This window comes from Xenopus laevis, chromosome 7S (assembly GCF_017654675.1).
Source record: "Xenopus laevis strain J_2021 chromosome 7S, Xenopus_laevis_v10.1, whole genome shotgun sequence".
Lineage (NCBI taxonomy): Eukaryota > Metazoa > Chordata > Amphibia > Anura > Pipidae > Xenopus > Xenopus laevis.
In genome coordinates, this window is record NC_054384.1 from 99,057,864 (window position 1) to 99,129,952 (window position 72,089).

General features: G+C 41.4%; 4 protein-coding genes across 10 annotated transcripts; 2 read left to right on the forward strand and 2 right to left on the reverse strand.

Annotated features, from left to right (window-relative positions):
* The first annotated feature begins 7,824 nt into the window (after positions 1-7,824).
* On the forward strand, positions 7,825-28,047 carry nucb1.S (nucleobindin 1 S homeolog). Of its 6 annotated transcripts, none has more exons than XM_018226886.2 (13): positions 7,825-7,945; positions 13,314-13,428; positions 14,331-14,438; positions 16,188-16,320; positions 16,592-16,695; positions 18,570-18,755; positions 19,064-19,154; positions 20,117-20,175; positions 20,431-20,523; positions 22,275-22,364; positions 24,289-24,459; positions 25,499-25,613; positions 26,707-28,047. In XM_018226886.2, the coding sequence occupies exons 2-13, from the start codon at positions 13,318-13,320 to the stop codon at positions 26,865-26,867; spliced, it is 1,422 nt and encodes a 473-aa protein (XP_018082375.1). In that variant the 5' UTR covers positions 7,825-7,945; positions 13,314-13,317; the 3' UTR covers positions 26,868-28,047.
* Positions 28,048-32,054: 4,007 nt separating this feature from the next.
* Positions 32,055-36,685, reverse strand: LOC108697799 (protein phosphatase 1 regulatory subunit 15A). 2 transcript variants are annotated; one of them, XM_018228222.2, is made up of 3 exons: positions 36,142-36,685; positions 33,413-34,520; positions 32,055-32,640 (listed from the first exon to the last, which is right to left on the reverse strand). In XM_018228222.2, the coding sequence occupies exons 2-3, from the start codon at positions 34,505-34,507 to the stop codon at positions 32,428-32,430; spliced, it is 1,308 nt and encodes a 435-aa protein (XP_018083711.1). In that variant the 5' UTR covers positions 34,508-34,520; positions 36,142-36,685; the 3' UTR covers positions 32,055-32,427. The 2 variants fall into 2 exon arrangements, with proteins under 2 accessions (XP_018083711.1, XP_018083710.1); XM_018228221.2 differs by having other exon boundaries at positions 33,413-34,525; positions 36,142-36,540.
* An 11,291-nt stretch (positions 36,686-47,976) lies between these two features.
* On the forward strand, positions 47,977-56,098 carry ppp1r15b-b (protein phosphatase 1, regulatory subunit 15B b). The gene is given in 3 exon segments (NM_001095109.1): positions 47,977-48,215; positions 52,100-53,320; positions 55,664-56,098. Coding segments are annotated over 2 exon segments (1,416 nt in total). The 5' UTR covers positions 47,977-48,215; positions 52,100-52,117; the 3' UTR covers positions 55,877-56,098.
* Positions 56,099-65,822: 9,724 nt separating this feature from the next.
* Positions 65,823-70,292, reverse strand: LOC100036823 (uncharacterized). The gene is given in 4 exon segments (NM_001097113.1): positions 65,823-66,128; positions 67,482-67,607; positions 69,209-69,355; positions 70,095-70,292. Coding segments are annotated over 4 exon segments (522 nt in total). The 5' UTR covers positions 70,197-70,292; the 3' UTR covers positions 65,823-65,981.
* Positions 70,293-72,089: the final 1,797 nt, after the last annotated feature.

Below are 72,089 nucleotides of genomic sequence, written 5' to 3' on the forward strand. Positions count from 1 at the left end.
GAACCAGTCTATTGGGTTTATTTAATGTATACATGATTTTCTAGTAGATGTAAGATATGAAGATCCACATTACAGAAAGAAATTTTATCCTGAAAGCCCCAGGTCCCGAGCATACTGGATAACAGGTCTCGTACCTGTATTAGGTTAAATTTTTTTGTGAAATGTCTAATTCCTTCTATAAAACAGAGAGCAAGATGGTTGATGTAGGCAGAATAATGTATTTAAAGGGGAGTGAGAAATAAGAAATTGGGAAGAATAAAGTAGCTTTGTGTGTCACTTACATAACAAATGGAAACAAGCTCATGTCTGAGAGATTCCCTCATCTTTAGTAGGCATTCTAGGGGGCAGATTTATCAAAGGTCGATGTGAATTTTCGAAGTTAAAAACTTCGAATTTCGAGCTATTTTTTGTGTACTTAGAAATACGAATATCGAAATTTATCATTTACTGTCTCTTTAAAACTTCGACCTCGACCATTCGTCATCTAAAACTTTCCAAAGTGCTGTTTTAGCCTATGGGCGACCTCCTAGTACCTATTTGAAGTCAATTGGTGGACTTTGAGAAATCTAAGTTTTTGGGGGAAAAACTTAGATTCAAATTCGATCGAAAGCGCTATTCTTTCGATCGTACGATTAGAATTCGGCCAAATACGGACCTCTTCGACCCAAAAAAAAACTTTGACTTCACTTCGGTTGGTCTTTGTGAAATCGGATTTCTACGTTTCAATTCGAAATTCGACCCTTGATAAATATGCCCCTAAGACTAGCTATACTCATGTCTCCCATGTAATCATTGGCCCAATGGATTTTTTAGTAGGCTTTTTGCTGAAAGCTAGCTATACACAAGTCTTCCATGTGATCCATTCATTGGCCTAAGATAGGAGCCAATAATCAGACAAGACCTATTTGGCCATCACTGACGTATGTAAGCGGCCATGATAATTTACATATAGGCCAAATTTAATGGTCGCATGCCAAACATGTTTGTCATGACTGGATGTCAAGGACCTAACAGATTTTAAAGGAAAAGTAATGGATTCCATATTTTTAAACATGATTCTCTTTTCTTCTGTAAAGCTGACCATGCATGTTCCAATATAATCTTTAGTATGTGAATGATGGCCAAGTAATCCAGGGATTGGCTCATATTTGCACTGCTTAACTCACTCACAATATACATATAATGCTTATGGTAAAATAAATCTAACTGTAATTTTCTGGTTTGCAAAAACTACTTACACTTATGAAAAAAGATGTGTTGCATACTACACCTGCCTTGTTCATCTGCGTTGCTTGTATTGCCATCTAGCTGAACTTTTAGATGACATGCAAGGGTTGCTGGCACCTGCATAGATTGTAAGAAAAAGAACAAGCACTTTAAATAATGAAGATGTATCTAAAGAATTTGATTTGTTAAAGAGGTAGTAATTAGAACAATTATACCACTGTTTGAAAGACTCATTTAGGCCTTGGGTTGGATGAGAAATACAAAAGACTTTATGAATTTCTCTCCCCTCAAAACAGTGTAGATCAGGGAAGTCCACTCTGAGGATCACAGTCCAAACTGGCCCCTTCTCTAACAAGGGGCTGCTTTAAATTCCTCATATTACGTCATAATTTTATAATAAATGAACTGCCAAGCATATATATAATGTTTTACTGGAAGGAAAGCTTCAGCTTATGCAACGTATAAGCCAGGTTTGAAAATCATTTAATGAAGGTTTTGGTTAAATACTGATTTCCTATCTGGGCTATAACTGGAAATGCTACTAAATGTCTGAGACAACAATGTACTTGTATATCTGCAAACTTGTTATTAGGGAAAGTGGCACTGACCAATAATTGGATGCCGTAGGAGGTCTTGAATCATAATAGTGATAACATCTGAATTCAAAATTAAGTCAGATGGGCCCTAAAATGTAAAAATATGTTACCTGGTGGCAGTGTCGGACTGGGATGCCAGGGGCCCCCAAGAAAACCCTAGACCTCTTTCCAAATTATTATTCCTCCTCACTCAACCTCTTTATTCTCCTAGTGTCCTTTCTGTACTTACTATACTCTATTCTTCCTATATTAAGTCTTTTTTTCCTATAAAGAAATTGGGAATGACCATGAAATAGGTCAAATTGTTAGAAGCAAGAGGCCCATTGACTCTTGGGCCCACCAGGACTTTTCCTGGTATCCCGGTGGGCCAGTCCGACACTGCCTGGTAGTCCAGATTTTTTAGACCAGGGACACCTACTCCATCTGCATTTAGCAGGCTGTGACTTAGACACAGAAGCCACATTGTACTGATGTACAGGTTCCTTGTATGGAATTTCACATCTAGGGTTAGAATTTAACGTTTGAGTTTGAATTTAAGGTGTGGTGATGGCCTAAAATGAAAGAAAAACAGCAACACACAGAAAAACAGAAGACCATGGATTAGATGACATTACAAAATATTCACATGCAGATGGGGAAAAATTACATATACATAATACCAGGAGCAAAAACAAAATGAATTAGTAAACAAAGTTACTATTACTCAGGAAGTAAGGCTGGAGTTACATACTGAAGTGTAGTAGCAGACTATATTGTTGAGTGTTATCATATAATAAATATTAGTCTGTGTAGGTCGGAGCTGTGACATCACTCTGTTAATATGCAGCAATGCCTGTGGGGATATCATATTCTGATCCACTCGACTCATGCCCGAGTCTCAGTATAAATGAATATTAATGACCCTAACGATAAGCTTTATGAGAATATATGACATAATGTGTTATTAGAGCAGCAAATCATATTTAAGGTCATGAAAAGATGTCTAGGATTTGGTTTAAGCTAAAGAAATGCAGCTGCTCTTGGAGCATGAAACCCTTAAAGGAAAACTATACCCCCCAAACAATGTAGGTCTCTATTAAAAGATACCGAGTAAAACAGCTCATGTGTAAAACCCTGCTTCATGTAAATGAACCATTATCATAATAATATACTTTTTTAGTAGTATGTGCCATTGGGTAATCATAAATAGAAAATTGCCATTTTAAAAAATAAGGGCCGCCCCCTGAGATCGTACGATTCACTGTGCACACATACAAACCACATGTAAGGTCACATGAGCCAATTAACAGACAGAGTTCTGCCTTTTGCTTCCTCACTTCTTCCTGTTACAGTTGGGGGCAGATGTATGAAGGGTCGAATATCGAGGGTTAATTAACCCTCGATATTCGACTAGGAACTAAAATCGTTTGACTTCGAATATGGGGGCAGATAGCATTGGTGGTGGAGCAGTGATCTTGGGGTGGGCATGATGACATCAGAGGCAGGCACAATGATGTCGTGGAGTTATGATGCTGGGTCAGAGTTATTACATCACATATGCAAATGGCTGGATTTCTGTCCAGTTTTCACAATGTTTTAAATGGGAGAGAAAGTTTTGAATGGACAGCCCTTTCACAAACTGAGATGTCCAGTTGATACACACACGGCTGGAAACCCTACCTCTATCTATTCTGCATGATGAGTAAGAACAATACTTTAACTACAGGTATGGGATCTATTAAATAGAAATTAGCAATGAGCAATGCTTATTTAGAAAAACTATTTCTTATTTTTGATTGATTTGCTTATTTCTGTTTCTTTAATAACAAGTAGGGATGTAGCGAACGTCGGAAAAAAAGTTCGCGAACATATTCGCGAACTTGCGCAAAAATGCGAGCGGTTCGCGAACGGTTCGCGAACCCCATAGACTTCAATGGGAAGGCGAACTTTAACATCTAGAAAAGACATTTCTGGCCAGAAAAATGATTTTAAAGTTGTTTAAAGGGTGCAACGACCTGGACAGTGGCATGCCAGAGGGGGATCAAGGGCAAAAATGTATCTGAAAAATCTGCCTGTGTGTGCTTGGAAGAGATAGTGTAGGGGGAGAGCTGTTAGTGATTTCAGGGACAGATGATAGTAAGCTTGCTGGCTAGTAATCTGCTTGATACTGCTCTGTATTGGAGGGACAGAAGTCTGCAGGGATTTGAGGGACATTTTAGCTTAGGTAGCTTTGCTGGCTAGTAATCTACTGTTCTCTTTAAACAACTGCCATACGTTGACCTTGTAGGCATTGTTTGCCCAGTTTTTTTGGACGCAGCCACTGAAGCACAGTTGCCAGAAAAAATATGCCATATAAATGCTGAAAATAGTAATTTTTCGCCATACGTTGACCTTGTAGACATTGTTTGCCCAGTTTTTTTGGACGCAGCCACTGAAGCACAGTTGCCAGAAAAATTATGCCATATAAATGCTGAAAATATAAATTTTTTTGGTTGCAGCCACTGAAGCACAGAGGCCAGAAAAATTATGCCATATAAATGCAGAAAATATGCATTTTTTTGGTCGCAGCCACTGAAGCACAGTTGCCAGAAAAATTATGCCATATAAATGCTGAAAATATAAATTTTTTTGGTTGCAGCCACTGAAGCACAGAGGCCAGAAAAATTATGCCATATAAATGCAGAAAATATGCATTTTTTGGTCGCAGCCACTGAAGCACAGTTGCCAGAAAAAATATGCCATATAAATGCTGAAAATAGTCATTTTTTGCCATATACGTTGAGTCAACGTATGGCAAAAAATGACTATTTTCAGCATTTATATGGCATATTTTTTCTGGCCTCTGTGCTTCAGTGGCTGCGGCCAAAAAAACTGGGCAAACAATGCCTACAAGGTCAACGTATACACTACTACAGCGGTGGATACGGATTACGTAAAATATATTATGGCTGCTTGAAAAAAGTCACTCCGGTGTTTTTTCTGGAGACGGTAATATTATGGATATTTAGACAGAATGTGAACAAGGTCACACAGCTAGATGGCGGGTTGAAGAAAACAGTGTGCAAATAATGCCTACAAGGTCAACGTATACACTACTACAGCGGTGGATACGGATTACGTAAAATATATTATGGCTGCTTGAAAAAAGTCACTCCGGTGTTTTTTCTGGAGACGGTAATATTATGGATATTTAGACAGAATGTGAACAAGGTCACACAGCTAGATGGCGGGTTGAAGAAAACAGTGTGCAAATAATGCCTACAGGGCAAATAATGCCTAAAAGGTCAACTTATACACTACTACAGCGGTAGTAAAATAAAAAAAAGTAAAATAAAAAAAAAATGAATATTAAAAAAAAAAAATTAAAGTTGGTGCTGCTGAACTACTAGGAGCAGCAGATTAGCACACCAGTCCCACTCCCCAACACTGCTAGACTAATAGCACTGGGCTCTTATAGTAGTAGTAGTAGTAGTAGTAGTAAAACAACAAAAAAATAAATAAAAGCAGTCCTTACAAGGACTACTGTTATTGCAGCAGTCAGCAGATGAGATCAGAAGCAGGACAGCTGCCCACTGCAGCTACATACAGAGCACTGCAGTAGAAGGTAGATTACTAGCCAGCAAAGCTACCTAAGCTTAAATGTCCCTCAAACCCCTGCAGACTTCTGTCCCTCCAATAACAGAGCAGTATCAAAACGATTACTAGCCAGCAAACTTTCAACTGTCCCTGAAATCACTAACAGGCAGCAGCTCTCTCCCTACACTATCTCTTCAGCACACACAGGCAGAGTGAAAAAACGCTGCAGGGCTTCGGTTTTTATAGGGAAGGGGAGTGGTCCAGGGGAGAGCTTCCTGATTGGCTGCCATGTACCTGCTGGTCTGGGGTGAGAGGGCAAAAAAAAGCGCCAACAATGGCGAACCCAAAATGGCGAACGTCGCGCGACGTTCGCGAACTTCCGGCGAGCGCGAACACCCGATGTTCGCGCGAACAAGTTCGCCGGCGAACAGTTCGCGACATCTCTAATAACAAGAAATGATGAACTGCACTTGATAATACCTAAGTCACATCAAGGTGAGTATCTTGGTATTTAATTGGTTTTCATTTGGGCAGATTGATGTTCGGTTTCACAAGGCTGAAAAACGAACAGAAAGTTGAGACCAGAGCAGGCCTTTGAAAAATCTAACTGTTCGGGTCAAAACGGAACAGATGGCAGCCCTAGGTACTCCTCATTAGTTTCATGCTACTATATTCTTTTTTTTCCCCTAGTCTGCTTTTTTAGGGAAAAGCTAGTTTGGAATTCCATGTTAGCAACTGGAGCCACAGGGAGAGGCCTCACAAACCTCCACTGTTCAGTTTAAACAGTCAGGCGTTAGCCATCATCCATTCTTTCTGTTCTAATCTGATATAATTCTCGCCCTGTGTGGAATATGCTTTAATTTATTTCAGGGTTGCCAGGTCTTGTTTTAAAAAACAGTCAAAACTAGCCAAGAGGCACTTCAAAAGTAGCCCGAAAATAGCACAATATGTGCAGTAAAAAAAAAGTCTAAAAAAATTAATGAATATATGTGAAAATACGCCTTCTTCAAATTTTCACTGTTTTGCAAATTTTTCCACAAAGTAAAATGGGACAGATTCACCCTTCACCAGGAGCATAACTATTCGGGTTGCCACCTTTTCTGGAAAAAAATACCGGCCTTTCTAAATATTTATAGCATTGGGATCAACCATCATTTTTACAGGCAGGCCAGTAAAATACCGGCCAGGTGGCAACCCTAGTAACTACAGAGGGGGGCCCCATAAGACCCTAATACATATACAATTTCAATAAATATTGGTAAAACAGCTCAACCTATAGACATTTTGGTTGCCAGCAGATTTTTGCCACAAAATTGTCTGAAATGTAAGAAAATGCGAGAAAGCTTAAAGGGATACTGTCGTGGAAAAACATGTTTTTTCCAAAACGCATCAGTTAATAGTGCTGCTCCAGCAGAATTCTGCACTGAATCCATTTCTCAAAAGAGCAAACAGATTTTTTTATATTTAATTTTGAAATCTGACATCGGGCTAGACATTTTGTCAGTTTCCCAGCTGCCCCAGTCATGTGACTTGTGCCTGCATTTTAGGATGGAATTTTTTCTGGCAGGCTGTTATTTCTGAATCAGTCTCAGTGGGACTTGGCTTTTACTATTTAGTGCTGTTCTTAGATCTTCCAGGGAGCTGTTATCTTGTGTTAGGGAGCTGCTATCTCTTTACCTTTCCATTATTCTGTTGTTAGGCTGCTGGGGGGGGGGGAAGGGAGGGGGTGATATCACTCCAACTTGCAGTACAGCAGTAAATAATGATTGAAGTTTATCAGAGCACAAGTCACATGACTGGGGGCAGCTTGGAAACTGACAATATGTCTAGCCCCATGTCAGATTTCAAAATTAAATATAACAAAATCTGTTTGCTCTTTTGAAAAATGGATTTCAGTGCAGAATTCTGCAGGAGCAGCACTATCAACTGATGTGTTTTGAGAAAAACATGTTTTCCCATGACAGCATCCCTTTAAGAAATACGGGAGACTGGGGTACAGATCCCAAAGTCTGGTAACTATCGACTTCTACACAAGTCAGTCCCATTGCATGCTGTGAATTGTAGTCTTACATTAAACTTGGCAATTGGCAAATTGTTAAACAAATACTACATTACCCAACATGCATTGGGAGACAGGCTTGGCACAAAGCACAAACCCAAAAAGTAGCCCGTATCTACCCTGGCTGGTTTGTATTTTCAAAACCCACCTGGGCTTTAAATCAGTAGCCCAATTTGGTTGGAAAACAGCCAACCTGGCTTATTAGTTCTTCTCAATGCCCTCTCATATTTGACACTAAGTTCCGCCCCACCACGTGCCAGCCAATTAGAACCCGCAGAGTGCATCCTTTGTGACCGGCTCTGCCAAAACGGAATTAAATGTGAGCCCTCCCCCTCTGGTTCGTGATTGGTCTACAATCATGAGTCTGCGGGTTCCTATTGGCTGCGATACATGCTGGGGTGGGGAATGGGGCCAGATTCAGATCGGAGGAAAACAGAAGCTGTACTGAGTAACACTAAGGGAACACAGCTCGGGTTCTACGGAAGAGGATCACCACTGGATACCGCGGGTAGGCTGTAGGACGCCTGACACCGGAAGACACCTGACTGAAGGATCGTAAACGCATGGAATAGAGAGTAGGCGTGGCGATTCGTTTTTGTGGGCAGTGTTTATTCGTGTCGCGTGTGAGTGACGTCATATGCCGGAAGGCTGTCGTGGAAGGTTCTGAGTAGTGACTGCGTTGTATCGAAGCAGTAGCCGGAGGAAGTTGTGTGACAGAGGGACAGTGAGGTAGGGCGGGTGACACCTGGGGTAGAGGGGATGCTGAAGGCTTTCGGGTGGTTCTGGTAGATTTCCAGTAAATGGAGGCAAGAAGCAGGTACTGGGGGGGCACTAGTCCTGCCTGTAGGACAGGTGTCTGTACTGTGGGGCTGCTCTGGACTGAGGTGCTGCTTTATAGTAACAAGGCACTGTAATGATTGACAGGTGCCACTGACTGACCGGAGTGCATCATGGGAGACAGGTTTCAGTGACTGGAATTTCCATTCATTAAAATGTGCGGTGGGCGGAGTTATACCATAGAAATGAATGTGATGTTCGGGGAGTGGAGTAAGGTGCTTATGTCCCCGAGTTGTGTCATTACTGCCTTTAATTCGAGAAGCTTCAGCGCTTTCCTTGTGGCCATTTATTTTCTATACACATAAACTAACATTAACTCTTTGTGCCACCCAGATGAGAAAGCCAGAGGCACTAGGGTTTGTTTGTATAGGGTTACGGAAAGCATTTTAGGACATCCTCATGGGAAATTTCTCTACTGCATGTGATCTCCTAAAGCAGAGCAATGCAGCATCTCTTGCTTTTTCTCTCTCCCATGTTGAAAGACTGCAGTCACAACTCCGTCCTGGGTCCTCGGTCCTACCTACTCAGCCATCAGCTCTTCCTCCTCAGCCCTCCCTCCTCAAGCATCAGTACAAACTCTCTCCCTCCTCAGCCCTTGCTACAAACACTCTCCATCCTCAGCCCTCCCTCCTCAGCTGTCCGCTCTCCATCCTCAGCCATCATCCCTCCCTCCTCGGTCCTAAGTACAAAAGCTCTCCCTCCTCAGCCTTTGGTACAAACGCTCTCCCGCCTCAGCCTTCGGTACAAATGATCTCCCGCCTCAGCCTTCGGTACAAATGCTCTCCCTCCCTCCTCAGCCTTCAGTACAAATGCTCTCCCTCCTCAGCCTTCGGTACAAACGCTCTCCCTCCTCAGCCTTCGGTACAAACGCTCTCCCTCCTCAGCCTTCGGTACAAACGCTCTCCCTCCTCAGCCTTCGGTACAAACGCTCTCCCTCCTCAGCCTTCGGTACAAACGCTCTCCCTCCTCAGCCTTCGGTACAAACACTCTCCCTCCTCAGCCTTCGGTACAAACGCTCTCCCTCCTCAGCCTTCGGTACAAACGCTCTCCCTCCTCAGCCTTCGGTACAAACGCTCTCCCTGCTCAGCCTTCGGTACAAACGCTCTCCCTCCTCAGCCTTCGGTACAAACGCTCTCCCTCCTCAGCCTTCGGTACAAACGCTCTCCCTCCTCAGCCTTCGGTACAAACGCTCTCCCTCCTCAGCCTTCGGTACAAACGCTCTCCCTCCTCAGCCTTCGGTACAAACGCTCTCCCTCCTCAGCCTTCGTTGAAAGACTGCAGTCACACCTCCGTCCTGGGTCCTCGGTCCTACCTACTCAGCCATCAGCTCTTCCTCCTCAGCCCTCCCTCCTCAAGCATCAGTACAAACTCTCTCCCTCCTCAGCCCTTGCTACAAACACTCTCCATCCTCAGCCCTCCCTCCTCAGCTGTCCGCTCTCCATCCTCAGCCATCATCCCTCCCTCCTCGGTCCTAAGTACAAAAGCTCTCCCTCCTCAGCCTTTGGTACAAACGCTCTCCCTCCTCAGCCTTTGGTACAAACGCTCTCCCTCCTCAGCCTTTGGTACAAACGCTCTCCCGCCTCAGCCTTCGGTACAAATGATCTCCCGCCTCAGCCTTCGGTACAAATGCTCTCCCTCCCTCCTCAGCCTTCAGTACAAATGCTCTCCCTCCTCAGCCTTCGGTACAAACGCTCTCCCTCCTCAGCCTTCGGTACAAACGCTCTCCCTCCTCAGCCTTCGGTACAAACGCTCTCCCTCCTCAGCCTTCGGTACAAACGCTCTCCCTCCTCAGCCTTCGGTACAAACGCTCTCCCTCCTCAGCCTTCGGTACAAACGCTCTCCCTCCTTAGCCTTCTGTACAAACGCTCTCCCTCCTCAGCCTTCGGTACAAACGCTCTCCCTCCTTAGCCTTCTGTACAAACGCTCTCCCTCCTTAGCCTTTGGTACAAATGCTCTCCCTCCTCAGCCTTCGGTACAAACGCTCTCCCTCCTCAGCCTTCGGTACAAACGCTCTCCCTCCTCAGCCTTCGGTACAAACGCTCTCCCTCCTCAGCCTTCGGTACAAACGCTCTCCCTCCTCAGCCTTCTGTACAAACGCTCTCCCTACTCAGCCTTCGGTACAAACGCTCTCCCTCCTCAGCCTTCGGTACAAACGCTCTCCCTCCTCAGCCTTCGGTACAAACGCTCTCCCTCCTCAGCCTTCGGTACAAACGCTCTCCCTCCTCAGCCTTCGGTACAAACGCTCTCCCTCCTCAGCCTTCGGTACAAACGCTCTCCCTCCTCAGCCTTCGGTACAAACGCTCTCCCTCCTCAGCCTTCGGTACAAACGCTCTCCTTCCTCAGCCTTTGGTACAAGCGCTCTCCACCCTGAGCCCTCCCTCCTCATATCAGCCGTCAGCTTTCCCTCCTTGGTCTTTAGTAAAAACCCTCTCCCTCCTCAGCCCTCGGTACAAACGCACTCCATCCTCAGCCCTCCCTCCTGGCTTAGGAGCTGAGGTCTGAGGCGGGAGGGAGGGCTGAGGATGGGAGAGCGTTTGTGCTGAGGACCGAGGAGGGAGGGCTGAGGAATGAGCCACAAGGGGGGAGATTGGAACAGCACGGAGGTGTGACTGCAGCCTCTTAGGATCAGTGAATACAATAAGAGGCAGATCTGCATACTTCTTCGTTAGGAAAAGCGCTCGCAGCAGGAGCGTCTATTATTCTGATGATGTCCTAAAATGCGTTCCATATAGGTTTCCTAACAATGTTCCCTCATTGCACTCACACATATTATTAATCAACTGTTAAGTCTGAAGATTCTCATTTCTTGTGTGACCAGTATTAAAGAATTGTGGGGCAGCTCTGTCTGGAGGGCCATTACTTGTCAACTCTTGAGTAAAGGGGGCGGCTATAAATCGACTTAGTATGATATAGATATTGATATTAGGAGACAACTTTCAATTCGTTTTTATGTTATGAGGTTTTTCAGTTATTCAGCTTTTTGTTCAGCAGCTCCCCAGTTTGGTATTTCAGCAGCTATCAGGTTGCTAGGGTCCTATTTGACCTAGCAACCAGGCAGTTGTTTGAAGGAGAGACTGGAAGAAGAATAGGCAAAGTACTGAATAGGAAAATAAGTAATAAAAAGTAACTAAAGGTGTAGCTATGCAGAGCAATTGTTTCTGTCTGCCCCATTTGAAAGCAGCAGAGGTAGAAGGCAAACAAAATATAAGAAATACATAATGAAGACCAATTGCAAAGTTGCCAGTAACAGGACATTTTATAACATACAAAAAGTTAACATAACGTCTTTAAAAAAGGCAAAGCTGTACAACATGTTATATTTCTATAATGGCAAATAGAATCTATTCCTTTACAGTGTTTGGATACTTGAGAAATTTGGCTTTTTAGAGCAGTTGCACTTGTAGTTTATGAGTGTTGTGGTCCTGGGCGATTAATGGTTGTGCTTGATATCTCCTCTTAGTGATTTTGGCTTGTCATTTGCCTTGATAAAGCATATGCAAACACGCATACTTCTGCTATTTTATATTTATTGAAGAATCTTTCACCTTTTTAATTATTTAACTAACGGCAGAACTTTATTAGTACAGTGGCCATATGAATGCGCATTCATTTCTCCTGATCTCATTTTAGTGTAAGACACTGGAGAGTTGTTGTTTTTAGTGAAGTCAGTTCTCCAACCAACAGATAGCTAAATGTAATATACCAGACCACAGTCCTCAGTGTCCAGCCTTCTCCTCCGTGTTGTGTCCCAGGGCTTTCAAAAAGATTTCTTAAAACTAGATTAAGCCTGTCCGAGACATGTGTATTGGGTTTACAGAAAGGCCTTGAGTATCTTATATGTAACATCCTTTTTTGTTCACTCACAGGAAAGCAGATTGTGATAAAACATTGCCTCATTTGTACTTCAGACTTGTTTGCAGCGGGTTATATTTTAACTTATATGTAGTGTTATTAGAGCTGCCACCCATCTCAAAGAGCTAATAGTTAGCCATTAGTAAAGCATTAGTCATTCATACAGCTTACTGGTCATATACTGCACATGAATCACATCATTATGAACATGTCTTTTTTTCTATTTAAAAAATTAAATATGGGATACAGTATATTGCCAACAAATCGCCTGTGGAGCTATTGCACCTAATTAAATCAAGCAGCGAGATATTATTATAGTTTATAGCATATGAGATGAGTGTTGGTTTGTCCTGCTGATAATGCTGTATCTTGTGTATTTTATTTTTTATATATATGTGTGTGTATATATATATATATATATATATATATATATATATATATATATATATTATAATACAAACACCTGCACTCTGTCCTCTTTTTTCTCCAGTCCGGGTGCTCGGTCAAAGTCTTTATATATGCATAGAATGGACCAGCACACCGTTTTCTTCAATCAAACGTGTTTATTCAATACACACTGTGCATCCTATATATATATATATATAGTCCCGCAGTACCAGCTCTCTGATCATATATATATATATATGTATGTATATGTATATATATATATATATATATATATATATGTGTAGGTTAGTGGTATCCTGCCTCACTGGTACACAGTAGGAAGACTGGAGATCCACATCTTTTGTGTATACATGTACCATACAGAAATTACCGTGTTTGTTATTACTATTGTCTGTCCCTGAGCCATCAGATATTGTAATACAAGTATGGGACCTGTTATCCAGAATGCTGGGGTTTTCCGGATAACAGATCTTTCTGTAATTTGGATCTTCATACCTTAAGTCTACTAGAAAATCTTGTTAACATTAAATAAACTGATTTTTCTTCCAATAAGGATCAATTATATCTTAGTTTAGATCACGTACAAGGTACTACAAAGAAAAAAGGAAATCATTTTTAAACATTTGTATTATTTCATTATAGTGGAGTCTATGGGAGACGGCCTTTTGGTAATTCGGAGCTTTCTGGATAATGGATACCTGGATAACGGATACCATAGCGGTTATTACAATAGGTGCAGTGCAGAGCCTTTACAGGAGTCTTGTGTTCTTGTTTCCCAGCAGGATGAAGATCTGTACACTTCTCTTTTTTTCCTTCCTGGGATTAGGACTGACAGTCCCCATCGAACGAGCCACTCCAAAAAAGGAAGAAGAGCCCCCACCTCCGGAACAAACAGTGAGTTCCTGTTATAACCCATTAATTTATTACAATTAACTATTAGTAGTCCTCTTCTCATGCAGTGTTGCAATGCCTTTGCTGTTACGATTTATTAAAAGAGATTAAAAGCTTCTACAGTAGACCGTGAGGTTTTTAAACAAAGTTTATTGAACGTTTGCCAGCGAAGTGACTAGACTGGTTTAGGTTCAGTTGCAAATAATCCGGGATATGTCACATGGTTTAAAGGCAATTTTAGAGCTTTAGCTGTCTGAATATAAAGCTTGGCCTTGGTTCTTAAAGGGGACATCTACCCATTGTATGATTTAATGTAGAATATTTCATAATGCTCTTCTCTTGCAATAATGTGAATTATAATTCTACATTTCATGATATTGACCGTTTTTACAATGGTACAATTATCCCCCTGCTGTTTGTCCTGGGTGAAGGACAGGCAGATGCTTAATTTACTGAAGCAAGGAACATCCCTTGACATTTCCCAGCTCAGTTCTATCATTCTTGTCACACTGAGCAATAGAAATAAGCGAGTAAGCGCCCTTATAGGATGCTTAATTGAAATAGATTATTTGCTATTCTGCCCAGGCTGTAGAGAAAGCTGTGGATGTGCTCAGATTGCATCATCATGATTTTAGCAATGTATAAACTAATAATTCATAAAAATGTAAATGGCAGAAATACTGAGAGCATGCTGTGCAATTTTACATTGTTACCCCTTTAATATGCATACCGCCATTGATATTTCTATATCTTCACGTTTATTTTTAACTCTGGGCCTACTAGGTAGACCTAAGTTTTGTGTGTCATTTTTTCAATACGTTAAAGATAAATTACAAAGTGTTAATGATGATTTTGGCAGTGTTACGTTGCTATAAATATAACTGTATTTTGATTGATTGTGGCAGGACACAGGGCTGTACTATGACAGATACCTGCGGGAGGTTATTGATGTGCTGGAGACAGACGGACATTTCAGGGAGAAGCTCCAAGCAGCAAATGCTGATGACATCAAGGTAAAATGTGTATTGCATTGTAAGTGTTTATTATTATTATCCATTTGTGCATGAGCAAATGCCACTGGCTATGAGCATAAAGGTAAACCTGCCTTAGTATTTTTACATAGTTACAAAATTAAATTGGGTTGAAAAAAGACATCAAGTTTAAACCCTCCAAATAAAACTCAGCATCCATACACACAACCCTCCATACCTTCACATAAATTATATAAACCCATATCTATGCTAACTATAGCATTTACAGGGTTATGTAATAAAAGGCACTAAGTTTGCCCAGGAGCAGTAACCCATAGCAACCAATCAGCAGGCAGCATTTACTGGTCACCTGTTTAAAAGCAAACATCTTATTGGTTGATATGGGTTACTGCTCCTCTGCAAACTTAGTGCCTTTTATTACATATGGGGGTTAGTATCACAATAGCCTTTGATATTATGTCTGTCCAAGAAATCATCCAAGCCATTCTTATAGTCATTAACTGAATCAGCATCACAACATCACCCGGCAGTGCATTCCACAACCTCACTGTCCTGACTGTGAAGAACCCCCTACGTTGCTTCAAATGAAAGTTCTTTTCTTCTAGTCTGAAGGGGAGGCCTCTGGTACGGTGATCCACTTTATGGGTAAAAAGGTCCCCTGCTATTTGTCTATAATGTCCTCTAATGTACTTGTAAAGCGTAGAAGTGCCTTTGTTCCAGAGAAAACAACCCCAACCTTGACAGTCTAATTTGTCTTCCATCCCTCTAACCAGTTTAGTTGCACTTAGTATCTGTACTCTCTTAAGGACTTTAAAACTGCACTGCATACTCCAGATGAGGCCTATCCAGGGACCTATAAAGAGGCATAATTATGTTTTCATCCCTTGTTTATGCCCTTTTTTGTGCAACACAGAACTTTATTTGCTTTAGTGGCCACAGAGTGACACTGCCCAGAATTAAACAATTTATCTACAAAAAACGCTAGATCCTTCTCCGTTAAGGAATCTCCCAACACTCTGCCATTTAGGGTAAGGCCAGGCGAGGAAATTCGGGGAGATTTTTGTTGCCTGGCGACTTATCGCCACGTCTTTTGCACGACTATCTCCCCGAACTGCCTCAGCGTCTTTTCCCCATTGGCTACAGCGCAAAATCGCCTGCGCTAATGCACACGCGGTGATGCGTTTTCAATAGTCGCCCAAAATTGCCTCAACTTTGGGCGACTATTGAAATTGCATCGCTGCGTGTGCATTAGCACAGGCGATTTTGCACTGTAGTCTATGGGGAAAAGACGCTGAGGCAGTTCGGGGAGATAGTCGCGCAAAAGACGTGGCGATAAGTAGCCAGGCGACAAAATCTCCCCGAATCTCCTCCTCTGGCCTTACCCTTAGTGTATAACGTGCATTTATATTAATTTTGCCAAAGTGCATAACCTGCATTTATCAACATTGAACCTCATTTTCCAGTTTGCTGCCCAGTTTTCCAGTTTAGACAAATCACTTTGCAAAGTGGCAGCATCCTGCATGGAACCTATAGTTCTGCAAAATTTTGTATCATCTGCACAAATAGAAACAGTACTTTCAATGCCCACCTCCAGGTCATTAATAAACGAGTTGAAAAGCAAAGGACCTAGTACAGAGCCCTGCGGTACTCCACTTACAACATTGGTCCAATTAGAAATCTGAATTAAATCTAATAGTTCGACAGGATCCAACAACCTTTGACTTTTCTAAATTATCTTACTTTTCCTGACCCTTCTTATTTCCCCTGCAGAGTGGCAAACTCAGCAAGGAGCTGGACTTCGTGAGTCACAATGTGAGGACCAAGCTGGATGAGCTGAAGCGGCAGGAGGTGTCCAGGCTACGCATGCTGATAAAAGCCAAAATGGACGCAACAATGGAAGAAAGTGAGAGCAATGTGGATAGTGCAGAGGGGCTTTAGAGACAGACATATGACACTGTATGCATAGGCATTAGAATCAGTGATTGTGAAAAATAATGATTTTATTTGTTGGTATGACTGTACACAAGGTTTGCAAGTAGTAGTTTAGTAGTTAAATGTTTGGCTTAAAGTTGTTTGCATGTTCTAATAATGTCCAAACAGCAAAATCATCTGTGTAGTGTTACTGTAAACGCTCATTGCTTTATGGCAGACTATAATTGACCCGTGTTCCTTAGATGTCCAGATTGACCACATGTCTTTACTGAAGCAATTTGAGCACCTGGACCCCCAGAATCAACACACCTTTGAAGCCCGTGATCTAGAACTCCTGATTCAGGCAGTAAGTGATTATTTTTAGTTTATGTGAGTTCTGGCCCTTTTGCTAAGCTTTGGAGACATCTGCTAACTTATATCAATAAAAATGGGAGAATGCAGTATAAAACCTGATATCCTGACCCAAAGACAATGCTTGATAGGAAATTGCAGTCTTACCGCTCACTCAGTTTATAGTTTTTTTTTTTTCACACATACAGGTACTTTAAGCTCAGGTCCCTGACATAAACCAAGAGCAGACTGAGCATGTGCAGTATTTTGGCAAGATAAAAGATGGAGAGCTACAGTCTTTGGGTTTGGGAACCCCGCTTAATTCTTTGGAGTATTGTTTATCATTGGCTGAGCTTTCAAAGTAGCAACTTACTTTTAATATATAACATGCCTTATGGAAACTAGTATTTAAGCAGTGACATAAAGTTTATTGGATTAACAGAAAATATGCAATATGCATCATAGACAGGTGCATAAATTTGGGCACCCCGACAGAGATATTACATCAATACTTAGTTGCGCCTCCTTTTGCAAATGTAACGGCCTCTAGATGCCTCCAATAGCCTTTGATGAGTGTCTGGATTCTGGATGGCGGTATTTTTGACCATTCCTCCATACAAAATCTCTCCAGTTCAGTTTAATTTGATGGCTGCCGAGCATGGACAGTCTGCTTCAAATCATCCCATAGATTTTCAATGATTTTCAAGTCGGGGGACTGTGATGGCCATTCCAGAATATTGTACTTCTCCCTCTGCATAAATGCCTTTGTAGATTTCGAAGTGTGTTTAGGGTAGTTGTCTTTTTGGAATGTCCAACCCCTGCGTAACTTCAACTTTGTGACTGATGCTTGAACATTATCCTGAAGAATTTGTTGATATTGGGTTGAATTCATCAGACCCTCGACTTTAACAAGGGCCCCAGTCCCTGAACTAGCCACACAGCCCCACAGCATAATGGAACCTCCACCAAATTTGACAGTAGGTGTTTTTCTTGGAATGCGGTGTTCTTCTTCCGCCATGCAAAGTGCTTTTTGTTATGACCAAATAACTACATTTTTGTCTCATCAGTCCAAAGCACTTTGTTCCAAAATGACTGTGGCTTCTCTAAATGAGCTTTTGCATACAACAAGCGACTCTGTTTGTGGCGTGAGTGCAGAAACAACTTCTTTCTCATCACCCTGCCATACAAATACCTTTTCTCGTGATTGGACACACCTGCCTATGAAGTTCAAGGCTTAACAGGCTAATCCAACCAATGTGGTGTTGCCAGTAATCCGTATTGAGCAGTTACATGCATTCAAATTAGCAAAATTACAAGGGTACCCACATTTTTGCACAGCCAGTTTTTCATGTTTGATTTAATTTCATACAACTGAATACTGCTTCACTAGAAATCTTTGTTCAGAAAACACCCCAGTACTCAGATGTTCCTGGGAAATGAAAGACATACCACTGTTATCTTTTTTTATTGAAAGTGGAGTCAATTATGCAGGCCAAACTTTTTCATATGACTGTAGTGTGGGCAGCTTCAGAGGCATGGATCTTTATTTCTTTAGAGCTTTGGCTGCTTTGGGCTGGTACAAATACCCAAAACACATGGCCAATCATTTCTAGACATATTTTAGGCTTTAGTTCCCCCTTTAAATCTGTTTGCTGGTTTCTCCTTTTAAAAGAGACCAAAGTGTTGATGTGTTCTTTGTGCGCCAAATGCACAAAAATCCTGTTCTGTCTTTACTACAGTTTAATTTATTTTTCTTGTTGAGTGAAGTTATGCTCATTGAAAGCCTTTTCCAGTGTGTAATTGTTTTGTTAAGCTCCAGGATAATCAATGACATTACTGCCTTTATATTACAGTAAAAAAACACTTTCATTTTGTTTTTTTCTCAACAAGGCCACAAAAGATCTTGAAAACTACGATGCTGCTCGCCATGAGGAATTCAAACGCTATGAGATGATGAAGGAACACGAGAGGCGAGAATATCTCAAGTCATTGGATGAGGAGAAAAGGAAAATGGAGGAAGCCCATTATGAGGAGATGAAAAAGAAACACCGAGAGCACCCTAAAGTCAATGTCCCTGTAAGCATTCTTGTTGGCTTTCCAAGCCTCATGTGTTTATAACCATATTACTATAGCTGTGAGCGGGTGTGATTTCATTATTGGAATGCTCAGATTAGATTGTACTTCAACTACAGTTTGTAGTGTGAAAAAATTCACAACAATTTTATATCAGGCTTATTTTATGTCTGGAAAGATTAGGGACGCAGACAGCTGAAGGTCCTAGGACTGTTCCTGTCCATTGTCTTCCTATTGTTGCATAAGAGACAGGAATTATCAGTGAAGAGGCTTATCAGGTCAAATAACAACACTTCTGATTTTCTCACTAGGGAAGCATGGATCAGTTGAAAGAAGTATGGGAAGAAACTGATGGATTGGATCCTAACGAATTCAACCCTAAGACATTTTTTAAATTACATGGTAAGGAAAATAATTTATACCATTCCCAGAAAGCACCATGTTTTCCACAGAGGTATGGGATCAGCCGTATTCAAGCTGGTTGTGCACATTATTTTGGTGTACTGTGAACCATGTGGACAAAAGTAGCTAACCGCTACCAGCTAAGACTTTTAAGGGGTTATTTATTAAAGTCCGAATGGCAAGAAGTCAAAATATTTTTTCATGATTTATTATACCCGGAGGATGGATAAAGTCCAAATTAGAAAATTCAGCATCTCAGACCTGCCAAGGTTTTATATAAGTCAATGGGAGAAATCCCAAAGATATCCTGATCTGTGCTGGGTTTCGTGCAAAAATCCGAAGATTTTGTGGTTCCAAAAAAAAATCAGTTTTTGGGCGGAAAATCCACAAAATTCGTACTATTTGAATTTTCGTACGATTTTCATATTTTTTTTGCGTTTTTTCCCACACTGGAATTTTTCGGGAAAATGTATTAATAAATAAGAGGAAATAACCTGTGCATAATTGGTCGGAGTCTATTTCAGAAAATAATGAGCTAAATTTGGATTTTGATAAATAACCCCTTAATGTCAAAGGTCCTGAATAATAATATATTTACTTGTGTTGCTCTTTTAAGCAGTATATGAATCCATCCACTTAAAGAGAATCAGAACCACCACACAGTGGCTTTACATCCATATGTTTTTAGTAGCAGCATGAAAATGCATACCCTGTCCGATACAGGGGTTATTTATAAACATTGGGCAAATTTGCACCTGGATAGTGATCGATAGCAGCCAATCAGATTCATGCTTTCATTGTTCTACTTGCAGCTGGCTGAGAAAAGATAACCACTGATCGGTTGCTATGGGATACTGCCCAGGTGCAAATTTGCCCAGTGTTTATAAATGACCCCCAGAGTCTTTCTTGCCAAAAAATGTTTTTATGTAAAATCCTGTTTTCTGAATCCCTTTGTTGTACAGATACAAATGGTGATGGAGTCTTGGATGAGCAGGAACTTGAAGCTCTGTTTACCAAGGAGGTAAGGCATCATTCTCGGTTCTGTTCGTATTTCTAAACTGCATTTTTCTTTATGGGGAGAAGGAGTACAACTTTGTTTTGATGCAAATGCAAAATTTCCATCTAACTAAACACCAAAGGGTGTGTAAAAGAAACCTGTAAAGTGTATACATATGCCTGCAGGAATGAGTTAATCAATTTGTTTTTTTTTTTATTTGCACTTTACTGTTTTAGGGGATGTATGCTCTGACTTATCAGCTGCCACTTTGTTTTTTAGTTAGAGAAAGTGTATGACCCAAAGAATGAAGAGGACGACATGGTGGAAATGGAAGAAGAAAGGTTGCGTATGAGAGAGCATGTCATGAAAAATGTAAGCAACAATAGCTGGAAATATTTTTTCTTTAACAGCCCATAACTCGTTTCTTTGTTTATTATATAATGGTAATATTCTTTTGACAATTTGTATTAATGAGTACCACCTCTTATGGCTAACGGAGCATGCAGGCCTTCCTGATCTGCACATAATAGCAATTAAAGGGGTTGTTCACCTTCCAAACACCTTTTTTTCCAGTTGTTTTCAAATCACCATCTTCTTTCAATTGCTTTCCATCTTTTATTTATCACCGGTTTCCCTAAAGTTTAATGTTCGGGTCTCTTGTGTTTCAGTTTGGCACCTCAGTCATCCAGGAGCACCTGAACTGTTACAAATTGCTACATTTAGTTGACACAATTAGTTGATACATTTCTCAACCGTATCTGGGAAATATTAGCAAGTATTGTATCAATTCTAAGAGTCGGCTTTAAAGGGGGAACTCTGGCTTCAAACCAGAATTTGATTAAAAGGCCCACATAACACCGAAACCCCTAATATACCTTTCACCGTTATCGGTTTCTTCAAAAAGTATAAATAAATGCCATTTTCTAAGCTGAAATCCATCTGTTTAACAGTTTTTCTCTTTCTGCATCATTTGAAATCCTGGCAGGGAAGGAGGGACTAAAACACGTTACAAATTGTAACAACTTCTCCACAGCTTACAGGCAGCATGCAGGAACTACATAACCCACAATGCACTGCACTGTGATGTTCATTTCCTTATTGAAATCACATGTGCAGGGAATTGTGGGGATTGGAGGATACAGGCTAACGACAGCTGGCTGCTGATACAATGTAACAGTAGTCAGTCAGCTCAACAAAGTAGTCAGAAAGATCAGCAGAAGAGCAGGGGACTAGGTTAAAGGAAATGTGAGAAACAATTAAAAATCATGAAAAGGCTGCATATTTTTTAATTGATGTATATTGCAAAGTTGCATGAAATTGTGTTTACTTTTCAAAAAGCTTAAGTTGCGTTTTTGTGGAGTTCCCCTTTAATGAAACTCGGGGATTCTACTCAGCAAGGACAAAGATAACAAATGTGGCAACTAAATGTATCAATTTAGAACAGTTAAAGAGTCGGCGACCCCCCCCCTCCCAGAGTTGCTTTAGAAGGTGAAAAATGAAACTTTACACTTCAATATTAGAAAAATGGTCACAAATAAAAAATAGAAAGTAATTGGAAAAAGTCTTTATTTCTGGTGAATGATCTGAAACAAGTTTTGAAGGTGAACAACCCCTTTAATAGCAACTGCTGTGGCTTTTAAATATGTTGTGCACTTATAGCACTTGGGGGTAGTGCAGTAGCATTATTATTATTATTATTTTTTTATTTATTAATATGTTGTAAAAAAAAATTGGGGTGGAAGGTATTTGAACACCATGCTTAAGTGTTAGTTTTGAATCAATTAACTATGTAACTATATAAAAATCAGCTTGTTGGTGACTATTGCATCTTTTAGGGCAGGACTCAATGATGCGTTTTGACCTGACACTTCGCAATGCGACTAAACGCATGCCACGTGTCGGATGTTTTACTGAAAAGGGAAGTTTGTTGGATAAAAGGTTGTTTCATTTTAGTTATAGATGGGTCGTCCTTATAATACTAAAATCCTGTTCTTATCTAGGAAAAGGACAAAACTGTGGGAAATGTTATCCCCATAAAGTGAAGGACATTCATTCATACATAAAGGTGACATTAGACCAAATAATGCCACAATACATGAATTGATAATTGGTCTTTGTTTCAGGTGGATACAAACCAGGATCGCTTGGTTACTCTTGATGAGTTCTTAAAATCTACTGAAAGAAAGGAATTTAATGAAGCTGATGGATGGGAGGTGAGAGTTTTAGTTTTCTGTCAATAGCCTGGTGTATAGAAAGCTTTATTGTTGAACATTTGGATGCTGCATCGCTGACAGAATACCAGAAACAAACACTATAGAACTACATTCTTTTTAAATGAATGGGGAAAAGTGTTATCTTAACAACATGATGTTCCCAGAGCAGCCACAGCCATTTAATTGGTGGTTAATGTGAAGCAATGGCCACGTGGTGGAACTGACATTAGCCTGCAGAATCTAATGCCATTGGATAACATGTATTTTGGCCATATTGGTGCAACCCCATTACACACACAGAAAAATGGTCAGGCAGATCAGTTTTTTTGTAACCCTGGTTCAGTATCCAGTTCACCCCGATGAGCAGATTTTCCTTATTGAAAATACTTTGACAGTGCAGCATTTTATGCACAGTACATTCAGATCTGTATTGATAATAAGGTTTATCCTGTCTACACCAGAATACACACTCCTATTAACTAAACACCCTAGTCTAGAGATAAGTACAGTTGTGTTCAGAATAATATCAGTTTGACATCACTAACCTGATCACTCACTGTTTTTGGTAGAAATTACTCACATTTACTAGTAGGTGTAGTAGAGTAATAGAAAACCAGCAGTCATGACATGCTGCTGATTCTGTATCATTGGACCATTTACTGAGGTTCCAAATAATAACAGTGTTCAAAATAATAATAGCTTGTTCCAAATAATATCAGTGTGGAGTTAAATTAGTGAGCTCATTCATTCTGTGAAAAAACAGGTGTCAATTATGACCCTTACTTAAGGAACGAAGGAGCAAATATTATGCTGCTGGTTATAGTGTATTTCTCTATAAAAATCTGATTAAAATGGATTGTTCCAGACATTGTTGGATGCCAAATGTTCGTGGCCAAGTATTGTACTTCAACAGTAATTAATAGTGATGGGCGAATTTATTCACCAGGCATGGATTTGCAGCAAATTTCCGGATTCCACCAACAGTGAATGTTTTTGCGAAACTGCCGCGAAAATTCGCTATGACAAAAAAATTGACGCTCGTCAAAATTATTCAGACGCCCCTTGACTTTAATGTACTTGGACAAAGAGTCGCGCATATAACAATTGTCGCTCGTGTTAAAAGTGTGACGCACCAAAATAATTTTGACGCCCATTGACTTTCGATGCGTTTGCGAATTTTCCACCGTTTCATGAATTTTTCTGAAGTTTTCCGAATTTCTTGGCAAAGCAAAACGGGACAGATTCGCCCATCACTAGTAATTAACCTTTTTTTTCTCTTAAAAGCTTTGCGCTGTATGTGATACAAGGAAGCCACTAGGCCTCACTAGGTTTGCAGGTGAGTGAAAGCGAAAGTTCATCCTTTGATAAATACGCCTTTCAAAATCCCATAGAAATTAATAGAGAGTGGCGGAATTTCAATCTAGAGGACTGTGGTGATCTCTAAAGCTCCCCATAGATGCGACGATTCTTCTTGCCGAACGACTGATTTTAGTGAAGCCCGACCAATCCTTCGAAATTATCGTGCGGTTAGTGGGATTCGAACGATCGTACATCTTACGATTTTTCGGCCGACATCTGTCAGGAAATTGATCGGCCAGGTCAAAAAATCTTTGTCGGTCCCAGTGCAATCTATCTATGTTTGCAGGGCCAAGCAGGCAGCTCCCCTTTGTTTTCCTGGCAAATTTTTCTTTTTAGTTGATGGTCAATTCGTATGATCGCACGATCATTCTGAGAAGATCGTGGTCTCACAATCAGGATCTGATCTTATAAAAATCTCCACATCTATGGCCAGCTTAACTTCACTCTTTGATAACTATACCCCATTGCCTTAGAATATCAGATCAAGTAAGCTGGGTCGTCTTATGACCCTATATCGGGTATTTGTGTTGACTTGTGCATAAATGCAATTGCGGTCATTTTCCAGACAGTCGATGAAACACAAATTTACACAGAAGAAGAGCTGCGCAGATTTGAGCAAGAGCTTTCTGCTCAGGAATCTGCATTGAACCAGCGGGCTGAGGAACTTCGCAAAGAACACGAACAGTTACAGCAACAGCAGATAGAGCTAAATGCTCAGAAAAAGGAATACCATCAGGTACAGTGACCACTACTTTGGCAAAATAAAATGGGGCACAGTTGGAACATTTAGGGGCAGATTTATCAAGGGTAGAATAGCCGATTCGAATTTATTCGATGATAATTCGAAAATGAGATTTATCATGGAAAAAACCTGCCGAGTTCATGTATAAGTCAATGGCAGAGGTCCGTTGAGGCATTTGGAGATGTTAATTGCCTTCCTGAAATTCAAGGTTTTTTTCAGGAGAAATATTTGATTTGTACGAATCGAATATGAATCGAATTTTCGGGTCGGAACCATTCGATCGAATATTAGACATTCAATTTTTTCTTAAATAATCTCCCAGTCGAATTGTTAATATATTTGAATTTTAAAAACTCACATGAATTTGAAATTTGACCTTGAAATTGATAAATGGGCCTCTTAGTAGGTTGTAACCCTTCACAACTGATTGCCGTAATTTAGGTGGTGATGTTGAAGCAACCTGGATATCTGGCGTGGTATCATCAGGATGCAAAGTAGAGTTAGGAGCCACACACACACTGATGAATGTAAGTAATTTATTATCGCCAGAGGGTTGTCCTTTTGCTGCACACTCTGTGGCCGTAATAAGTAACACCGTTTACCGAAGTTGCTTCACTAGGAAACTTCAGATGACCTCGGAAAGCCGAAGCGATCTGAGTGCCGTCCTGCCAGAGATTTACATTTACATTACACGGGAAGGCATTTCAGAAAGATAAGTCGCCCAAAGAAGAGGAGATTTGTCGCCGGGTGACTAATCTCCCTAAATAGCAGCGTGTGCCACCACCCTTAAAGTAATGAAAATATCATGTAGTGCTGCCCTGCACTGGTAAAACTGACGTTCATCAGCATGTGTGAGGCTCTTAATTCTGCTTCGTATCACAGTTGGAACATTTTCCAAGTGAAAGAATCAGTAGGTATATAAATTACTGCACAGGAGCCACAAATAAACCCATTCCCAACAAGATGCTGCTCTGAGACCCACAAACTTCGTTTTTGTCTGCTCTGATTATCTAATGCTCTTACTTTTCTTCAGGCTGTTCTGCAAATGGAACAGAAAAAAGCCCAACAGACAGGAGCTGAGGCTGCTGCTGGTCCAAATGGAGAGCTGAAGTTTCAGCCTGAAGCACCCCATGCAGAATCCGAAAATGGTAAGACTCCTCAGAAAGAAAAAATCCCACATATTGGTTCCCAGGCTGTAGACCAGCAGCAAAAATCTGCATCTTCTGCAATAGCCAGGTTAAGGTTGGTGTCCAACAGGTAACCGCCTAAAAAAAATCATCCTTAAAGGGATACTGTCATGGGACAGTATCTGTTATCAGTGAAGAATTGTACCCCCCCCTCCAGCCTAACAACAGAACAATGGGAAGGTAACCAGATAGCAGCTCCCTAACACAACATAACAACTGCCTGGTAGATCTAAGAACAGCACTCAATGGTAAAAATCAGGTCCCACTGCGGCACATTCAGTTACATTGAGTAGGAGAAACAACAGCCTGCCAGAAAGCAGTTCCATCCTAAAGTGCTGGCTCTTTCTGAAAGCACATGACCAGGCAAAATGACCTGAGATGCACCTACACACCAATATTATAACTAAATAAATACACTTGCTGGTTCAGGAATTAAATTTTATATTGTAGAGTGAATGATTTTCAGTGTAAACAGTGTCATTTAGAAATAAAAATTACATCATAAAAATCATGACAGAATCATCTGACACCCAACTGCTGAATGAAGACAGAATGAAAAGAAACAGATGCTGAGAGAGGGATAGTGAAGATAAACTTGATTATTTCAGAAACAATACAGATTTTTTTAATTGATTGTATTTAGAAAGTTTCTTATTTCACTATGAGTAAGTGTATGTTACATTTTCGTGATAGTTCCCCTTTAATCTGAGGATCAAGTACAGGGGTCCCCAACCTTTTTTACTCGTGAGACACATTTAAATGTAAAAAAGAGCTGGAGAGCAACACAAGCATGAAAATGTGCATGGGATGTCAAATAAGGGCTGTGATTGTTTGGTAGCCCCTATATGGCCTGGTAGCCTACAAGAGGCTCTGTTTAGCAGTACATCTTGTTTTTATGCAACCAAAAATTGCATCTAAGCCAGCAATTCAAAAATTAGCATCTGCTTAGAGGCCACGAGGAGCAACATCCAAGGGGTTGGTGAGCAACATGTTGCTGACGAGCTACTGGTTGGGGACCACTGTTTAAGTATATTACATCTGCTTATTTGTACAGCTAAAGCAGTGGAAGAGCAACCCAAGCCAGTAGAACAGCAACAGAAGACAGAAGTTCATCCTGGAGCCCCAGGTGAGGCAGACCACCAAGTAGGACAGAAGGAGCCTGAGGTACCTCACAGCCAAGGACAAGACCAGCAAGCTCATCCTGGTCAATCATAGGGGAAACCCCAAAGAGGACAGTGTATGGAGGCAGAGACCAGGCCAATCTCTAAACGCTGAGAAGATCCTTTTTGCTCGGCCTGCTGCCCTCCTGAAACTGAAAGTTAAGGGACGTGCAATCAACCTCTGGGTAAATACTGTACATCAGGGCTAAACACTCACATGTTAAAAAAAATAAAAATTAGGAATTAAAATGAAAGCAAATGTGGGACCATTGGTCACTTGAACCCATGTAAAGCACTTTTTGCTATCATGGATTTTTGATGATGTGATGTTATTGGCAAATGCTGGTATAAAGCTGTAACCCTAATGTACCATCTCCTCTAGTACAGCAAGACTGACTTATATACCAACATGGTACAATCTTATTCTATTGCAGTAGCCACTAACAAGCAGACTAGACCAGGAAAAGCTGATTGGTTAGTGCACCTGTGTTACTGCATAAGCTCTACAATGTTGTGCATCACTCTTCTAACAATCCCATTACACTGTAAGAGGGACGGGCCTTTTTATGATGTCGGCCTTCTGATTCAGAGATTTCAATCTTGGGGCCGCAAGCTGTTGTTACACTATTACTCCCAGCATGCCATCTGCCTTCAGTAGTGATGGACGAATCCGTCCCGAATTCGCGAAACCGCAAAAAAATTGTGAAACGTGTTGGTCAAAATAATTTTTAAGCATGACAATTTTGACATGAGCGACAATTTTTTTTAAGTGCGACTCTTTTGTCCAAATGCATTAAAGTCAATGGGCGTCCGAATTTTCGCCACTGCTTTGCAAAAACATTTGTGGTGAAATGTGAAAATTCACCGCAAATCCATGCCCAGAGATACCCATTGGGGACTGGACTTTAACAATTGCATTGAGTTGACATCACCGTTTTATTAACTTTTCTTACACCTTGGAATAAAAGGCAACTCAAAGTACAACATTGATATACTCGCTCTCTCCCCCTCCCGCTCTCTTTTTTTCTTTCTTTCTCTCTCTTTCTTTCTCTCTTTTTCTCTTTCTTTCTCTCTTTTTTTCTCTCTCTCTTGCTGTAATTAGGAAGAGGAGATGGTACATGGGTTCAGGATTTGTTCCCTTTAATTTGTTCCTGTATTCCTTTTATGTCATGTCTTTTTTTTAAATGCCCCCAGTGTTGTTTTTAAGTTTTATTAAAGGGAAATTGTATTGAAAATTGAGTGTTTCTCACATTATATTTTTTGTTTGTGTTCCATCTGTATCAGGCCATTAATCTTACTAGCCACAGGCAATCCCTGGACAAATGACATTGAGTGAAGCCTTAAGGTGGCCATAGACGTAGAGATCCGCTCGTTTGTCGATGTCCACATTGAAGTGGGCGATATCGGGCTTATCCAGTCGTGGGCCCTAGGGCCCAACGATCGGATCATAATGCATTCGATATGGAAGATCACCCAGTGTAGATCAATATATCTTTGGGACTTCTCCCATTAACTTATAAGCAACCTCGGCAGGTCTCAGATGCCGGATTTTTGGATTCAGAGTTTTTCCATCCTTGAGGTACCCCAAGTGTCCTCTTAATTAAGATTATCTAGCCGTTGTATCCCAAGTGTCCTCTGAATTAAGATTATCTAGCCGTTGTATCCCAAATGCCATCTGAATTAAGCTTATCTAGCCATTGTACCCCAAGTGTCTTCTGAATTAATCTTACCTGAGGAACATGGAGATAAGGTGGTAGTCAAATGTATTATCAGGGTACCCCACAGGCTAGTACAAAACAAATCCAATTCCCACATATCTCACCTTCATGCTCTTTACACTGTGAGTTGGCCATATAGTGTAGCTTATTAAACACCATGTTTCACGTACACTTGAAATCCATAGTATACGTCTAATATCTACTTGGTACTGAGGATAACAGCACAGCCCCAACCGATAATACTGCCAACATGATCAACACCTAAAGGTTCAAAAAAGATGTTTTGGTTTTTTTTTTGGGAATAGTTGCCAGTCTGTATTGGGCAATATTACCCCAGTTCCCAAGACACCACATATATATGCTTTACAAAAATTATAAACCGAATCTCAAAGTCCATAAAAAATCTAGTTTTTATTAGATTCTGATAATAAAATAATTTACATACTGCCCCTTCAATGGTCCACCTTACGCTTTCGGACTTGCCGGTTCTTAATCACCTATGATTAAGTACCGGCAGGTATGAAACGCATAAGGTGGACCGTTAAGGGCTCAACGCCTAAAGGTGGCTATATATGGGCCAATAAAAGCTGCCGACAGACCTAGTTGGCAGCTTATTGGCCGTGTGTAGGGCCCCCTGAAGCGCTTCCCCAATAGATATCTGGCTGAAAGTTGGCTAGATGTTGGAGAGGGCTAATAATCCTGTTGACTGCACCAAATGAGCGGATCTCTCCCCAATATGCCCACCTTGAGGTAGGCAATATCAGACTGATCCAATCTTGGGCCCTAAATCATAATGAAAGGAATACGGGCGGTCGGGTCGCAGGACTGCATCAACGAACAAATGTGGTCCGCGATCTGACCGCCCATATTCCTTTCATTAGGATTATGATCTAGGGCCCAGGATTGGATCAGCCCGATATTGCCTACCTCAAGGTGGGCATATTGGGGAGAGATCTGCCCATTTGGTGCAGTCGCCAAACAAGCAGATCTCTATGGATGGCCACCTTTACTTTTCTGTGCCAAAAGGATCATTTTTTTTCTAGAGGAGATTGTGCAGCAAGGGCTCCTAAAGATAAAAAGATTACACAAGGGACTTGTTTGAATTTTGTGCTTCTGTGCCATGAGAATGAAGTCCTCAAACCACCTTCAAGATATGGTGAAAGTGGCCTGAGATTGTAGCGCTCTGATCAAGAGTAGGACCTGCCATTTTAAGTACACAGAGGCCCAAACAGCCCCAATTCATAGGGGCACATTTACTTAGGGTCGAATATCGAGGGTTAATTAACCCTCGATATTAGACTATCGAAGTTAAATCCTTCTTCTAATATTGAAGTCGAAGGATTTACCGCTATTCGTTCAATCAAAGGAATAATCGTTCTATCAAGCGATTAAATCCTTCGAATCAAACGATTCAAAGGATTTTAATCCATCGATTGAACGAAATTCCTTAGATCAGAAATTTGTTAGGAAGCCTATGGGGACCTTCCTAACATTGATGTTCGGTAGGTTTTAGTTGGCGAAGTAGGGGGTCAAAGAGACAATACTTCGACTATCGAATAGTCGAACGATTTTTAGTTTGAATCGTTCGATTCAAAGTCGTGGTCGAAGTAGCCAAAAAAAAGTTCCAAATTCGAAGTATTTTTTCTTCTATTCCTTCACTCGAGCTAAGTAAATGTGCCCCATAGTGAGCGTCCATGGCATCTTTCAGCACCCCCTCTGGCATTTGCCAGAATTCACAGATTGCCAGTCCTGCTCTAATCAAGTAACAGTAACCCTAATCTGACCAAGAGCAACCCTGATGGAAACGGTCTGTTTGGACGTGGAATAAAAGGTTTAGCAATGTGTTTATTGTGTGCAGTAGCAAAGGAAACCTGATGCTGACGACTCATTTTACAGCTGTAGATTCATCTACACTACGGGACACAAACGGGTTTGCATGACGTTAACTTCTTTTCACACGTGTAAAAGTAGATAAACCTACAACATGCAATAGCATGGCAGGGTCTTCACAAGAGCCATGAGAAAAACGACCCCAAAAATGTAAACATAGCGGTAGTTTTAACAGCAGTTTTATAAATATGTGATTTATTTTATGTCAAAATTTTGGATTTTTTTTGGCAGAACATGAAGTTCAAAAAAAGTAGTATAACCAGCCAGCAGTTAGTGTACTCACGTGTGCATACATAAACATTATAATGTTCCTTTAATAAACAGTATGCATAGCAATATACATTCGGCACTTCACAATATGTTCATGTTTTAAGGTTCTTTCCTTGTTTGGCATCCGAATACAGAACTCAGAGACTCCTCGGATTTAGGTTTGTAACACTTTAATCTGTTTTTAAAAGTACATTTCAGCATAACAGAATGTAAGCAAGAAAAACCCAACTAAATATATATATATATATATATATATATATATATATATATATATATATATATATATATATATATATATAATAAAAAAATAGCTGCTTTTCTGTACTAGGCAATAAGAGGTAGATATGGGCAGTAGGGAATATTCAGTGCAGAAGGCTAAAATCAATGCATAGTGCAGGTATGGGATCAGTTATCCGGTAACCCGTTCCGGAAAGAAACAAATTACAGAAAGGCCATCTCCCATTTAATTGAAATAATAAAAATTAAGTATTTCCTTTTTCTCTGTAATAATAAAATGGTAACTTGTACTTGATCCCAACTAAGATATAATTAATCCTTATTGGAAGCAAAACCAGCCTATTGGGTTTATTTAATGTTTACATGATTTTCTAGTAGACTTAAGGTATGATCCAAATTATGGAAAGATCCATTATCCGGAAAGCCCCAGGTCCCGAGCATTCTGGATATCAGGTCCCATACCTGTCGTTCTTTGGGACAAGGCAGAACAATCGTATAAAGCAGACACACTGCAGAGTTATGATGACTAGATATGACTGTACTTTTCTGCTCGTGTAATTTATAGGGGTTCAGTTAAAATTATAAGGGATGAGGGACAAGACAAAAACACTTCAAGAGCATATATGTACTAGAAAGATATACAGGTATAAGATCTGTAATACAAAATGCTCGGGACCTGGGGTTTCTGGATAAGGGGTCTTTCCATAATTTGGATCTCCATACCTTGAATCTACTAAAAAAAATTTTAAACATGAATTAAGCCCAATAGGCTTGTTTTGCCTCCAATGAGGAATCATTATATTTTAGTTTGGATCAATTAATTTTAATATTAGAAAAAAAAAAAAAACATTTAAAAATTGGAATTATTTGATTAAAATGGAGTCTGTGGGCAGGCCTGGATTTGTGGAGAGGCCACCAAGACCCGGGCCTAGGGCAGCAGGATTTTAGGGCGAGGCTTGCTGCCAAACCGCACCCTCATTGGTTCAGAAACACTGGGGAGGTGCAGGAGATACAATCGTTTTTAAATTTCCTGTGCACCAATCCCCATTGCTCTGGTCCCGATGAGAATTTGAGCAAATAGGGAGGGGACAGGGGCGATGAAAAACAGCGGGCCTAGGGGCGCCTGCTCTGTAAATCCAGCCCTGTCTGTGGGAGATGGCCTTCTCGTAATTTGGAGCTTTCTTGATAATGAGTTTCCAGATAACAGATCCCATATCCGTATATCAAATGGCTAAATTACCGTAAGCATGCTAACTGAATTATTAGGAATAGACATTTCAAATTTCAACAGTGTCAGATTGAAACCTGCCGCCTTCCAGATGTGGTTCCACTACAATTCCAGGGGGGGGGGCTTGATGTCCTTTAATACAGATGTATCAATAATAAAAGTGCAGCGGCAAAGTAAATAGTCTTCAATGGTTGTCGTTCTCCCCATTGGACAAACACTATTAAGGGTAGATTGCCAGGACCCCTGATTGCAGTGACCAAATACAGCTGCCCCTACATATTATTGCTTTTGTGGAGAAGAGCCCGGATTTTTTCTCTGTGCTGGGGGTCCAAGCAGAATCCAATGGCAGCTTCTGTCTCAGCAATGCGCCTCTGGAAACGGCAGCGATCTCTTGCGTATTCCTCCCATGGTCCTTTGCGGGCCGTTCTATAGGCATAGCTCCAAGCCACCATGTGATGCACCTTGACTGTGGGTGAGAAACGTACCTGAAAAGAAGAGATTCACATGATTATTCCTCTGTATTGGCTGGCAAATGAATCTGAATTTTCTCACTGTCTACATTATACTGAGAGTGAAGAGTCCCAGAATGTCTTTGTCGTTGTCTCTGGCTACTGTAAGGCCAATACTTATTGTCACAGCCTGTTTCAGTGGCAAATATACACTGGGCAGCACACAATAGCTAGTGCCTTATTAATATCTAATGTCTGCAGGGAATCACCATATACTGTATACCATCTGTATCAGGGGTGTAACTATAGAGCAAGCAGACCCTGTGGCTGCAGGAGAGGCAGGAGGTATAGGGGCCCGTGAGGCCCTAATTCATATAAGTGATGTGCGGGCTGGGCGGAAACCGATGGGTCGGCAGGTTCGGGCTGACTCCCCGCCCACGACCTAGCAGTTCCAGCTTCCGGCGACGGAATTTATAGACTTCCACCCGCCTCCACCCTGCCCATTTTGTGATGTCACTGCGGGGTGGCCATGGGTCTATAAATAGAGGGCAGCAGCGGGCCTGGGCCAGGTGCGGATTGGAAGGGGGCAGGTTAGGGTCGGGTGTGGGACGAGAAATTCTCAATCCGCACATCACTAATTCATATACAATTTCAATAAATATTGGTAAAACTGATCAACCTCTAGACACTTCAGGGACCTGAAAAATAATTTGCCTCTGGGTTCCAGCAATATCTAGTTAGGCCATATATATATGGCATTTCCCTATAAAACTCACTTCGATATGCAGAATATATTAAATATACTTACACGCTTAATATGGCTTCTTTTCTGTTTCTGGGTTTTATTAAAAGGCTCAACCAATTCTTCATTTAGTTGATCCAGCGGTACTTGGCTGTGTGATGACAGCTTATTACAAAGTGTTTCTCTGTGACTTGGAGTGTGGTTTTTAAAGTCCTCTTCTCCAGACTCCCCTAGTAACACTGGGTAATTAACACTGTAACCAGCAATATCCTTCTTTGGTTCATGGGTTTTCTTTGGGCTCTTTGTGGGCATGGCAAAGCAGAGAGGATTGTATGGATCATCATTTTGGCAGAAAGATGCCCACAGGTCTTTATCCAATTTGCTGCTTTCTGCCTCAGCGTCAGAGTCCCATGAGTCCTCGTCGGACCAATCACTCTCCTCAGTGTTGACTGTAGAGCCAGGAGTTTGGCTACTGTCTACTACTTTATTATTTTCAGTACAACAGGATTCTTTCTCATCCATCCATAGTTTATCATCTTCTTCCAACTCATTTAGATCTGATGCTTCTGATGTGCTTGAAGCATCATCATCATCATCATCCGATGGCAAATACACCATAGATAATAGTCTTGGGTTTGTACAGGAGGACTCGATTGCTTCTTTGTTGGGCATCCTTTCCATGGAGCCATGACCATCAAAACTCCAGTCCATAGTCATAAGCTCCATGTCCTGAATCGGCATCATCACAGATGTGGGACTCAACATTTTCTCCTCTCGTGCAGTAGGGTTTTGTGCAGGTGATTCCATTAGATCCTTCCAGTAGAATCTCATTGAGACTGAGCTGCCCATTCCTACCAGAGATCCAAGCACATTCCGACATATTGACATCACTGCTCTCACTGCTCTTCCTATCCAGTTAACTGAAGTCCATTTCCAGTGCAGTTGGGGTTTGACCGTTTTGGCCAGTGAAACCAACGTTTGTGTGGTTCTGGCAGCCATTGTGAAGATGACCATATCTGTGCCCATTTCTGTATCAATGGCTTGCATCTTGGGCTTAGCTCTAAACATGTCCAACTCCAATGCAGTTCCCTTATGCCAGTCGAAGAAAGGGGTTGTAAGGTTACTCATGGACAATCCAATAGTTAGGTAGTGCAGATCCATACTCAAAGTTGATCTTCCCTAGTGAAATAAACACATAAGTAAATCCATGATGTCATATGCAAGTAAGTACATTACCCATAAGCTACAGACTCTTTAGAGTGTCCACCTTCTGCTTTACAGAAGCAGTTGCTGCTTACACTAGATTGTAAGCTCTAATGGATCAGGTACTGATGTGAATGAGATATCTTTGAAGGGCTGTGAAGTGTTTGAGAACTTAACTAGTCACATATCTCCAGCACATCTCTATATCATTTGTCATGGACTAACTGCTATAACTGTTAGCGTGTTTCAGTCATTATACACAATGTTGTACGCAGCTATTGCCACCTACTCATGTCTACCAACTGATTCATGTTCATTTTCCATTTAAGGCAAAGCTTTCAGATTCTGAATAGGCCAATGGCCAAGATTCTATATAGGTGGCTATACACAATAAGATCCGCTCATTTGGCGAGATCCTCCTCCGATATGCCCACTAACGGCAGGGCGATATCAGGGTAATCCGAATGTTCAGCCCTAGGGCTGAATGATCGTATTACAATCAATAAAATGGGCACCGACGGGTCGTAGGACAGCATCAACTAGCCGATCAAACCCCCTGATCGATATCTGCCTCGATTTTTGGCCTATCGATCGAGGGGACCCATCAGAAGTGCCCACACGGGCAGATAAACTGTGATATCGGCAGCTTTAATCTGCCCGTGTATGGCCACCTTTATTGTCGACAGGGAAACTAACATAGCACTTATAATTCTGGAAACCAGATTACCAGGGGCTACAGAACAAAAAAAAAAGATCTGCGTTGTCCACCCTGATACATGGCTGCTGAGAACTGCACTATGTATAACAAACTGTCTTTAAATGTTAGGAAAGGTTAATGAAATAAAGCAGGGGTCCCCAACCTTTTTTACCCGTGAGCACATTCAAATGTAAAAAAAAGTTGGAGAGCAACACAAGTATGCAAAGATTTCTTGGGGGTACCAAATTTGGGCTGCTGTTGACTATTTGGTAGCCCCTATGTTGGCTGGCAGCCTACTGGAGGTTCTGTTTGGCAGTCCACGTGGTTTTATGCAACCAAATCTTGCCTCCAAGCCTGGAATTCAAAAATAAGCACCTTTGAGGCCACTAGGAGCAACATCCAAGGTGTTGGTGAGCACCACGTTGCTCTCAAGCTACCAGTTGGGAATCACTGGAATAAAGGGTGTCCCAGTTCTAGTATCCAACAGCAACCAATGAGCAGATAACAAACACTGGTCTGTTTTTGAAAGCAAATACTTGATTGGTTGTTGTGAATTCAGTACAGTTTGGTTGGGCTCTGAGTTCCAGAATATTGTGAGCTGGTGCTCAACAACTGCTGGAGGGCCAAAACTTGGGCAACCCGGAGATATCAATTGTTACAGAACTAGTTAAGCCTTTTGGCTTTTTCTCAACGTTTGTGATACTGGGGACCCAGAGCAAATAACTTCTCTGCCCCACCTAAAAACTGGTCTCGATTACACTGTAACAATTCTCCACAATGTTATTAATAGAGAAGGAATATAAACAAAGAAAGGAAGGTTGGTATTTTTTACAGAAAAAGGTAGTAGTCGTCTACAAGAGAACTGAATGTTTTTGGGTATATTTAACCCCCTCACCTGCTGTGGCAGTGTAGGTGTCAGTCAGTTACGAGGGCGCTCCAGCAGAAATGAGTAGAAGTTTCCTGGGCCAAGTGGTCCCGAATACGTCTGTAGAATTCGGCTTTGGCTGTATCCAGTTGAAATTCCTTTCTTCTGCCTTGAGTTGGGTCACTCAGAACAAATAGCATTTTGTGTGTATCCTCTAGAGAGAAGTTAGATGTCCAGGCCATGCTTCAGCATTGGTGCACTATACAATATAATCTTTAGTCTGTGGCTGTGAGAAAAATAGTGAGACTGTTCGAGAAGAGGGGCCTTTAGATAGTTCTGGTCGGAGTAAACAAGTCATCCTGACCAATCAGAGTGCAGCAGGGCGTGGTTTTTGCATTTATTATGAAAGCTCTGGCAGTTTCTGTCATGGGACTAGTGACGTAGGGACAGACAGAATGTTTGTTGCCAGGGTAATGAGGGAGTGGAGACCAAGGAAACGTCACAGTTATTTCTGAAAACATTCCCTAGTGGGAAGTGCTGGACGGCACGTCATGAGAACAGAATTTACTGGAAAGTTCACAGCTGGGAAAAGCCTGGGAAGTGATGTGACTGATGAACAATCTCTGTAAAGTGCTGTGTGTCATGTTGGTTAATGGATAGGTTTATACAAATAAGGGAACAGCGCTTCAGGTAATGGATACTCTGCCTTCAATGCTGATATGTACACATACTGCTCCTGTAAGCAGCTAACAAATCAATGGGGGAGGTGAAAATCAGCTCCAGAGACGCATGCTGGGTTAGCTTAGTAGCCTGACTGAACTGTAACTGTAACATGACTAAATACAAGAGGTAAATAGAGCCCTGCTCCATAGATCTTAAAGGAGAAGGAAACCCCCTGGACGCAAACCCTCCCCCCTCCCCTGTGTTGCCCCTCCTCCCCCCTGGCCTACCTGTCCCCCTGGGCAAATGCCCCTAACTTGTTACTCACCCCTCTGCGCAGGTCCTGTCCAGGCAGCATCAATCTAGTTTCCAGACTGCGCATGCGCAGCCACGCAAAGAAAGTGGTAGACAAAAAAGAAGAGCTCCGTGGTGCTCGCTGGTATAACCCCGGCCCGGTGTAGTTTTCTGCTGATAGGAGCACTAGTCCGGGGTTTCAGGTAAGGAAATACATTCACTTGGGGGTGCCTAACATTTGGCACCCCCAAGTGCAGGATGACTTTCCTTCTCCTTTAACGTATAAAGATCCAAGTTATGGAAAGATCCCTTATCTGGAAAACTGCAAGGCCCAAGCATTCTGGATAACAGGTCCCATACCTGTATTTTTAAAATTAAAAATGTATTTTGAAGAAAACTGAGCATCTTCAATACAAGAAAGCTAATCTAGTGTTCATAAAATCTAAACGAGGATGTTTGATTCAAGATAGTGAATGGGAGCAGATATGAGAGGGATCCTACATGGAAACCTATGTTAAGGTCCAGTATCTCTAATTTCCTCTGTGCTTGGTAAACATCACAAACAGAAAAAAGGAAGAATAACTGGGTTATTTATAAAAATCTGTATTTTCTGAAAACTACTCCGACCAAATCCACACGGGTTTTTTCCCCTTATTTATCAATAAATTTTTCCAAAAATTTCCTGTGCAGGAAAAAACTAAAAAAAATGGTGAAAAAATCAAATCGTACAAATTTTTCGCCTGAAAATCATCGGATTATTGCAGGAAACCCAGCACAGATCAGGATATCTTTAGGACTTCTCCCATTGACTTCTACATGAACTCAGCCGGTCTGAGTTGGAGAACTTTTTTTATTCTGAATTTTAATAAATTCCGAAAAATTCAAGGTTTTTTTTCACCAATAATTCTGATTTTATAATAAAAAGTACTTGAATTTTTCAAGTTTTTGGCATTCAGACTTTAATAAATAACCCCCTAAGTGTCAGCAGGGCTGGCTCTAAGGCAAGCCAAAAATGGCACTTGCCTAATGGCCCTTCATTAGAGGAATCCCCCTGTACAAAGGACATATTGTATAAGAAATATTACATAGTTATATATTTGGTACGTTCAATCTCTATCATTCCTGCTGTTTCTTAACCTTGCTGGTGGAATACAGGGATTTAGAGGCTGAGGTATTGCCTAGGACAGCACCAGACCTGTAACAGTAACACCTAAAAATGAAAGTGTCCAAAGTAATTAAAATATAATGTACTGTTCCCTGCACTGTAAAAATTGGTGTTTTCTTCAGAAAGCTAATTATAGGCTACACATCAGCTTGTTTATATAAACCAGTGCTGTCCAACTTCTGTGGTACCGAAGGCTGGAATTTTTTTGGCCTACATGGTGGAAGGCCGATAATGAAAGCCAGTATTGACCACTACCTTTTTTTAAACCGCACCCACTTTAAACCACACCCAAGTTACCACAAGACCATGTCCACATTAATTGTGGTAACACACCAAAAAAACAGATGGTTGGTGCTCACTGCAGGGATATCACTCATATGTGAAAAAAGTTGTCATATTAAGATATACCCTTAAATCCATATGCCTCCTTCCCTGCGCGTAACACAGTACTACCCCTCCGCCCCCCTCAGGGACCCCTAACAATAATGTTTAAATGCTATCAACCCCCCCAGAACAAATACCAGGCTTATGTTACACAGGCAGAGTATGGCAAACACGGGCAGAATATGGCACACCCAAGGAGCATAGGGAAGGCAGAGTATGGCACACACAGGGATCATAGGGCAGGCAGAGTATGACACATACAGGGAGCATAGGGCAGGCAGATTACAAAACACACGGGAAGCATAGGGCAGGCAGAGTATGGCACACACAGGAAGCATAGGACAGGCAGAGTATTGTACACACAGGGAGCATAGGACAGGCAGAGTATGGCACACACAGGGAGCATAGGACAGGCAGAGTATTGTACACACAGGGAGCATACTGCAGGCAGACTATGGCACACACAGGGAACATAGGACAGGCAGAGTATGGCACACACAGGGAGCATAGGGCAGGCACAGTATTGCACACACTGGGAGCAAAGGGAAGTTAAGTTTTAGAAACTTCGTACCTGATACAAAAAGGCGCATAGTGCAGTGCTGTAGGGCACAAAGCAGCCCCCAGCACTCCATAACTTGCATATCTAAATGTGCAAGTAGGGGGTGGGACATGCGATGCCTATGTACTGTACCTTTGGCTATAGAGCAACAGAGCAAGGTACAGTATATGCAATCTGGCTTGTTACACTGACATACACCTAAATGATGCAAACTGTGCTTCTTCATACGCACTGTGATTCCCATGATAGCCTGATGGGTACAGTAATGTGTATGACTAAGCCTCTCATCTGACTAATAGGCTTCTGACCAGCACCTACAATGAACAAGCACGTTTCTGAATAGTACCTGAATAATATCTTACTATTAAATGTTCCAGTGTCTAATAATAGCCTGCCAATAAATGAATCAGTAGACAAACGACATTATTGGGTCTCCCTGAACTGTAATCAGGACTAATTATAACTTCCTGCATAAGCTGTGGGGAATTTATAGGCCTCGGCACTTAGGGACTGATATGCACAATGGGGCAACACAATGCAATTCTGCTTGTTACACTGAAATACAGTAAATGATGCAAGAACCTGCCAACTGTTATTGCAAAGACATAAATCACCTTTGCTAAATCCTAAATTCTGAATATGTTATTGTCAACAGTACAAAGATACAGGTAGAAAGTGCAGGTCCATAAAAATTGGGAAATGTTGGTTAAAGAGGGCTTTATTTTCCAGAAACATATTCTCATTGGCTGGCACAGGACATTACATTTGAATGTGAACAAGGTTTAGGGTAATTTATAACTAAAGTTGAGGTATAATTCATAGCTTCTTGTATTTGTAGATTAGAACACACAGCTGGGATATTCTTCACTCAAACACTGCAGATTACCTAGCCCAAAGTGGTTGTTACTTTTTATAGACATTGAATAACAATTATGCTTTTCAAACTCAAAGGAAGCACCACTGCATAAAGTGGATGAAGTTATAGCCTTAAAAGAGAACTAAACTTTGCTTAATATCTTGGCCCCTACAGAGTTTATCCACAACTGCACCCCTGGGGCCCACTAAAATGCCCCATTTTCAGTACCTGGGAGGAGACCCAGTGTTACAATTGGTATCCCAAACCTAGAACAATCCCCAAGGTCCCGGCTCTTATAACAGCCACTTTTCGATTTGGAAAGGAGTCCTCCGCTAGTCGGGTACCGCCAAGTCTTAGCGTGAGAGAGGACCAGGGAGAGCGTTCTGGACAGGCAAGGAAACCGTACATCGTACAGTAACGGAGAACAAGAAGCATGGTGAGGGACAGGCCGGGTCGAATACCAAACGAGAGCAGCAGTACAGATTCGAGAGACGTAAGGGTAGTCGAGGTCACAGGTGGATTCAAACACACCGAAGTACAGAGTATGATGCAAGAGAGAAATCGATATACAGGCTAGGGGTCGGGAAAGGCAGTGGACTTAGGCAATAACAGGAACAGGCAGGGTCAATAATAGATCAGGAATACAGGAAATAGCACCCAGGAACTAAGAATAGACCTTTACATTGGGCAAAGTACAACTGGCGCCTGCGCCTCTAAATATTTGAATCTCGCGCCAATGCGCAATGACGTCATCCGCGCCGCTGCTTCAAACCCGGAAGCGAGCAGTGCGGCTATTTTCAGAACAGGCATTGCTGCTCACGATGAAAGACGAGGCGATGGGTCCACGTCGCACCCCCCGCTAGACCACCATGGTGAGTTCTCACACCCAGACTGAACTTTCCCCCAATATGAAATAAAAGGTACTAACCCCCATATTTAATATAAAGCACGAAGTTTACCCAGGAGCAGTAACCCATGGCAACCAATATTATGCTTGCATTTAAACAAGTGACCAGTAAATGCTACCTGCTGATTGGTTGCTATGGGTTAGTGCTTTTTATGACATTACCCCTATTATTTTTTATCACCCTGCCTCCTAATAGAGGACCATTTTTTTCTGTACTGATCTAATAGAAGTTTTATTTCCCCTTTTGTGTTTTATACATTTGTTCAAACTTTGTTTTTCCCAATTCGTTATGTCCTGCTGTGTATGTGTTGCATTCGCCCCTTTCACTTTCTCTTCTGCTAATGACTTGTGCCTTGGCTTTCTCTTTTCTTTTTGCATTCTTTATGTCACCTCTTGTAGCACATCTTGGTATTCCATGTCTTCAGCTGCTTTTGCTTTCTCACTCTGCCAGTCTCGTCTCACATTTCTATTGAACTTTTTCATTCTTATTCTATTATCCCTTGTGCTGTTTAGCTGACAAACGTCCTGCTTTTTAGTTAAATTTTTTTCTGTATGTTTCCCTTTCTTATTGTTTATCTCCTTAGGTCCTCTTTTATATCTGGTTTGCACTTTCTCTTTTATTTTCACTGTAATTTTCTATACAATGTTCATGCTCTTTGACCTTTATCCCCATTTACAATTCCCACTACTGAGTTTTCTGACCTCTGTAGCAAATGTTCTTTTTGTCTTCCCTTTTTCCTCTCCTACTTCCCCCTCTTATATGTTCTCTTCCTTTGGCTACTTTATGTTCTTTTTTAATATATTCTTTTGCCTTTGTCTTGCTGCTCTTGCTTTACTATTTTCCTGGCCGTCTCCACTTGGTTGCATCTAGGGATGCACTGAATCCACTATTTTGGATTCGGCCGAACCCCCGAATCCTTTGCAAAAGATTCGGGCGCACGCCGAACCAAATCCGAATCCTAATTAACATATGCAAATTAGGGGTGGGAAGGGGAAACATTTTTTACTTCCTTGTTTTGTCACAAAAAGTCACGCGATTTTCCTATCCGCCACTAATTTGCATTTGCAAATTAGTATTAAGCCGAATCAGAATCCTGCTAAAAAAGGCGGAGTCCTGGATTCAGTGCATCGTTGCATCCCTCACTACTACCACAATTTCCTGCCTTCTGTCTTGCTACTCTTTACATTTGGAATGTCATCCCTAAATTCTTCTGGAGAGAATCCTCCCTCTTGGAGCACTGGCATAACACTTAAACTGTCACTTATATGGCAGTGTCACCAACTATAACCTAAAGCACTTAAAGGAGAATTAAACTCTAAATTTAAAAGACCCCTACCCTACATAGACCCCCTCCCCCCAGCCTAGCTGTTACCCCAGGCAAATGCCCCTAAGTCTTTACTTACTCCTCCATGCAGATTCTATCCAGCAGAGTTCACGGGCACCATCTTTAGCCGCTTCAGTCATCTTCAGAATGAGACTGGGATATCGGCTGTCGGGAGGAGGTCTGTGTAGGGGATTTTTAACTTTAGGGTTTAGTTATCCTTTAAAGGAAAACTATACCCCTGAACAATGTAGGTCTCTATAAAAAGACATTGCATAAAACAGCTCATGTGCAAAACCCTGCTTCATGTACTGTAAATAAATTATTTTCATAATAATATAGTTTTTAGTAGTATGTGCCATTGGGTAATCATAAATAGTAAATTGCCATTTTAAAAAACAAGGGCCACCCCTTGAGATTGTAGGATTCACGGTGCACACAAACATACCAAACAAACCATAAATGTTAGGTCACATGAGCCAATCAACAGACCGAGTTGTGTCTTTTGCTTCCACACTTCTTCCTGTTACAGTTAGAGCTGCAGTATTTCTGGTCAGGTGATCTCTGAGGCAGCACACAGACCATCACGAAATGGGAGCTCAATGCACGAGATGTAAAATGGCAATATTTACTTTATTTATATACCAGTTTGGTAAGATTTTATAATATGCCACTTAATTTGATATAAAATATCTGTTGCTCAAGTATTCATTTTGGGGGTATAGTTTTCCTTTACTAACACCTTTAGTTACCCTCCCATTTAGATTGTAAGCTCTATGAGGCAGGAACCTCCATCCTCTTGTCTACTTGACACTAAGATCTTAATCTTTATTGTAACTGTGCTTTGTATTTATTTATTTGTATTGTATTTTATACTTATTTGTATTATTATTATAATGACCCCAGGGCTGGGTCAAGCCAAACGGGTGCCCTAGCCAACCTGGTCAGCCACAACACTCCCCAGAGGGGAGTGAACACAGACTAGGGGTAGGCAGACCCTTTAACAGGTACCTGTCCAGTGCCCCCTTCGTTGCACCCTAGGCAGGTGCATCTTCTGCTTACGACTAGTTCCAGCCCTGAATGGCCCTTTAATAGCAACTTTACTCATTTAAAATATTCACACACTCTTCCACGTACAGTGGCATGCCCATGAGATGAATGACTGGTTTTATGTAACATAATGTGTATGTAGGAGGGATATTTACTGAGCATAGGCTCGTCCATGAGTAAAGAATGTGTCACAAATAAAAATATGAACAGCGGTTTTGAAATAAAACACTGTTTACTTAGAATTTGTAACTGTCACTTACATAAATCTGTGTAAAGCAATAAACTTAATTATGAGGGGAACCTGTACAAACTGGTGGTTTGGTTGTCTTAAGCTAGTCATATATGTAAAAATATTTGATCCTTGGGGTAGAGTCCTGCTCGGAACCAATTTCTAAGATCTGGACCTGACCCGAACCCACAGCCCGCAAACCGAACTGCGACCCGCATATTTACCCACTTTGAACCACTACCCGACCCGAAACTGCCTTATCCGCAACCCGACCCCCAACCCGCCGACCACCATCAAGCCGGAAGTGGTGTTGCTGCAAACTAGAAGTGACATCATCAAATGTGGCCGATAGTTGAGAGGGACAGAAGCGTGACATGTGATGTAAGAGAGCTGTGCCAGAAGTCAGATGGGAGGGGGAGACGAGTGGAGGGAAATCTGCAGGGAGAGAGCTGCAGCAGGAAGAGACCCGCAACCTGACCCGCGTCCCACGACCCCACAGACCCGCATCTATACCCAGTGGCGGAACTACCGGGGGAGCAGGGGGTGCGAGTAGGCCAGGGCCCGCACCCCCTCAGGGCCTCCCGGCAGCGCCGCACGCCACTGAAATCAACCCGGCAGCGCACCGTATGGAGGGGGCGGGGCCCGGCTGCGCATCACGCACCAGGGCCCGCCCCCCTCTAGGAACGCTGCTGTCTATACCCGCAACTGAAAAGCCTACCGTCATTCTGCAGGGTACCCACTTTTTTACAGGTAACCGACCCGCTGCAGGACTCTACCTTGGGGGTTTCTTTGGTTAACCCAAAAACATTGATTTGTGCATGATTTAGCTACCTACAGTATGTAGTTGTCCAAATCCGACTGATCCAAAGGGGATATATTTATATGAAAGAGTGACGTTAGAGATCACCACAGTCTGCTAGAGTGAGAGTCCACCACTCTCCATTCATTTCTATGAAAGAGTATTTATCAATGAGTGAATGTAAAAGTTTGATAAATATGTCTTTCAAAATGCTATAGAAATGAATGGAGAGTGGTGGAATTTCACTCTAGTGGACTGTGGCGATCTCTAGCTTCACTCTTTGATAAGTACGACAAAAGCTGACCACAGCTAAGCTGGCAGAATCCCAAGGGACAGATTTAATAAAGGTCAAATAGTATATTCGAATTTTCAATTTTATTTTTTTGGTCAAAACTCTCAAATTCCAATGGCGAATAATCAAAGCTCAATTCGATTTTTAATTAATTCGCCACCTAAAATCTGCCAAGTTCATGTATAAGTCAATGGCAGAGGTCCAGCGACCCTTTTGAAGATCTTAGTAGCCTTTCTGACATTCAAGTTTTTTTCAGAGAACAAACTCGATTCGACTTTAGTCGAATTCGATTCAAATTCAATTCGAGTTTTTGGGTCAGTAATATTCATTTGAGTTTCATATATTCGTTTTTTTTTTTCTTAAATAACCTCCCAATCGATTTCGAGTATATTTGAATTTACTAGAGTTAAAAAAACTCACGTGAATTCGAAATTCGACCCTTGATAAATGGGCCACTAAGTTTCGTTGTGTACATTGGCCAAATGGATGCCAGTTTAGGCAAAAGAAGCTGAATAGGCAGCCTATATCTGTCATTAAAGGACCAATAACAGCAAAAAATATTTTTTGAAAATTAGTTAGTATGCTAAGGAAAAAAAGACACCAACACATATTAAACTTTAAAGACGCCAAGTCTTTATTAATAAATAACTTACTGAAACTCCAATTGTGCTCCTCTTTAGAAAAGGTGATCCGGCGATCCATCGTGCAGCACTCGATTTCTTCTCCCTGCCTTTCTTATAGGAGATAGCCAGAGAGGAGAAATTGAGCGCCGCACACTGAATCGTCACCCTGATGCCTTTTATGAAGAGGAGCGCAAGCAGAGTTTCAGTAGGTTATTACTTAATAAAGACTTAGCAATTTTAAAGTTTGATATGTGTTGGCATCTTTTTTTCTTGGCATACTAACAGTTTTTGTTTTTTTTGAAAATTTTTGCTGTTACTGGTCCTTAAAAGGGCACCTCTACTGACAATGCAGATACATACAAGATTATAAATATGAAGCAATAGCTATGCATCATTGACATACAATTACACTAAAACTGATAGAACTGATAGAGCTTGCTTGTCAGCTGCATTTAAAAGTACATTAATTTAGTCCAAAGGCATTAGCCTGCATTTTTTTTCAGGCTGAGAAATGCAGTTCCGCCTCATGCGCATCTCCATTGATTTGAATAATATCCACAGTCACGCACAGCAGAGCAGTAGTCAGCCCAAATATGCAAAATCATTTTCATGCTGACTTCCCCTACATGTGACCACACACAGGCTGATCAGATTAAAATCAATGGAGCAGATCTGCTTCTCTCAGTCGGCAAACAGACACAGCCTGACAACAGCCAACAGCATGTGTGCCCATTGCCTAAAAAAAAATTGCAGGCTGAGAGCAGCAGAGCCAACACTCCATCTGCCCTTGGCCTTATGTTTTAGTTTTGGAAGATGTTAAAGGGTAAGTCCTGTAACCTTCAGCCCACAACGATTTTAAATTGTACTGCAAGCTATCATGCACCACTTGCTGCAAATGCAATGTTCCCACAGAGTTTCTTGTATGCAGAATGTAATGAGCAGTTTATGGCTGATACCAAGACAATGTGTTACCTACGCCCTTTTCCTTTCTATGAACACAATGGCAATATACAACTGCTTATGTACATAGCAACAAGGTGCCATTACTGTATAGTAATCCTTTAATAGATTTATGGAGTCAATGCAGCTTTGAATGTCTTGCCCCTCCTATACAGATAGTGTATGTAGTTTGTTCATATAGTGTTTTTTTTTTTTTATTTTGGCTGCATTTCTTACATATGGCAGCCACCACACCCTGCGACACTAATGAATCATTTTATTCAGACTCCCAGTAGTACCCACATGTATTTGTAAGAATGTGGCCCTACCCTCTCCAAAACAGTTGGAAGCCTAAGCAACATTAGAGATAATGCAAACCTAGTGTTTGGGGTGCAATTTGCCCATTGTTCCCTGATTGTGTGATTTTCAAAACCAGCCAAAGTCAGCTACAAAAGCAGCCCAAACTAGCCAAAGGCACTTCAAAAATAGCCCAAAATAGCACAATATGTGCACTGAAAAAAGTCTAAAAAAATAAATGAATATGTGTATATATAAAATACACCTTTTTAAAATTTCGCTAATTTTTCCACTAAACAAAATCGGATGGATTTGCCCATTGCTAGGGGCGTAACTACAGAGGGGAGCCCAGGAGGTATAGGGGCCCCATAAGGCCCTACAACATATACAATTTCAATAAATATTGGTAAAACAGCTCAACCTCCAGATATTTTGGTGGCCAGTAGATTTTTGCTGCAAAATTGTCTGTAATTGAGAAAAGTCACCAGAAAATGTGAGAATGCTTAAGAGTGACGGGCGACTGGGGGCACAGAGCCCAAATCTGGTAAATCCCGACTTCTACACAAGTCAGTCCCATTGCATGCTGGGTATTGTAGTCTCACATTAAACTTGGCAGTTGGCAAATTCTTAAAACAAAAACGACATTACCCAACATGCATTGGGAGACACAGGCTTAGGTCAAGAAAAACCTTCAGCTGGTTTCCAAAGTACCAAAAAGTAGCCCAAATCTGTTTCTGAAAAGGCGATCCGGCGATCCAGGGCGCGGCGCTCAATTTCGTCTCCCTGCCTTCCTTATAGGAGATAGCCAGGGAGGAGAAATCAAGCGCCGCACGATGGATCGTCGCCCTGACGCCTTTTCTGAAGAGGAGCCCAAGCAGAGTTTCGGTAAGTTATTGCTTGATAAAGACTTAGCGATTTAAAAGTTTGAGGGGTTTTTTTTCGCTCCATACTAACAAATTTTTTTTTAAAAAAATTATGTTACTGTTTCTTTAAATTAATAGCCCCTTTTGGCGGAAAAACAGCCAACTGGGCAACCCTGCTGCAATCTAGTTATAGATCCCTGTTAATGAGCTTAATAATAATAATAATGCCAATTGGTCAGGGAGGTGAATGTGAGGGGAGGACAGAATCCATTTTGAAGCATTTCTGCATTTCCCATGAGGCACTTGCTTCCTCTTGCGTCCTGGTCAACCTGAGGAGGAGGAGGATGATGCAACGACTTAAACGCCTCAACGAAATGACTAAGGACAAAGGGGAAAAGCACGTCACAATTCATTCGCCTCCCCCGATCACCTTGGCAACAGTACCGATCTCTCTTCCTCCTTTCTGCAGGGCAACGCGAGTCAACGCACGTACTTTCAACAAGGGATACGCGAAAACCACGCCCCTGTTGCGTTCTGATTGGCCGGCTGCTCGTGAACCAGCTTATATAAGGAATGTCCGCCGGCAAGGCGGCCATTTGCATTTTTCAACACCGGAAGTAGTGTAGCACTGTTCGTAGTGGGATTTCGTACCAATGCCGAGGCATGGCTTGCCGCTCTAGCTTCTCTGTAGGGGAAATACAGAAAATGCTCTGTGTGCTGAGGGAGAAGAAACAAGAGAAGAGAAAAGAATTTCTGCCCTCTGTTTCCCTCCTTGGCTTCTGCTGGAATACTCAGGAGCCTGCGGCCCAGGAAACCTCCAGCCATTTCTGTTGGAGCGCTGTGGTGACTGGCTGACGACAATCAGGTAAGGGGCTAATCTACTAACCCCTCAGTACTGTTGTTACTATTCAATAGAATGCACATTTGGCTCCTCAGAGCAATAGAACCTTCTCCAAGCCATTATGATTCGATCCTGCAGCGCTGTACAATAAACTGCTCTTGGACTCCATTCCCAGAATGCTTTTCGAAGGCTAATGACACTTGGGGCAGTCTAAGTGCCGGCTGTTTTATAGTAGCACCAAGCAGCCCCCCATAAAGGCTTTAAATTAACTATTAGTAAGATATAGAATGGCTAATCCTTAGCAAGTTTTCAATTGGTCTTTTTTATAGTTTGTTCATTATTTGCCATCTTCTGCCTCTTTCAAACAGGGGGTCACTGACCCCCAACTAAAAAAACAAGTGCTCTGTAAGGCGAAAAATGTATTGTTATTGCTAATTTTTTATTACTCCTCTCTCTATTCAGGCCTCTCCTATTCATATTCCAGTCTCTTATTCCAATCAATTCATGGTTGCTAGGGGAATTTGGACCATAGCAACCAGACAGCTGAAATTGCAAACTGAGCTTTTTATTCAGCAGCTCTTCAACCACAAATAATAAAAAATGAAAACCAATTGTAAATTGTCTCAGAATATCAATCTCTACATCATATTAAAAGTTAACTCAAATGTGAACAACCCCTTTAATTCGGTCAGTATATGTCTGACTGAGGCTGCTGGGAAAAAGGATAGGTTAATTATACTCCTGTGTGGGCCATATGCTAGCGGCCATATCCCAGGCGTCTGGGCGGATAATGGTGCCTCCTATTTGTCATGGACTGTGTCACATTAGGATCCTTGTTCTGCCACGTTTAATGTTAATCTAGGGGATGGGCCTGAGCACGTTACTGTCCTGCACACAGGCCTGGCTCTACCATTGCAAACAGAATTAAGATTTAGAAGTTGTTTTGTGTAAATGGTGCTGGTTGCCTTTCACAGTGTCCTTTTAAAGGAGTGGGTCACCTTTAAGATAAGTTTTAATATGTTATAGAGCTAATTTTACGCATTTTTTTGAATGGTTTTCATTATTTCTTTAGTATTTCAATTATTTAAATTCTTCTTCTGACTCTTTCCAGCTTTCAATTGGGGGGGGGTCGCTGACACCCTCTAAAAAACAAATGCTCTGTAAGGCTAGTAAGTTGCTACTTTTTTATTACTTCTTTTTCTATTCAGGCCTCTCCTAGTCATGTTCCAGCCTCCTATTCAAATCAATGCATGGTTGCTAGGGTCATTTGGACCCTAGCAACCACATTGCTGAAATTGCAAACGGATGAGCTACTGAATAAAAAGCGAAATAACTCAAAAACCACAAATAATAAAAAATGAAAACCAATTGCAAATTGTCTGAGTATTGCTATCGTACTAAAAGTTAACTTAAAGTTGAACAACCCTTTTAAAGGCGGCAATAGTAGGGATTAAAAATACACGTTGTCTAGTCACCGACCTCCTTGTTGAATTCTCATATTTCCCATGACCATGCATCTGCTGTTAACTTGAGGTTATATATACACACACACATATAATTTGTATCAAGTAGGGATGCACCGAATCCAGGATTCGCCAGGATTTGGCCTTTTTTTAGCAGGATTCGAATTCATCCGAATCCTTCTGTCCGGCTGAACTGAATCCTAATTTGCTTATGCAAATTAGCGGTGGGGAGGGTCAATTGTGTGACTTTTTGTCACAAAACAAGGAAGTAAAAAATGTTTTCACCTTCCCATCCCTAATTTGCATGTGCAATTTAGGATTCGGTTCAGTATTCAGCCGAATCTTTCGCAAATGATTTGAGGGTTCGACCAATTTCAAAATAGTGGATTCGGTGCATCCCTAGCATCACAACACTGCTGTCAGTTTGCTATGATTGCCCTTTATATAGAGTTGGCCTAATAAGTACGGCCTCACCTTGAAGAATCTAAAGAATTTGCCCTGTGCAACATTGGAATGTTTCTATAAAGTTTTGCGCTTACTTATCCGGCCAATAGAAATCTCTGTTCCTCGTGGCCTGGAAATATTAATGAATGTTTGTGGGTAACGTGTATTCTATAAGCACTTATTGCTTTTAATGCACATAGTCTGCTTTAGATTGTCCTAGGAACATGAGCTTTGAGCAAACTGCATTATGTACCATCCAAGTGGCTGGATATTGGGCTCCTTGTCTTGCACCTTGTGTATATGATGGGACTGGCACTTTTGCCCAATGAGGTCAGGGCCGACTGGCGGAGGTGTAAAAAAACAGGGAAGATTAGGGAAGGAACATCATATAGAAATAACTTGCCTGTGATACCTGGAATTGGTGCTATTGGCTTCATCAATTACATTTTATGACTGTTGTCTGCTAGGTCTTCATGTGTTCTGTAGGCAAAATATTGTTCAGTAATAACCCTGTGCTATTAAGCTAGCACAACAATGGGCTCCAGAACACAACTGGGGTTCTTTAAGAGAAGTTAACATGCAGTGTCACATTAATCAAACCCTGCCCCTCCATAAGAACTGGACACCCCACCCCTTTTGCAATTAAATGTAAAATTCTGCTCCAGGCTGCTATATTAAGGGCAGAGACACACATGGAGATCCAGGCAGATTAGTCACCCGGGTACAGATCGCCTTTTCTTCATGCGACTAATCTCCCCGAACTGCCTTCCCACTGGCTAGAATCGAAATCGCTGGCGGAATGGCTCTTGGAGCGCTTCGTTTTCTGAAGTTTCCTTGTGAGGCTACTTTGGAAAATTAAGGGATCCGAGTGCCACTGCGCTGGTGATTTAGATTCTAGTTGGTGGGAAGGTAGTTCAGGAAGATTAGTTGCCTGAAGAAGAGGGGATTTGTCGCCGGGCGACAAATCTCCCAGAATCTCCACGTGTCTTTGTCCTTAAGGAACAGTAACACCAAAAAATTATAGTGTAATAAAAGTAATGAAAATATACAGCTGCCCTGCACTGGTACAATTGGTGCGTTTGCTTCAGAAACACTACTATAATTTATATAAGCAAGCTGCTGTGTAGCCGTGGGGGCAGCCATTCAAGTACAGGATACACAGTAGATAACAGATAAGTATTACTATAGTTTATATAAACAAGCTGCTGTGTAGCCATGGGGGCAGCCATTCAAGCAGAGGATACACAGCAGATAACATAAGTACTACTATAGTTTATATAAACAAGCTGCTGTGTAGCCGTGGGGGCAGCCATTCAAGTACAGGATACACAGTAGATAACAGATAAGTATTACTATAGTTTATATAAACAAGCTGCTGTGTAGCCATGGGGGCAGCCATTCAAGCAGAGGATACACAGCAGATAACAGATAAGTACTACTATAGTTTATATAAACAAGTTGCTGTGTAGCCATGGGGGCAGCCATTCAAGCACAGGATACACAGTAGATAACAGATAAGTACTACTATATTTTATATAAACAAGCTGCTGTGTAGCCATGGGGAAGCCATTCAAGCACAGGATTCACAGTAGATAACAGATAAGTACTACTATAGTTTATATAAACAAGCTGCTGTGTAGCCATGGGGGCAGCCATTCAAGCACAGGACACACAGTAGATAACAGATAAGTACTACTATAGTTTATATAAACAAGCTGCTGTGTAGTCATGGGGGCAGCCATTCAGGCACAGGATACACAGTAGATAACATATAAGTACTACTATAGTTTATATAAACAAGCTGCTGTGTAGCCATGGGGGCAGCCATTCAACGTGTCTGGTTGCTCTTGCAGGAATTGTTCTTTGTAAAGTGTTATGTATGTAGTCTTAGCATTTCAACCTGGGGCTTGGAAACTGATCACCATGAGAAAAAAAAAACAACTGAATGGATATTGCTGTTTCTTGCATATAACTCATTACTAATTTTCTCTCTCTCTCTAGGGAACAACAATGGGAATCATGGACTGGTACTACCGTACCCTCGGCCTGTACCGAAATAACCTTACAGCCCCTCTGTCTTCTTGGCACAAAGGAACTGCATTCCAATTGGACACGGCCAGAGCTAACCCTGAGATGCAAGCCGTTCATACTGAAATGAGCACAGGCATTGTCATGGCCTCGATGGCTGCCAGAACCATGCAAATGTTGCTTTCTTTGTCGAAAGCTCTCTGGTACCAAAGGCATTGGTACTGGAAATGTTCTCCAGTTGCCTGGATGGGGAAAGCGGCCAGAGCAGTGATGTGGCTATGTTTCACTTTGCTTGGATCTCTGGTAGAAATGGATAGCTCCGTCTCCGTGAGATTCTTCTGGACAGGTCCGACAGAACCAACCTCGCAAAAGCCTGCTCCACAAGAGGAAGAAGGCTTGAGTGTAATGAAACTGATTCAGGATATGCAAGTTGTGACTCTAAATTGCAGCTGTGATGATCAGGGCTTCATGGAGAAAATGGCACCCAAAGAAACAATCCTGTCCTCCTGTACAAACCCAATTATACTATCTATGATTTATCTGCCATCTGATGATGATGAAGATGAAGAAGCTGCAAGCACATCAGACTCCTCAGAGCTAAATGAATTGGAAGATGAAGGTGAGCAGCTGTGGGAGAATGAGGAGGAATCCTGCTTTGCTGAAAATAATCTATCAATTGACAGTGGCATGCAAGAGTCCTGGACCCCTGGCTCTAAAAATTACACAGAGGAGAGTGATTGGTCCAATGAAGAGAATGATTGGTCCAGCGAGGACAGTGATTGTTCCAATGAGGAGTGTGATTTGTCCAATGATGACTCGTGGGACTCTGACAGTGACACAGAGAGCAGCAAATTGAACAATGACTTATGGGCATCTTTCTGCCGAAACGATGACCCATACAATCCCCTTTGTTTTGCCATGCCCACAAAAACCTCAAAGAAAATCCATGAAGCGAAGGACATTAATGCTGTGACAGACTCTGCTACAGGGGTCAGTGTTACTTATTCAGTGTTACTGGAGGAGTCTGGAGCAGAAAGCAAGAGAAAGAACTGGAGAAATCCCAAAGTGGGTAAAATACAAAGTCCCTGGGTTAAACAATTGTCTCACAATTCTGTAGAACTGGGGCAAGGAAATGAAGACTTGCTTGAATGTCTGGATGAGCCCCAGAAAAATGAAACAGGCTTTATTAAAAAAGTAAGTATGTGCTTCACATTGACGATATCTAATATATCGAATGTTTCCCGTTACTGAATGTTGTTAGGAATCCCAGCTCTGAATAAAGGTGGCCATACACTGACCAATAAAAACTGCCGACAGACAGTCAGCAGCTTATTGGTAGTGTATGGGGCCCTCCAACGGGCATCCCCGATTGCTATCTGGCCGAGAGTCTGCCAGATGTCGATCAGGAAGGGGTTAAAATCACGTTAGATCGTGGACTGCATCGATTGATTGATGTGAACCTGCGATCCGACCACTCGTATACCTTTTTATTATGATCTGATCATTGGTCCCTAGGGCCCACGATCGGCCCGTATTTTTTAAAATGACAGTTTTCTATTTATGATTACCCAATGGCACATACTACTAGAAAAGTATATTATTATTATTATTATGAAAATGGTTTATTTACTTGAAGCAGGGTTTTACATATGAGCTGTTTTATGCAATATCTTTTTATAGAGAACTACATTGTTCGGGGATATAGTTTTTCTTTAAAGACAATTGACAAGCTTGAACCCCGCCCAATGTAACTGTTTGTGTATCACCCCCACTTCATACAGGTAAGGCATTGTGGGCTAATGACAGACAGACATCTCTTGACTAGAATTTCATATTCTTGCATAAGTGGCCTACTGGGACCTGACGCCACCTCCTGTAACAAAAGCAGCAATATGGGGACCTGGCTGACTCCGACATAGCAACTATTCCCATGACTCGGCACTGCCAATGCTATGTCTACATCATACACCTTCTAAACTGATTGCTAATTAGCTGTGTAGAATGAAGCTTTATGGGGTTATGTAATAAAAGTCAGTAAGTTTGCAGTAACCAATAGAAACCAATCAGCAGTTAGCATTTACTGTAACATGTTTTAAAGCAAACATCTTATTGGTTGCTATGGATAAATGCTCCTGGGCAAACTTAGCGCCTTTTATTACATATGGGGGATCCAGTTTTAAGTGGGTGAAGTAACTATTTTTGAGCTCCCCACCCTTTGTTTCAACATGCACAGTTTAGGAATCTAAAACACACATCTTATCTACCATAACCAGTGTAAGGGTAACGTCACACAGGGTGATTTGGGGAGATTTAGTCGCCTGGCGACTTAATCGCCTCATCTTTGCGGCGAACAATCTCCCCAAATGCCTTACCTCTGTCTTGCGCCGACTAAAATGAAAAGTCGCCTGCGGCATGTTCCGAAGTTGCCCGAAGTTTCCTCGCGAAATCCCCTACCTTCCTCCAGCTATATTGAAAAATCACCACCGGTATGGCACTCTTGGCGATTCGTTTCCCGAAGTTGCCTCACAAGGAAACTTCGGGCGACTTCGGAAAAAAAAGCGATGCGAGTGCCATCCTGCTGTCAATTTTTCATTATAGCCGGTGGGAAGGCAGTTCGGGGAGATTGTCGCCCCCGAGAAGAGGAGATTTGTTGTCGGGCAACTAATCTCCCAGAATCTGCCTGACCCTTAAAGTAAAGACAATATAATGAACTGGTGTGTTTGCTTCAGAAACGCAACTGTAGTTTATATAAACAAGCTGATGTGTAGCCGTGGGGGCAGCCATTCAAGCACAGGATACACAGTAGATTACAGATAAGTACTACTATAGTTTATATAAACAAGCTGCTGTGTAGCCATGGGGGCAGCCATTCAAGCACAGGATACACAGTAGATAACAGATAAGTACTACTATAGTTTATATAAACAAGCTGCTGTGTAGCCGTGGGGGCAGTCATTCAAGCACAGGATACACAGTAGATAACAGATAGTATACAATCCCATTGTATGCTACTGAGTTTATCTGTTATCTGCTGTGTATCCTGTGCATTTTGTCCTTTTTCAGCTTTGAATGGCTGCCCCCATGGCTACACGGCAGCTTGTTATATAGTACTTTGTTTTTTTGTTTTTAGTGTTCATATATGTTCTAACAGTGATCCCCAACCAGTAGCTCGTGAGTAACATGTTGCTCTCCAACCCCTTGGATGTTGCTCTCAGTGTCCTCAAAGCAGGTGCTTATTTTTGAATTCCTGGCTTGGAAGTTAGTTTTAATTGCATAAAAACTAAGTATAGTGCCAGTCTCCTGTAGGCTGCCACTCCACATAGGGGCTACTAAATAGCCAATCACAGCCCTTATTTGGCACCCAAGGGACTTATTCATGCTTATGTTGCTCCCCAACTCTTTTTACATTTGAATGTGACTCACGGGTAAAAAAAGGTTGGGGACCCCTCTTCTATAAGAATGAACAAAGGCAGGTGGATCCAGTAGAATTAAGTGAATGGCAAACCAATGAGTTAAATGTATATATCTCCTTTCCAGGTACATTTCTCACCCACAGTCAAGGTGCATCACATGGTGGTTTGGAGCTATGCCTATAGGATGGCCCGCAAAGGACCATGGGAGGAATACGCAAGAGATCGATGTCGTTTCCAGAGGCGCATTGCTGAGACAGACGGTGTCATCAGAAATTTCTTGGAACCCCAGCACAGAGAGAAAATCTGGACTCGTTTCCAAGGGAACAATATGGAGTAGTGAAGGATGTGTGGCCCCTTTAAATTGTAATCCCAGTAGTGAGGCAGTGTAACTCTGGCTGTTTGGCATCATTGAGTAGAGCAAAACGGCATTAGAGAAGGTTATTAGTTAACTTTATTTTAATATATCATAGGGGTAATCCTTATAAAAGATGCAAATTTTCTGCCAGTTCAGAACAGCTAACGAGCAGGCAGTATGTGTCTGCTGTTTAACAGCAAAAAAGATGATGTGGGGGAACAATCATTGATATCTCTGTAATAGGCCTGATATTACATGCCAAGACTTGCAGTGCACCACTGTTTTACCATTGTATATATAATTCAGATCTATTTTCCAATATATATTTTAATACAAATGTGCCAAAGTCTCGTGAGATAATTGGTTTCTTTTATAACGTGTGCTTTTCTTCTAAGGCTGAAAGTCATTTTTTTTTATATTTCTATGGAATAATTTATTTGAATCCTATGGTTGTGAATAGGAAGTTTTAATTGGGTGAGGGTTGTTGGAGTTGTGTTAGTGTAATTAGTACAGGGTTTCAGGTCACTGCTATGCTGTCAGATCCTATTTCAGTGGGCTGATGGTAATTTCAGTGCAGGGCTCAATTGGGAGTAATGCAGACCCCACAATATAATAATGTTGGGGGGGGGGTTGAATTGAATTAATAAAGGATGACCAACCTGTAGTCCTTTGGCATTTGTTGAATTACAGCTGATGGAATTTCCTTTAAAAAAGAAGGAAAGTGAAAAGAGGCATTTTATTGCCAATAGATTAGCTGCAATAGTGCAAGCTATAATACTATATTTATTCTGTAGAATGCTTTACCATACCTGAGTAAAAAGCTCTAGAACCTCTGTTTGTTTAGGATAGCAGCTGCCATATTAGCTTGGTGTGACATCACTTGCATGAGTCTCTCCCTGCTCACTTATAGCTCTGGGCTCAGATTACAGCAGAGAGGGAGAGAGAGAGAGGAGCAAACTGAGCATGCTCAAGCCCGGGGCAAGGAGGTTTGAGCTGAAAACAGGAAGTCTGATACAGAAGCCCATGAGTACACAATAGAAGGAAAGAAGTGCTGTGTTTCTTTTGACAGAGGACTCAGAGCAGCATTATTTGAGGGTTTACTGGTGTATTTATATAGACCTTTCTGACAAAGCTTACTTACATTTAACCTTTCCGTCTCCTTTAAAGCAATTGTCAGATTCTCAACTGCTGGGGGGCTGCAGGCTGGACATCCCTGATATGTGTGTGTTTGTATATATGGATATGATCTTACAGCTGTTACACATTGGGGGTTATTTATCAAAATCCGATATTTTAAATAAAAAAACGTCAGGCCAAACTAAAATCCATGATTTGACCTTATTTATTATTAAAAAACTCGATTTAATCAGTTCGGATAAAAACTCGATAAAACTTTTTTCCAGAGTTTTTGCCCCAAATAGCTCGATTCATTCCCGAAAAGCCAGAATCTTTTTTTACCCGAAAAAGGTCAGATTTTCAGGCTAATTCCAGTGCAGACAACAGAAACTTAAGAAAATAGGATAGGGACCTCTGCCATTTAATCAGACACAACCTCGGCAGGTCTGTGATGGCGGATTTCTTTGATTCAGGCTTTTTGCTGCATCGGGCTTTAATAAAAAATTTTAAAATGAAAAAGTCCAACCGGAGTTTAGTAAATAACCCCATTATGTTTTGTATTCTTTATCTATATTCTTCAGGCCACTCCTGATACCAGGGGCCCAGTTTGAATGGCCTACCCTAAAACTACCCCTTTACTCTGTTACTATGTATATATTTGTGATCACAAATCAGTTTGTACTGGGAATGCTGTAATACAGTTAATATTTATCCTAAAATACATTGCCACTTGATTGATCTCTTTAGGTGCTCATAGACGTAACAATTACAATCTTTCCTGGAAAAGGTCGTTCATTTCAATACTCGTGCGTAGAGCTGAATCGTCTGATATAGATATAGAAACCATAGAATTGTACCTGTGTCTTGATGATTCCGCACTAACAATGGTCAATGTTCGGGTGCCTTCAAAGGTGTCCAATCAAAATCTTCCGCCTGGGCTGATCAATGGGCCGACAAATATCAAGTCTTCTGCTGATATCGGTCGGATCATCTCCCGCCATACGCGCTCCGAATATCTTATGACAATTAGTTTTGTTCGATAATATCGATGTGTCTATGGCCACCTTTAGGCTACGGTTATATAAAATGATTTTCTGGCAAGTAAAATGTACCCATAGTCAGCCGCATAAGCAGATGCCAGCCTTGGCACTACTTTTTGGAAACCTGAACCAGTTGGGTGACCCTAACATGCTGCTTGGAAGACACTGGGCAGTGTATAGTGTCCTGAGTTATTGGGTGTTGTAGTGGTACATGGGGGGATGTATATCTGTATAAATCATATATATATATATATATACATATACATATATATATATATAATACACAAAAGCTGTGAATATCCTGTAAATTATATCCTTATAAACGGTGAGTAGTGATGTCATCAGTTATAAACGGTGAGTAGTGATGTAATTTCTGTCACATGACTCACTAAAATTTGTGTATTATAATTAATAAAGTACCCCCAGTTGTAACATATGAGGATATTATAAGTTACCTCGGAGTTCCATGACCTGTATAAAAACACTCGGCCTTCGGCCTCGTGTTTTTATATGGTCATGAAACTCCTCGGTAACTTATAATATCCTTATATTTTACAAGAGGGGGTACTTTATTCACTATATATATATATATATATATATGCTCCTCAGAGGGAAATAGATAAATGCAGTTAGGAGCACTCACAGGTGTAGTGATAAAGAAGTATCTTTTATTGGAGTATTACAAACTCTCCCACATCACATCACATGCATTTATTTATTTATTTATATATATATATATATATTTTTGCACTGAATATACCCCCGCATTTTGACTACTAGAGGCACTTTTTTTTCAACATACAGTTAAAGGACCAGTAACATAATTTTTTTTTTTAAAAAAAAAAATTAAACTTTTAAAGTCTTAAATAGAAATAAAAGAAATAACTTACCGAAACTCTGCTTGCTCTCCTCTTCAGAAAAGGCGATCGATCATATGGTGCTCGATTTCTCCTCCTTGCTTTCCTTATAGGCGATAGCCATGGAAAAGAGTAATCGAGCGCCACATGACGGATCGCCTTTTCTGAAGAGGAGCGCATGTGGAGTTTTGGTAAGTTTCTTCTTAATAAAGACTTAGTGAGTTAAAAGTTTAATTTGTCTGTTGTGTTTTTTTTTTTATTTTTAAATTGTTACTGATCCTTTAAACAGGCTTATAGAAGCAATACAAGCTATACTAAATCCACTGGACTTTGTCAGGGGATACAACGCCATGAACATGTGGCTGCGTGCTCTAGAATACATTTGTTACTTGTTGAAGTACATTTTAAGCCACTTAATAAAAGCTCAAAATAATAAACTCACTTGTTTGTTTATATGGGTCATGATGGGAGCTGAAGTATAGCCAAGTACTGACCAGGAGCAACAAAACAGATTGGGGGGCTTCTGGGCATTTGTCACAGGAGCCTACATTTGCATGGCAGCATTCTATAAGCCTATTGGTAAATAACATTGGAACATGTCACAGCTCAACCAGGGGTCCAAAAGTGTTCCAGTATGAATGGCACCCATATGAATCATATGCTTAATTAGTAATTTAGATACATATTACTGCATGACAGAATATAGCCTGTAGCATTCACACTTAAAGGGTCATGGGAAAACAGTCCAGCAGACTTCAGCACTGAAATCTGTTTTTCAAAAGAGCAAACTGACATATTGTAAATTTTCCAGGTGCCCCCAATGATGTGACTTAGTCACTCTTTACTGCTTCACTACAAGTTGGAGTGATATTACCCCCAGCAGACTAACCGCAAAACAAGGTAACCAGATAGCAGCTCCCTGGTAGGACTCAATGGTAAAAATCCATGTCCCATTGCGATTCCAGTTGCATTGAGTAGGAGAAACAATAGCCTGTCATAATTGCTAGAGAGCTGTGCAAAAGTGTATCCCATCATTTAAGTAGTCAGGTGCTATCTATATACCATACCTCCCAACTGTCCCTTTTTTGGAGGGACAGTCCCTCTTTTGACAGCTCAACCTGCAGTCCCTCATTTGTACTGGAAAGTCCCTATTTTCTCTGCACTGAACAGCCAGAAAAAAATAAAGTTTCTCATTTATTTGGCTTTTAGTATAGAGCACAGAACAGCTGACTTTGTAACAATTTTGAGACACAAAAAAACAATTTAGATAAGGAGAAATATTTTCAAACTTTCATAACCTGATAAATTTTGTAACATGAACATGGTAATTAGGGGGTGTGGCCACACATTTTTGCTGTTATACGTGAGAAAAAAAAATGTCTCCCTCTTTTTAGTTACAAAATGTTGGGAGGTATGATATACTCCTATTTATCAAACACAAATATTTTTTCATTTTGAAGGGAAAAAGGACAATCAGATCAGTACCTGGATCTGCTTTGATGTTATTTAGAAACCCTGTATTTTCCTTTCTTAAAAGGGCATCTAACCCCTTTCTTGAAGCTGTCTAAGGTTTCCAGGAGTGAAACAATTTCAGCGAAGGAATTGCGCAGCTCACTGTAAAAATCAGTTTACATATTAAATGAAACAGCCTTTCTTCTATTCCTAGTGTCTGCTGGAAGGACTCACAGGTTAATATGGCCAGAAGCAAAAGAACAATGGTTACAAATATACCTGTAAATATACCCCTTGTTTGAATAGTGTGAATAGGTGGTCAACCTATAGATTCCTCGTGTGGTAAATTCCAATCCAAATCTTTAATTATGTATAAATGTAGCTGGCATATCTCAGTAATTAAAGTATCATGATAATTTGGACAATATTTATTTTAGGTGGTCCTTAGACCTACCTGCCATGCAATGGCCTACTGCAGTTCTCAGGAGTACTGTATATATCCTTGTATCTATAGTAGCAGTGGATAATAGCCTCTGGGAAGGGAGTGTGACTGTGGGATAGCAGGTATAGTAGGGAGAGATGGTGCCTATATTAACAGTGGGATAATAGTCTCTGGGAAGGGAGTGTGACTGTGGGATAGCAGGTATAGTAGGGAGAGATGGTGCCTATAGTAACAGTGGGATAATAGTTTCTGGGAAGGGACTGTGGCTGTGAGATAGCAATCATAGCATGTATAGTAAAGAGAAATAGTGCCTATAGTAACAGTGGGATAATAGTCTCTGGGAAGGGAGTGTGACTGTGGGATAGCAGGTATAGTAGGGAGAGATGGTGCCTATAGTATCAGTGGGATAATAGTTTCTGGGAAGGGACTGTGGCTGTGAGATAGCAATCATAGCATGTATAGTAAAGAGAAATAGTGCCTATAGTAACAGTGGGATAATAGTCTCTGGGAAGGGAGTGTGACTGTGGGATAGCAGGTATAGTAGGGAGAGATGGTGCCTATAGTAACAGTGGGATAATAGTCTCTGGGAAGGGAGTGTGACTGTGGGATAGCAGGTATAGTAGGGAGAGATGGTGCCTATAGTAACAGTGGATAATAGTCTCTGGGAAGGGAGTGTAACTGTGGGATAGCAGGTATAGTAGGGAGAGATGGTGCCTATAGTAACAGTGGGATAATAGTCTCTGGGAAGGGACTGTGACTGTGGGATAGCAGGTATAGTAGGGAGAGATGGTGCCTATAGTAACAGTGGGATAATAGTCTCTGGGAAGGGAGTGTGACTGTGGGATAGCAGGTATAGTAGGGAGAGATGGTGCCTATAGTAACAGGGGGGGATAATAGTCTCTGGGAAGGGAGTGTGACTGTAGGATAGCAGGTATAGTAGGGAGAGATGGTGCCTATAGTAACAGTGGATAATAGTCTCTGGGAAGGGAGTGTGACTGTGGGATAGCAGGTATAGTAGGGAGAGATGGTGCCTATAGTAACAGTGGATAATAGTCTCTGGGAAGGGAGTGTGACTGTGGGATAGCAGGTATAGTAGGGAGAGATGGTGCCTATAGTAACAGTGGATAATAGTCTCTGGGAAGGGAGTGTGACTGTGGGATAGCAGGTATAGTAGGGAGAGATGGTGTCTATAGTAACAGTGGGATAATAGTCTCTGGGAAGGGAGTGTGACTGTGGGATAGCAGGTATAGTAGGGAGAGATGGTGCCTATAGTAACAGTGGGATAATAGTCTCTGGGAAGGGAGTGTGATTGTGGGATAGCAGGTATAGTAGGGAGAGATGGTGCCTATAGTAACAGTGGATAATAGTCTCTGGGAAGGGAGTGTAACTGTGGGATAGCAGGTATAGTAGGGAGAGATGGTGCCTATAGTAACAGTGGGATAATAGTCTCTGGGAAGGGACTGTGACTGTGGGATAGCAGGTATAGTAGGGAGAGATGGTGCCTATAGTAACAGTGGGATAATAGTCTCTGGGAAGGGAGTGTGACTGTGGGATAGCAGGTATAGTAGGGAGAGATGGTGCCTATAGTAACAGGGGGGGATAATAGTCTCTGGGAAGGGAGTGTGACTGTAGGATAGCAGGTATAGTAGGGAGAGATGGTGCCTATATTAACAGTGGATAATAGTCTCTGGGAAGGGAGTGTGACTGTGGGATAGCAGGTATAGTAGGGAGAGATGGTGCCTATAGTAACAGTGGATAATAGTCTCTGGGAAGGGACTGTTACTGTGGGATAGCAGGTATAGTAGGGAGAGATGGTGCCTATAGTAACAGTGGGGATAATAGTCTTTAGGAAGGGAGTGTGAGTGTGGGATAGCAGGTATAGTAGGGAGAGATGGTGTCTATAGTAACAGTGGGGATAATAGTCTCTGGGAAGGGAGTGTGACTGTGGGATAGCAGGTATAGTAGGGAGAGATGGTGTCTATAGTAACAGTGGATAATAGTGTCTGGGAAGGGAGTGTGACTGTGGGATAGCAGGTATAGTAGGGAGAGATGGTGCCTATAGTAGCAGTGGGATAATAGTTTTTGGGTAGGGACTGTGGCTGTTGAATAGCATACCTCCCGGTTGTCCTTTCTTAATCCAATTTGTGGTGTGGGGCTATGAACAAGAGCCTGTTCTAAAACCTCTACCAGTGATCCCCAACCAGTAGCTTGTGAGCAACATGTTGCTCACCAACCCCTTGGATGTTGCTCCCAGTGTCCTCAAAGCAGCTGCTTGTTTTTGAATTCCAGGCTTGCCAAGTTTTGGTTGCATGAAAACCAAGAGTCCTGCCAAAAAGAGGCTCCTGTAGGCTTCCAGTCCACATAGGGGCTACCAAATAGCTAATTACAGCCCTTATTTGGCTCGCCAGGAAGTTTTTGCATGCCTGTGTTGTTCCCCAACTCTTTTTATCTTTGAATGTGGCTCACGGGTAAGGTTGGGGACCCCTGCCTCACAATTTTGATTTCAGGAATGTTGAGAATTATGGGATAGCAGATATAGTAAGATAGTAGCACTGTATATATATCTGTTTTTTTTCCCCTGCAGCCTTTCAGTTGACCTGCCACACCCAATGACAATGTAGGGAGCTGTTATTAATAGATAAAACATGATAGTCCTGGTTTCTATAAAAAATAAAGTGAGTAAGCACAAATCAGCGTGGGTAATTTCTATCTTTACACCTTCTTGCATCAGTGTATTTGAGTGCAACAAATTGTGTGCTGAGACCTGTGAATTCCCTAGGGTTTTTGCAGGAAACTATAATTACTCCAGATAACAGTTCAGGGGAGACCCACTGGTGCCTAGTGATTGGGCAGAGTGTGTAATTATGGGAGATTATCTCAGCTACGCTTTTTTAATTATAGATACAAGTAAAATTTAGGATTGTAAATAACTGGTTGCATTGTACAGCGCTGCACAATATGTTGGCGCTTTAAAAATACATAAAAATAATTACACAGTAATCTGAAACATAGAATCTTGGCACGGGGGATATTTATGATCTTTGCTGCTCTTTCGTGCTGGTAGGAAACCTATTAGCCATATTAGTTGCCTCGTCATTCTCCGTTACGCTGTTATGCTCGCCATGCTGTCATGGAAACGGTTGTGTACAGTGCAGCAAGGGGAATTGTTTGCCCGTGGAGCAAATATTACTCAGCTCTTGCATCATTTAAGTGCAGTTTGGTGTAACGAGCTGAAATCCGGATTTCTTTCCCTGCGTAAAATTCCAATGTTTTAGTCAATTTACCTATAACGTGGTTGATTATTGGATTATTCACACGTTGCAAAAGTTTAAGCTTTAATTGAAAAGATACGAGGATCCTGTAAAGGTGGCTATAAATGGGCAGATTTAAAGGGAGTTGTTCATGTTTGATTTAACTGTTAGTATCATGTAGAGAAGGCTATTCTGAGACAACTTGCAACTGGTTTTCATTTTTTATTATTTGTGGTTTTTAAGTTATTTAGCTTTTTATTCAGCGGCTCTCCAGTCTGCAATTTCAGCAATCAGGTTGCTAGGGTCCAAATTACCCTAGCAACCATGCACTGATTTGAAGAAGAGGCTGGAATATCACGAGTCAAGAGTGAGTATGTTATGAATAGGAGAGGCCTGAAAAGAAAGCTGAGTAATAAAAAGTAGCAATAAGAATACATTTGTAGACTTACAGAGCCTCTATTTTTTGTAGATGGGGTCAGTGAAAAGTGGAAAGAGGCAGAAGAAAAATGTACATAAAGAAAAAACCTAAAAAAAAATAATTAATGAAGACCAATGGAAAGTTGCTTAGAACTGGTCACTCTATAGCATACTAAAAATTAACTTCAAGGTGAACCAGCCCTTTAAGCTGCTGATTTGGGTCTTTTAGAACGTTTCGGAAGCTTATTTAGCCATGTTTGGTGCCCTCCGACAGGCTTCCCCTATCAATATCAGGCATGTTGGATCAAGAATAACATTGGCTCATTACCACAATATCACCCACCCATGGTGAGCCTGTCGGGGGGAAAGATTTTCTTGTTTTGTGACCTCGCCAAACGAGCAAATCTTGCAGTGTATGGCCACCTTAAATTGCATCAGGCCCGGACTGGAAATCTGGATATTCTGGACAATGCCACTAGGGGTGCTGTAAGCTACCATAGATATGTGCTTATTATTGAGGCTGTTAGTAGCTGTTTAAGCCTCATTGAAAAGCCAGAGCATATTTTGAATCTCAGTCTAGGGATGCCCTGTGTTTTGGACTCTTATCAAAAAGTACCAGGAACCATTTTGCAGAGTTTTATTCTCATAAACTTGGCTGTTCCACCCACTGGACAACTTCTCGTTCGCAATTAGGGCAGCCATTAGGTTGGGAATAGGGTACTTCAATCTGAAAGACCCATGAAGGACCCAAATAGGTGCCAAGTTGTGGTTCACAAGTCACAAAAGTGGGCGGTGTATGAGGGAGTGGGTGGAGTTTGAGTGGGCAGCATTTTGGCCTAATGGGGTATAGTTACCATGGATCAGTAGCTTGACTTTGCATCTGCAGGGCGATTCCCATTCATCCTAAGGGGCCCTTGACACCTGGGGCTAATAATTTGTTGCTCCTGAGGGAGGACCTACTAACTTAGTAGTATGGAGCCCCATGATTACTGTTAGCAACAATCAAGGCCACCATCAGAATTTGCGGGCTCCATACAACATTTTCCTTCGCCGGTCAGCCACAGTTACAACTGAGTCTCACACTACCTACTGTATAGTTTTTCACCTGCATTAATGATAACACCCAGCCAAATATGCTCAGATACAGTCATTTTTGGACAGAGCCGAGAGTGAGGCCGAAGGTCTGAAACAGGTTTGGTCAAAATGCTTCCAAAGAACGGGGTCCTCCAGGTTCCACTCTGTGTAAGTGCCAGGAAAGAGAATTAGTGGTAACCCTATCTGTAGTAGGTAATGATCTGACCAACTTTGGAACTGTTTAATTGTCAAAAGAACCACACAAGGTCCACCACAGGCTAATGCTGAAAATCCTTTATTGATAATCTGTAAACACACAATGGACACATAGCTTCCCCCTACTAACACAGGGACACACAATGGGCTGTTTGATGGACTCTCTCCCGGCTGTTCTCATTGTGAGATGTTTCAGGCCAACTGTGTCCTTGCTGAGGTTCTTTAGCTCAGACTGTGTTTGTCAAACAGGTACTCGCCCATGCCATCCTGGGGCACCCCCAAACGCTTCAGATTGGTGATGTAGTCTCCAAACTTCTTCATGTGCTTGACTTGCTCATCAAGGTGTTCTGACTCCAGGAAGTCACAGAGCTAATTGGGGGAAAAGGATGGGGTGAACATCATGCAGGTAAACTGGAAACATGTTCTTGCTTTTAACTCACTTACAGGGTAAGGAAAATATTTTCATTAGGTGCCGTTTGTTAGGCACCCCTAGTCAATTAATTTACAAATGTATACCCTGGGCCACTTTATTTTTAAAGAAGTGGTCTGCAGGGTCGCGGTAAATATTTTTGTTATAATATTTGGGTTTTTTAACTAAGGATAAAACAGGAACTGAGGAAAATGGGTGCAAAAGAGTTATAGCCGCAATTTAGCATTCCATTGCATTTTGATGTTTACTTGATTTGTAGTATAATCTAGGGAACTAGAAGTATAGGCGATTCAAGAGTAGATGGCTAATTTCAATTTACATTATAGGTTTGTGAAGTTGTTCAGTTTCCCCCAGGTCTGGAAGACCTGTAAAGCATCTTGCCGTTGAGCCCACAGACTCTAATAACTGGGACGACATTTCTCAAAAAGCTTAAAGTGATCCTGTCATCGGAAAACATGTTTTTTTCAAAACGCATCAGTTAATAGTGCTACTCCAGCAGAATTCTGCACTGAAATCCATTTCTCAAAAGAGCAAACAGATTTTTTTATATTCAATTTTGAAATCTGACATGGGGCTAGACATTTTGTTAATTTCCCAGCTGCCCCCAGTCATGTGACTTGTGCCTGCACTTTAGGAGAGAAATGCTTTCTGGCAGGCTGCTGTTTTTCCTTCTCAATGTAACTGAATGTGTCTCAGTGGGACATGGGTTTTTACTATTGAGCGTCAGATCTACCAGGCAGCTGTTATCTTGTTTTAGGGAGCTGTTATCTGGTTACCTTCCCATTGTTCTGTTGTTTGGCTGCTGGGGGGGCGAAGGGAGGGGGGTGATATCACTCCAACTTGCAGTACAGCAGTTAAGAGTGATTGAAGTTTATCAGAGCACAAGTCACATGACTTGGGGCAGCTAGGAAATTGACAATATGTCTAGCCCCATGTCAGATTTCAAAATTGAATATAAAAACATCTGTTTGCTCTTTTGAGAAATGGATTTCAGTGCAGAATTCTGCTGGAGCAGCACTATTAACTGATTCATTTTGAAACATTTTTTTTCCCCCATGACAGTATTCCTTTAACCTCAAGAAAGCAAGAGCAGAGGAGATAGGTAAAGCCGGAGTAGCTCTTGATGCAAACTATTGCCTTGAGCCTGCTAATCCATGCACTGCCAATCACTAGACTAGACTACACTACAGAGCTCATTCCTCAGGGGAACATTGGAACACCCAGGGAGCAGTAACCCTGACACTAGAAACTCTTGCCCACTATTCATGCTGATGTGTATATTTGTTACTCACGTGTGGGTCCTTTCTTTCTGTTGCCAGATTGTGCAGGTCCAATAAAGCCTGGTTCACATGCTTTTCCACGTCCAAAGCTGTCTGCATGGCATCCAAGGTGCTTCCCCACTCATCTCTCTCTGGTTTCTAGGGGATGATAGCAAGATGGGATTGTTACCATACCATTACCAATAACTGAGCATTTGCTCCATCAGAGAAGTGGGGACATGGCTCTCTTCTTCAGCATAAATGTCTAACTATCAGGTGGGCCCTTAGTTGCCAGCAGCAACTGCACACAGGAGTGGTTCTGCCATGAGGCCAGGTGAGATCCTTGCCTGAGGCAGCGGCTCCCCACAAGTTACAAGGAGAGGCAAAAAGTTGCTTATGGTAACTTTAAAGGACAAGGAAAGTTAAACTAAAGAAGTAGCTAGAAATGTTGTACATTATGTTTTGGGCTTCTGTACCAGCCACAGACAACCAAAGCCCTTTAGCAGTAAAGATCTGTGTCTCCAAAGATGCCCCAGTAGCTCCCCATCTTCTTTTCTGCTCATTCACTGCACATGCTCTGTGCTGCTGTCACTTACTGAGCTTAGGGACCCACTCACAATATACAGTACACATAGAATAGAAATGTCACAATATAAGGCTGATTTGTAATTAATACAGATAATTACTACATGGCAGCACAGAAACCAGTGCAATTAGCATCAGAATTTAATAATCAGCAAACCTGTAGCATCAGCTTATATTACAGGGGAAGCTCATTTTCTGCTGGATAATTAGTGACGAGCCCTAAGCTTAGCTTCTCAACAGCTGCTCAGAGCCCACTGAGCATGTGAGTGTCACAGACACTTTCCAAGATGGTGACCCCCTGTGACAAGTTTGAAGTCCTGGATCATTGCTGCTATTGACAAGCTGAAACTTTAGCCTCGTGCAATAAGTTCACTATATAAAACATGGCATTTTTATCCCTTTTCATTTGTAGGGTTTAGTTCTCCTTTAAGTTCTCCTTATTATTAAACCAGAGATTTGGCTATTCTGCTATCCTAACTAGTGACTCGGATCCTCCTTAAAGTGATACTGACACTAAAAAATGAATTTTAGCATATGAATGTACATTAAATGTTACCTATAGGTCATGTTGATCATTTTTTGCTGAGAGGTTTGTTTTTGTATATAATTGTTAGTTCCTAAGCCTGACTCTCTGACACTCTAACACTCTGACTTTGCCAACATGACTCTCCCATCTCAGCCTGTTAGTTACAGTTTCTAATGCTAACGGACTCCTGCTGCACAAATATGGCAGCCCCCTCATACAGGAACATGGGGGATCAGACAGGTAATGTAAAAGCATCATGCAAATACTTTATGGCAAAGTTAGAAGTAGCTTGCAAAGCCAATATTATAATAGATTTAAAAAAAAGTTTAATTTCAGGTGTCAGTATCTCTTTAACCCCCTCTGGTAAAGGTAAGTACAAGGGGGGCGGGGAGGGTGGCATTGCGAAAGCTAGCTCAGGTGGCTTTTGAGGTCTTAATAAAAGAATATGTAACCAATACACTATAATATAAAAATTTGATAAAAACATTATTATCACTGGCCTACTGACTCAAAACAGCCCAAAGAAGAGACTTAGGTTCTGCCATGTTGTTTGAGCCAGAACAGCTTTCCTTTGCAAATACATTTACAAATAATTTAAAAACCGTTTTTGAAACTATTGGTGCTCCACAAAAATTCTCATCGTTCTCACCTTAACATCCTGCAGGACAATGTGCCCCCCACGCTTATTCTGGCATTTCATGAGCTTCTCGGCACATTCCCTCTCTTCTTTGCTCTGCTCCTTAAAGAACTCGGCCACGTGGTGAAGAGCCACATCGTCACGATCAAAGTAATAAGACTATGATAAAAAAATGTAAAGGAATTAATTGTGTACTAAATCTGCAACATGGCATTGTGTTTGCAAAACGAAATCCATATTCTGATGAGAAGTGATGTTTAGGGGCAACTACGGGCAGAAACATTTTATGAAGCATATCAATATCCTTTTGGATTTTAGTGGGAAGCTGGTTCAACAACAGCAAAAGTCCAGCCATTTCGGGCCTCTTCCATTGACTTGGGTTCTGTCCTCCCTAACCGTCACCCTTCTTGGGAAATGCAATGTGGCAGTTGACCAGTATATGGTCAATGCTGTCTATTTGCCAACTGTTGGTTGAGATCAGCATCAACCAATTGATATCATCACCAGATTGGCTTCATATCATGTTAATGGGATTATTGACCTAGAAGCCAACCAATTACATTAGGTCAATATGGCCCACCACATTGACCAGCTCTTATGTATGCCTAACTTCTACCATGGGCCTGGCCTTATCTTAGTTTGAATAATGTAATAAAAGGTAATCTATAAAAGTGAACCGAGAGAAATTCTCTGTTCTGACCACAAGTCACATTGAATTAGTCCATAGCCCAAGGATTTGGCAGAATGTGTGTCTTTCATTGACTTGATCCTACAAAAGCCGCTCGTAATGGGGGCTGACTCACCTTGGCCTATGATGTCTGCATTGTTGGTGTAAGGCTAAGCAGTGGAGCTGAAGGACACTGTAGAAGACCAGCAGATGAAGCTACTGAGGACTTACCATGGACTGGTAGGTGTAGGCAGCATACAGTTCCAGGTTCACCATGCGGTTCACAGCTGCCTCGCAGTCATGGCTGTAGTTCTGACGCACCTGAGAGATCATGTTGATGCTGCTATAAGTGCCCTTTAGACAAAGAGGTAGAGAAAAATCAGGTTTAATATGAAGGACAGAGCACGTTCCGTTCAATCACTGTTGAAGCAAGAACTCCCTCTGACTGTGAGGCTAAATAATGCTGCCTGGTCCTTTATACTCTACTAGATCACAGGCTGCCCAGTTACACCTCATTGTTTGGAAGCACAAAAGCAATTACCAGCTCCTGTATGTCCATGGGTAATGTTTCTGCAGAGTCATGCTACATGTGTAACTAGATAACAGCACTTGTGTGATGGGATATTGGATGAGCTGGTGTCGGGTTTAGTGTCACCTTTTCATGCCTAATGGATGTTTTTATGACCAGCATTTTCCACTGCATTTACGTTTTTAGTTTGCACTCATATCTGAATCTTACCTGTCCAACCATGGGATTCAATGCAGAAACTTAGATCATTCATATGCTATAATGTATAAGGTTTGCAACCAGTGGGTCTGGACCCTCTTTTGGGCCCAGTTTAGATGAGGTCCTTTAGACATGCAGAATTTGCATTTAATAAGAGTTGGTAAAGGGGTTAAGAATCAATAAATGGATGGAAGCAGATTGTTTGCATGAATGGTGTTCCCTTAAGTGCTGCATAGGCTCCAAGGGATCAGAATAATACCATCCTTGGGGGGCTAAAACAGGGCAAATATCCTGCAGATCTATAGATGGTTTCTATATACATGCAAATACTTACCAAAAGAGAAAAGGCAGCATTTGTCAATGACAAAAATGCTAAATGAGGGTGCAATTTACCTACAATGCAAATTTCAGTTCAAATGTGTTATCTGCACGCAATATCAAAAACACAAAAAAGTACATCCATATAGTAAATTGTATTCAAATGGGAGGTAGGTACCCTAGGAGGTAAGTACATTTATATGCAATGCAATTGCCTGTGATTTAACTGGCACAATGTATAGAGGTAGCACTGTGTTTGCTAACTGGCCAAGTGGTGCTAGTTGGTGCAATTCTAAGCCCTTCTTGTGCAAACTTCTAAAAAATATAAGGCTCGTTTGTAAAGTGCAAGAAATGCAAGAAAAGATGCATCTTCCCCATGAATACAGTGCTGCCTGTTTTCTGCAGCACAGTATTCATGAGAGGCAGGTAGGGAAAGTCACGTCTGTGCCCCCCATCCTACCTGCTAACTTGCACATCATACAGACACGCAATATAGGGAGGACTTGATGGGTGCTGAATGCATATATGCAATATGGCAACTCCCATATCTTGGATACAGAAATATATCAATATGAATGAGGATTGTTACAGAATATTAGCTGGTAATAACAAAATACTGTTGTATTAGAAGGTTAATATAATTAACATGTATATTTAGAGCACCAACATATCGTGCAGCGCTGTAAAATAAATGTGTTTATACAGATGAAGGGGTCCTGCCCAAAAGAGCTTACGATCTAAAACCAAAAGAGCTTACATCTAGCTTAAATCTAAAGTTTAACATTTTGGTCACACACTTTGCATTTAGAATATTTACAGGCCTTTCTTTAGATAATTCAGTAGAAAGCCCAGGTTTTCTCAAATGTGCACAATAGGCATGTGATGTAAGTCACAATGTGGGGGAAATAGTTGCTCTATCAGGGCTGAAGTCAGAAATTGTTTTTACACATTTCAAACTGAGAAATTCATCTCTGAACCACTAGGTGGCACAATTAGAGACGCTCACGTTATCTTTCAAATAGAGAGGCTATAGACCAGTATATATATATATATATATATATATATATATATATATATATATATATAGACAGTATATATATACAGTATATATAAATATAAAGGAAAATATTTTGATGGAAGATGGAAAGGGGCCCCTTTATGTCGTAAGAGGGCCAAGGAGC

What these genes read in the sequence shown, in the direction of transcription:
- nucb1.S (XM_018226886.2), top strand. Translation starts at nt 13,318, where the DNA reads ATGAAGATCTGTACACTTCTCTTTTTTTCCTTCCTGGGATTAGGACTG. An exon ending in TAGAACTCCTGATTCAGGCA is followed by an intron (nt 16,696 to 18,569) that starts GTAAGTGATTAT and finishes TTTCTCAACAAG; the next exon opens with GCCACAAAAGATCTTGAAAA. An exon ending in AGAAAAAGGAATACCATCAG is followed by an intron (nt 24,460 to 25,498) that starts GTACAGTGACCA and finishes ACTTTTCTTCAG; the next exon opens with GCTGTTCTGCAAATGGAACA.
- LOC108697799 (XM_018228222.2), bottom strand. Translation starts at nt 34,507, where the DNA reads ATGGATCTGCACTACCTAACTATTGGATTGTCCATGAGTAACCTTACA. An exon ending in AAAGAAGCCATATTAAGCGT is followed by an intron (nt 32,641 to 33,412) that starts GTAAGTATATTT and finishes TCTTCTTTTCAG; the next exon opens with GTACGTTTCTCACCCACAGT.